Source organism: Macaca mulatta, chromosome 15 (assembly GCF_049350105.2).
Source record: "Macaca mulatta isolate MMU2019108-1 chromosome 15, T2T-MMU8v2.0, whole genome shotgun sequence".
In the NCBI taxonomy this organism is placed as follows: Eukaryota; Metazoa; Chordata; class Mammalia; order Primates; family Cercopithecidae; genus Macaca; species Macaca mulatta.
The window spans coordinates 2,505,009-2,576,522 of record NC_133420.1 but is presented as its reverse complement, the minus strand read 5'-3'; the positions used below and the strand labels follow the sequence as shown (position 1 = coordinate 2,576,522).

At 46.8% G+C, this 71,514-nt stretch overlaps 1 protein-coding gene across 4 annotated transcripts; it reads right to left on the bottom strand.

The window, feature by feature from the left end:
• Nucleotides 1-20,792: 20,792 nt before the first annotated feature.
• On the bottom strand, nt 20,793-39,330 carry LOC144334910 (uncharacterized). 4 transcript variants are annotated; one of them, XM_077966742.1, is made up of 2 exons: nt 39,201-39,328; nt 20,793-23,557 (listed from the first exon to the last, which is right to left on the bottom strand). In XM_077966742.1, the coding sequence occupies exon 2, from the start codon at nt 23,299-23,301 to the stop codon at nt 22,300-22,302; it is 1,002 nt and encodes a 333-aa protein (XP_077822868.1). In that variant the 5' UTR covers nt 23,302-23,557; nt 39,201-39,328; the 3' UTR covers nt 20,793-22,299. The 4 variants fall into 4 exon arrangements, 1 of the variants encoding a protein (XP_077822868.1); XR_013405166.1 differs by lacking the exon at nt 20,793-23,557 and adding an exon at nt 32,348-34,202 and having other exon boundaries at nt 39,201-39,330; XR_013405167.1 differs by lacking the exon at nt 20,793-23,557 and adding an exon at nt 32,675-34,373 and having other exon boundaries at nt 39,201-39,320.
• Between the last annotated feature and the right edge of the window lie 32,184 nt (nt 39,331-71,514).

The window sequence follows — 71,514 nt, the reverse complement described above, 5'->3', positions numbered from 1 at the left end:
CATCAAATAATATTATTAGTTCCTAATACTAATCATTATTGTATTCCCAACATCACTGGGTATTGATTTAAGTCACATTAATTGCTAATATCATAATATTATTATTAATAGTGATATTACTAATAATTATGAATACAAATGGTTAACCTTTTAAACCAGTATTCATTTTTACTCTCTTTATTGTGATCATTAATATCAATAATTATTATTAATATTAATATAATTATTAATATTAATGATTAATAGACTTGCTCCTGATGTAAACCCGGGAGAGGACGATGTTAATTTCTATATCACAACGGTGTACACCCCCCGTGACAGAGTTTCCAACTTCTGCTTGGGAGAGGAGGATATGACAATCAGTTTCACTGGAAGTAGAAACAACGGTGGGATACTGTTCTGAATATTCAGGGAGGAAGAGGCTGATGTGACTCCTAATAAAGAGGGGGTTACTCCCTCTGCGGGTGTGCACACTGGGGGTGTACAATCGTCTGAGAAGGGGTTGAAAATTTTCCGATGGGGAGATGATATTACTCAGAATATGAGAAAGAGGCTGGGGGTCCACAAGGCTCCCAGAAGCCAGGGGGGCGGGCCGGGGGCGGCGGCTGGGAGCCCAATCGCGGGGGGTGCCTGCACCCCGGCGATGGGGCTCCCAGAAGCCAGGGGGGCGGGCCGGGGGCGGCGGCTGGGAGCCCGATCGCGGGGGTTGCCTGCACCCCCGGCGATGGGGCTCCCAGAAGCCAGGGGGGCGGGCCGGGGGCGGCAGCTGGGAGTCCGATCGCGGGGGTGCCTGCACCCCCGGCGATGGGGCTCCCAGAAGCCAGGGGGGCGGGCCGGGTGCGGCGGCTGGGAGCCCGTTCGCGGGGTCTGCCTGCACCCCCAGCGATGGGGCTCCCAGAAGCCGGGGGGGCGGGTCGGGGGCGGCGGCTGGGAGCCCGTTCGCGGGGGATGCCTGCACCCCCGGCGTTGGGGCTCCCGGAAGCCGGGGGGGCGGGCCGGGGTGGCGGCTGGGAGCCCGATCGCGGGGGGTGCCTGACCCCCCCGCGATGGGGCTCCCAGAAGTCAGGGGGGCCGTCCGGGGGTTGCTCCTGGCAACCTGATCTGGATATTTGGAAGAGTATCACAAGTGGTTGTCCAGTGTCTGTGATACTGAGATTAATATCTGTCTCTCGGCCTTGGAATATTGAGCAGGATGAAACAGGGTGAATGTCCACCCTGTGCCACATTGCGAGTAATATCAGCCTGTCCCCTCCATGGATATTAAGAACAATATCCCAGACTGGGTGTACGCCTCCTGCTGTACAGAGTGCAATATCATCCTCTCCCTCCCAGGATAGTAATTACAATATCACTGGGCGGGAGCACACATCCTGTGAATTATTATCATCCTCTCCAACTCCGTATACTAGGAACTATATCTCAGAGAAACTGTCCCCTCAGTGCCATATTCGGACAAATAGCAAAGGCTTCTTCCGGGAATATTAGGAGCAATATTACCGCGTAGCTATCCATCCATTGCTATAATTGGAGTCATGTGATCCTCTACCCCCGTTCATATTAGGATCAGTGTCACGTGCTGAGTGTACACCTACTGCGATATTAAAACTAAAGTCCTGCTTTCCGACCCTGGTTATTAAGAACAGCATCACAAGGAGGTTTACACTTCCTGTGGAATGAGGAATAATAATATGATTATTAATCATCAATGATCGATTTTAATCATTATCAATGATACTAAAAATTCATAAGATACCATTATTAATTATGGATAATGATTTTCAATACATGATTGTGCCTGCTTTCAATTAATTATTAATATTAATGTCATCAAATAATATTATTAGTTCCTAATACTAATCATTATTGTATTCCCAGCATCACTGGGTATTGATTTAAGTCACATTAATTGCTAATATCATAATATTATTATTAATAGTGATATTACTAATAATTATGAATACAAATGGTTAACCTTTTAAACCAGTATTCATTTTTACTCTCTTTATTGTGATCATTAATATCAATAATTATTATTAATATTAATATAATTATTAATATTAATGATTAATAGACTTGCTCCTGATGTAAACCCGGGAGAGGACGATGTTAATTTCTATATCACAACGGTGTACACCCCCCGTGACAGAGTTTCCAACTTCTGCTTGGGAGAGGAGGATATGACAATCAGTTTCACTGGAAGTAGAAACAACGGTGGGATACTGTTCTGAATATTCAGGGAGGAAGAGGCTGATGTGACTCCTAATACAGAGGGGGTTACTCCCTCTGAGGGTGTGCACACTGGGGGTGTACAATCGTCTGAGAAGGAGTTGAAAATTTTCCGATGGTGAGATGATATTACTCAGAATATGAGAAAGAGGCTGGGGGTCCACAAGGCTCCCAGAAGCCAGGGGGGCGGGCCGGGGGTGGTGGCTGAGAGCCCGATAGCGGGGGGTGCCTGCTATTAATCCCAATATGGCACAGAGGGTACAGCTCTTCTGAGATATTGTTCCTAGTATACAGAAGGGGAGAGGATGATAATGATTCACAGGTTGTGTGCTCCTGCCCGGTGATATTGTTATTACTGTCCTGGAAGGGAAAGGATGATATTGCACTCTGTACAGCTGGAGGCATACACCCAGTCTGGGATGTGGTTCCTAATGTCCATGGAGGGGACAGGCTGATATTACTCGCAATGTGGCACAGGGTGGACATCCACCCTGTTTCATCCTTCTCAATATTCCAACACCGAGAGACTGATATTACTCTCAGTATCACAGACACTGTACAACCCCTTGTGATACTCTTCCAAATATCCAGATGAGGTTCCCCGCTCCCACCCCGTCCGGCCCCCCCTGGCTTCTGGGAGTCCCATCACCAGGGGTGCAGGCACCCCCCGCGATCGGGCTCCCAGCCGCCACCCCCGGCTCGCCGCCGTGGCTTCTGGGAGCCCCATCGCTGGGGTTGCATTCATGCCCCCCGATCGGGCTCCCCGCCGCCACTTCCGGCCCGCCCCCCTTACTTCTGGGAGCGCTATCACCGGCGGGTGAGGCACCCCCCGCGTTCTAGCCCTTGGCAGCCACCCCTGGCCCGCCCCCCTGGCTTCTGGGAGCCAGAATGAGATTAGTAAAAGGGACCATGGAAAGCTGACTTGCTCCTGAACCGTGGGAGGGTGGTGTGAGATGGTTCCTTTGATGAAGCAGAAAGCAGCCCTCACCAGACACTAAGTCTGCCACTCCATTGACCTTGGACTCTCAGCCTCCAGACTGTGAGAAATTAGTATCCGTTGTTCATAAATCACTCAGTCTAGGTCAGGCACAGTGGCTCACGCCTGTAATCACAGCACTTTGGAAGGCTAAGCCAAGTGGATCAAGAGGTCAAAAAATCGAGACCATCCTGGCCAACATGATGAAACCAAATCTCTACTGAAAATACAAAAAAAAAAAAAGAAAATGCCAGGTATGGTGGTGGGCACCTGTAGTCCCAGCTACTCAGGAGGCTGAGGCAGGAAAATCACTTGAACTCGGGAGGTGGAGCTTGCAGTGAACCAAGATCGCACCACTGCTCTCCAGCCTGAGCAACAGAGCAAGGCTCCATTTCAAAATAAATAAATAAATAAATAAATAAATAATAAATAATTAAAATAAGCGTCCCAGTCTATGGCACTTTGTCATAGCAGCCTGAATGAACTAAGACAGCTCAGTATGAATCAAACAGAAGGCCAGGTCACAGGAACCTAAAGGAAGTCCTCCTAGAAGCAGAATGACATCAGGGAAGAAGGAACAATGGCAGGAGGGGCAAAATAGGACCTCAGGGCTGTTCTAGGACACCCACGTCCCACGCTGTGAGGCTACCTGTGGAGCTTGGCATCCTGCCAACCCAGATCAGTGGCACAGGTGCCTACCGGGAGCTGTGCAGCAGACCCCCTCTTTCTCAAGGAGCCTTCTCGGGACCAGTCTTCCGGACTGGCAGTGGACAAGAGCTTTACAAATGTCCTCACAGTTGCATCCATGGGCAAGAAATTCCACTTCTAGAATCATTCTTAAAGAAGAAGAAAAATGTTTAAATAAATAAATAAAACAATAAAATTAGACTCATTCTTGGAATGTTGCCAGGATATAGCTTACAAGATAGGAAAACAAGCTCAAATTATAGGAGTGTATTTAATTAAAGAAAAAAAGAAAGAAAAGAATAGATCAGTCAGAAGATGGTCATATTCTAGAAGAGCTGCAGGAATAAGGGAATTAAAAACAATATGCTCCAAAACCCTTTAGAGAAGGTATGCTTGGGCTCCAGACATTTGGCCTGGTTTTTTGGACAAAAGTGGTGAATTGGTCCTCTCTCCCTCTCTCTCTCCCTCTCTCTCTTTCTCCCTCTCTATGTCCTTCCCTCCATCCCTCTATCCATCCCTTTCTCTCTCTCTCCCTCTCTCTGTCTCTCCCTCCCTCCCTTTCTCCCTCTCTATCTCCCCCTTTCTCACTCTCTCTCTCTCTCCCACTCTCCCCTGCCCCCTTTCTCCCTGCCTGCTTCTCTGTCTCCTCCCTGCATCCCATACACATCATGGTAGAAAGGCCCCTTAGGATCATCCCACATCCTCTGTGGCCATCCACACCTGCCAACCTGCCCTCTGATCTGTATACTGTCCTGGTTTATTCTGCCCACCTGAAAAAGCTCGGCCATGCAGGTAGAAGATGCTGCTGTTCTATTTCCATGATGCCAAATGCCTAGAAATTAAGGGGAAAACGCATTCACCAAAAAAATGGGATTTTATGTTGAATCTTAGCATTTACTTCTGTTATCCTCCTTTTTTTTCTTTTGTTTAGGTCTGTGTCCTGGGAAGCTCTGGGATGAACATGACTCCTGAGCACAGACGCCGCCCTCACAGAGGTTCGTGTATGCTCGGCTTCATCCTCGGAACTTTACACTCACACTTGACTCGCCCACTTTACGTGTCTTTTTTTTTTTTTTTTGGCCTGACTTTTAGAAAACCAATCTGAGAATAAAGTTTAAAAAGAGAGTTTCTGAACCCTTAACTGAGGTCAAAATCTTGGAGTGAAAGCCAAAGATGCAGTGTCCAAGGAGTCAGGGGAATGGGGGCATCTTCGAACCCAGAATCAGTCAGCAGTGGGGAGAAAACAAGGGCTTCTATGTGCGGCTCCCTGATGAGCACTCGGAAAGCAAATGCGTTTCAGTCCAGAAGAAGGTCAAGTGAGGAAATGAGCTAAATGGGGCTTATTCCTTGCTCAGCACTGAGACTAGGCTGGAGGCCCCAGGCAGGAGAGGGAGGGCCAGGCCCCATAAGCCTCTCCCCACGGAAAATGATGATGGGCCAGGAAGCTGCAGAGTGAGTCGACCTTCTTGCCCTCTCTGCAGAGGCCTGGCCCTTGTGAGTGAACCCCCTCACTCCCTCTTATTATTTAGTCTTGCTACTGTTGACATATTAAAGTTGGTGATCATTTGGAACATGAGTGCTAAACTGAATTTTGTTAATTCTAATAATTTATCAGAGCATTTTTATATTTCTAGGAAACAGAATTATACATTATCCTCAGAATTATTTTATCTTTCTTGTTAATAATAACAGTCCTTCAGTCGCCCTGCCTTCCCACTGGGTGTGAGTGCATCTCTGCTAATGTGGGGCATGAGAATGGATGCCAGAGGCAGAGCAAGCAGCTCAGAGGCCATAGCAGCTATTTATTTTTTTGTTTATTTATTTATTTATTTTGAGATGGAGTCTCACTCTGTTGCCCAGGCTGGAGTGCAATGGCGCGATCTCAGCTCACTGCAACCACCACTTCCTGGGTTCAAGTGATTCTCCCGCCTCAGCTTCCAGAGTAGCTGGGATTACAGGCACCCACCACCATGCCGGGCTAATTTTTGGTACTCTTAGTAGAGACGGAGTTTCACCATGTTGGCAAGGTTGGTCTTGAACCCCTGGCCTCGGGTGATTCACCCACCTTGGCCTCCTAAAGTGCTAAGATTACAGGCATGAGCCACCATGCCCGGCCCATTGTGGCATCTTAATCACAGAGTGAAGAAGGCCTGGACCCAGCGTGAAGATGATGAAAAGGGGGAAGAGCAGCTCTCTCACCTATAGTGCTGCCAGGCGCTTCCAACTTTCAACATAAGGGACACTAAATAGCTTTCCCAACGAAAACAACTGAGATGTTGGGTAAAACCTACAAAAATGCATCTTTGTAAGTGCATTACTGGGCTGGCATTGAAGGATGGAATCCACAGCAGTCGATAAGGAATTGGCGGGAACCAAAGTGGAATTTATTTTTCTGTTTAGACAGTTGCACAGAGGATGGGGCATCAGAAACAAAACCGGATGTCTCTCCAAAATGAGGTCAGAAATCTGACATCTTAGACTTAAAATAAAAGCCCACCTCAGAGCAGGAGCAGCAAGGAGAGCAGCTGTCCCTGCATTGGTGCTGGGTGGAGGGAAAACCACTGACCCTGAGAACCGATGAGAAACAGTCCTCCAGGAGTTCATGCTGGAAGACCTCGAGAGCATGGGTCAAATCGACGTGGCACCAGGCGGCTGCTAACTTCACCTCTACCCCATGTGAGTGAACATCTTTGCTGAAACAATGCAACCCTGTCCTCAAAATATCTCCCCACTTAAAATTCCAAGAAAGATAAGTCCCCGTGCAAAAAGTTACAAAACATAAGTAAACAAAGTACTGTGGATACATCCAATAATTCAAGAAACAAATTGAGCAGAGCCACAAAAATCCAAAATGTGGAAAAGATCAACTGCTGGCAAAGTATCCACTGCTGTTGCTCCCGTTAAGAGACTGTATTTCATAAAAAGCTAGACACGCCCCTCTGTGGCCTCACACTTGCCTTCTCAGGCATGTCTGCCCCAGAAATGCCTTTGCACTGCCTTCTCCAAGAGACACATACGGGGCAAGAATATTTAGGCAGTGATTGTAGACATAGAAAACACTTGAAAGCCACCCAAATACATCTCTATCAAGGAAAAAAGCTGGCATAGTCACATTGTGGAATATGATACAGCTGTGAAAATGAACTGCCGTTAGAAGCATCAGCAATGAAAAATTACAGTGAACAAAGGAAATTACTGAAAAATACACTGCTATTCCACATACAGTTCACAAACTATAACATATGACATGGCTGAATAATATACAGAGAAATGATATAACTTATGAAAAGCAAGACAAACATTAACACATTAGTCCTATGTCTGGGTGAAGAAGGGAGACCCAGGTGATGAAAGAAGGGCGCATTGTAGCCTTTCAAGACACTCGATGCTAATGCATGATGACAACAGCGCAATTATTAATCTATCAGATTATGCATTCAGTTTTGTTTGTTTGTTTGCTTTTGAGGCGGAGTTTTGCTCATGTAGCCCAGGCTAGAGTGTAATGGCACGATCTCGGCTCGCTGCAACTTCTATCTCCTGGGTTCAAACAACTCTCCCACCTCAGACTCCCGAGTAGCTGGGATCACAGGTGCCTGCCATGATGCTCAGCTAACTTTTTGTATTTTTTTAGTAGAGACGGGTTTCACCACATTGGCCAGGCTGGTCTTAAACACCTGACCTCAAATGATCCACCCGCCTCAGCCTCCGAAAGTGCTGGGCTTACAGACATGAGCCACCGTGCCCAGCCAAATTTTATAGACTCTTAGGTGTCATATATTTCATAATTAAACATAAAAAACTAAATGTTTACTGTACTTTGTAAATGAAAGAGCAATAAAAATTGTTGCAAACTTTTAAACATCAAACCTGTTGTATAGCTCATAGTGACCCTCCTATTAAGCTGTGGTAAGCTCCAATTGGTATTTCATTGTTATTTTCTAAAAACTAGGTTAACAGATGAAAAACAGAATTCAGTTTTAAAACAAGATATTAAGATAATGTTACTGGTTGAAAGTGTCCAGGTTGTTGGTGCCTTGAACCAAGAATTGGACGCAATGCAAAAATGGAGCAAGGAAAGAATGAAGCAGCAAAGCAGACATTTACGGAAAATGAAAGCACGCTCCACAGGGTGAGAGCGCCTGAGCACAGGGGGCCCGTTACTGAAGTTTCTAGGGCTTAAATCCCCTCTCGAGGTTTCCATTGGTTACTTGGTGTGTACCCTACGTAAATGAAGAGGATGAAGTAAAATTACAAAGTCATGTACTCGGTGTAAGCCCTGTGTAAATGGAGAGGATATTTCTTGTCATACCGCAAGAGTTTCCATTTGATTTCGTTCTCGGAAGTCAAGGTGAATCGGCCTTATGTTCCTGCCTCCAGACCCTTTTCTCCTGCCTCCGTGGAATGGATGGCAGGACATGGAAAATGGTTTTGTCCAAATGACATGTCCCAGGGCACTGGCAGCTGAGGACAAGAGGGAACCAGTTGGTGTCACTGAGGAACGCTCACCCGTGTCTCCACACCGCACAGAACAAAGTGAGTGTCCTTGTCCTGAACCCTCTGAAGTGAGTATCTCGCCTCAGGGCTTTCATGAAACCCTTTTTAGGAGAGGCTCCTTCTCTCTCCTTCTGCAGCCACAAGGCAGCAGGGATAGCCCCTCTCTCGCTGAAGTTCTTCTTAAAAAAACAAAGAGAATAAAATACTAGAATTAATGTAATGAATAATAAAATAATGAAAATGAAAGTATGTTTCACAGAAGCAGCTCTGGAATTTCATGTATTGGTGGCATTAAAAGCAGAAAATGGGCCTATAGGCCTGGCGGGGTGGCTCATGCCTGTAATCCCAGCACTTTGGGAGTCTGAGGCAGGTGGATCACGAGGTCAGGAGATCGAGACCATCCTGGCTAACACAGTGAAACACCGTCTCTACTAAAAATACAAAAAATTAGCCATACATGGTGATGGGGCCCTGTAGTCCCAGCTACTCGGGAGGCTGAGGCAGGAGAATGGCGTGAACCCGGGAGGCCGAGCTTGTAGTGAGCCGATATCGCTTCACTGCACTCCAGCCTGGGCAACAGAACAAGACTCTGTCTAAAAAAAAAAAAAAAAAAAAAAAGAAAAAAGAAAATGGGCCTATAGAGCTCCATTTAATGGCAAAAAATTAAGGAAAGAATAAAAAGACTCTGCTAATAATGGTGACGTGAGCTGCTCATATTGTCATTTTCTCTGGGACCTAATATTGGGGAGGAGGTGGGACCACCTGCCACCAGGCTCCAGGTGATTTTCGGGCTGTTCCCCCAAATCACTGCAGCCTCTTCCCTGCTGGTCCCTTGATCCTGCTGCTGTGCCGGGCGTCCTGAGTGGCAGGAGGCACCTCGGCAGCTTCCAGTGGGATAGGCCTGTGGCATTCTGAGCCTGAATGCCGTGATCACTAGGAAGTAAGGAGACACAAGCAGGAAGGGTTCAGGGATGGAGCGGCCGCTTCTCAGGGATCAGTCTCGGGTCCGAGCTGAGAAGAATCCCCTTTCAGGACGATGGCTCCAGGCTGAGGTCAACGCTGTTTCTGTGCGTTATGATGACTGACCTGCATCCACAGGGAAGCGTATCCGGGCTCCTTTTTCCCAGGCAATGTTGGGAATACCTTGAAATGGGCACTGGTGGATTTCAATTCCAGCCTTCCAGAAGCCACTCCAAATGGAAATGGAGCTAACGGATGCAGGTGGAGTAAGTAAACAACTTTAGGTCCCAAACAACAATTTTCACATACAATATAGTGTACAGGGAAAAATAAAGCCTTGGGACCCCAACTCACAGCCAAAACGGAAAAAAATCATTAAGTTGGAAGCTGAATCATGCAAGAAACTGCCTTTCCTTTTGTTCCTAAGCAGATAGTTACAGATAGCTACATCTCCACAGGAAGCTGGTCTATGTTCACCTTATCTTATATAAAGGCTTATGTAGAGGACTGATTTACCGCATGTGAGATGAAGACGTAACTGATCCTTCCCCATCTGCTCTCTTTCTCTTGCAACCTGAGGAAGACCACAGGTTCCCTCTCTCCCCTCCTGCCCACCATTTTCCTCCAGCCCACCCTTCCCCTCCAGCCCACCCTTCCCTCCTGCCCGCTCTTTTCCTCCAGCCCAGCCTTCCTCTCCAGCCCAGCCTTCTCCTCCAGCCCGCCTGGAAGAGGAAGAGGTCTGCAGCTTACATCAGAATCTCGAAGTTGACACCCAAAAAAGGTAAAAGATCCTGCGGGATGCTGGCATATACAACTAATGAGATAACGCTCTGGGTGTACATCCTAGCATACAGGAAGAGCATTCTTGTTCATGGCGGTGGTTTCAAATATTTCAGTGAGTTTTCCCTTGAATGCCTCAGTTGGGAGCCACTTCAGTTCAGCGCAGGAGGCAAGGGAGCTTCAAGGACTGGTAGTTATGAATTCAAGCTTATACACAGTGACAGATCACAGGTCTGTGGAAGATACTGGTCAATCAATATACAGAGGTAGCATTCCATAACTGAAGCATAGGGCATATCTGACTTCATCTGACAAGGCTAAAATCATGATTATTTTTCTAACTGGGAAATTTATGTAACTTATTTGCCAATAAACAACCATCTCTCTCTCCCCATTTTCTGACATAACGCTAGTCGTTAGAGAAATGTTCCGATGATGTTCATGAAAGAACAAACCAATGTCTTCCGCTTTAATACCACCTATTTCACACATATGACTCTTGCTGCTTCCATGTGACACTAAAAATATCGGGAGTGCCAGGAAGTCTCTTTAATCATCGTTCTCCAACGTGCTCAGGAGATGAAGTCATTCTGTGAAGTGGACTTCAGTTGACACCACTGAGAAAATGTCCTAGAGAAAGTAAAACTTGTAGTGGCCTCATACTTTACAGAAATAATCCAACTTCTTTCTTTCATTTCTTTCCGGTTTTTGGACATTAATTGTAATTGGTTCAGGGCGACCTGTTTCTGCATCAAAGTCTTGGGAAGCTTCCATCTGTTTTTATATTATATTATATTATATTATATTATATTATATTATTTAGAAATAGAGTCTCACTGTGTCACTCAGGCCAAAGTGTAGTGGTATGATCACGGCTCACTGCAGTCTCAACCTCCCAGGCTCGAGCCAATCCTCAGGCCTCCACCACCTGAGTAGCTGGGACTGCAGGTGTGCCACCATGTCCTGCTAACGTTTTATTTTTATTTTTTTATTTTTTGTAGAGACAGGATCTCGTTATGTGGCCAAAGCGGGTCTCAAACTCCTGGTCTCAAGCAATCCTTGTGTCAGCCTCCTAAAGTGCTGAGATTATAGACATGAGCCATGGCACGCAGCTGATTTATTAGTTTATTTTCTCAGAACTCTATGCAACCTGATTCTTAATACATAAGGAAAGAGAAGCCAGTCAAAAGTGGAAGTAGTTGCACACAATGAAAGTGTCATTTGGCACTTAGACAAGAGAGGCGGATTATAAAAATGAAAGATCTACATGTCGCAATTGGCTGTGGGCTTGGACTCCAGCACTTTTTATTTTTATTTTTTTAGGAGATAGTGTCTCACTCTCTTACTCAAGCTGGAGTGCAGTGATATAATCATAGCTCACTGTTATCTCAAACTCCTGAGTTCAAGTGATCCTCCTGCCTCGACCTCCCAAGTACCTGGGACTACAGATGTGCCATCGCTCCAGGTAATTTTTTTTTTTTTTTGAATTTTTGTAGAGACGAGGTCTCCCTGTGTTGCCCAGGCTAGTCTCAAACATGTGACCTCAAGCAATCGTTCCCCCTTGGCCTCTAAAGCACTGGGGTTATAGGTGTGAGTCACTGTACCCGGCCAAGAAACCAACCCCACCTGTTTTCTATATAAAGTTTAGCATCTAGATACGAGGCAAAATAAGTTTTCAAGATCAAGGAGTCTGAAGGGAAGCTGCTGGGAGGGGAATGGGCTCAAGGCAGCGTTTTCTGGTCTACAGTTTTGCTTATTCTTGGACTTTCCAAAGTCCTGAAAGAAGCAGAAGGAAAGTGAGAAGAGAGGAAGAGGCAGGAGGAAAGGAGGAGGGCTGCACCTCTGCGGTTGCAGATTAGCCCAAGCCGGCTCAGTGGCTGGGAAGGAAGGGAGGAAACCCCCAAGGCCGAAGGTGGAGTCAGAGTCCTGGGTCCAGCAGAGACTGGACAGGAGGAGGGTGCCGGGAGCCAAAGACCTTCCTGCTAGCACTGCAACCTCTTAAACTGCTTAGGCTTTTATCTAAATTTGATATGTCCGCATTTTGTAGACCTCCAAACCAAGTCACTCAGGGTAACCCAGACAGGAAGGGGAGGATGATAGGAGAAGGTGCCCCACCTGATGATGCCCTTCTGGCTTTTATCCATTCCTGGGAATGACTCTTTCTCCAACTCGGGGGATACCCCTATGGGAGAATACAGTGGCGTGGACCAGCAGTGGAGAATTCCAAGTCCAAAAAACGATTGGCATTTTCAAGGAAAGTAAGAAATCATCCTGCATATATGAAATATTGGGAAAAAGGTTGTTACTAATAATTCTCAAGCGACCACTCTGGTGAGACTGGGTTTCTCTGGGGATGTGTGGAGCAGGGTGTGTGTACCGTGTGAGCACATCCCACCCTTCAGACTCCTTCAGCTCCTGTCTACTGTAGCAGTCAGAGGGCAACTCCTGTCCTCATCTCCTCTGAGTGACCCACTCACTCATTCACTCACTCATTCATTCACTCGTTAACTCATTCACTCACTCACTCATTCACTCATTCACTCCTTCACTCGCTCACTCACTCATTCACTCACCCTTTTACTCACTTGCTCATTCATTTACTCATTCACTCACTCATTCACTGACCCATTCACTCACTCACTCACTCATTCACTCACCCATTCATTCACTCATTCATTCCCTCATTCACTCACTCAGTCATTCCCTAACTCACCCTTTCACTCACTCACCCATTCACTCATTCACTCACTCATTCACTCACTTATTCACTCACTCACTCATTTCCTCATTCATTCACTCAATCATTCACTCACTCAAATCATTCACTCATTCACTCACTCATTCACCTCTTCACTCACTCATTCACTCATCCTTTACTCACACACTCACTCATTTATTGACTCATTCACTCACTCACTTGTTCATTCACTCACTCAATTCTTCACTCCCTCATTCACTTGTTCGCTCACTGACTCATTCACTCACTCTTTCCCTCACCCATTCACTCACTCACCCACTCATCTGTTCACTCACTCATTCACCCACTCACCCATTCACTAAGTCACTCATTCATTCACTCACTCACTCATTCATTCACTCACTCACTCACTCATCACTCATTTATTCCCTCGGTCACTCACTCATTCACTCACTTATTCACTTGCTTATTCACTCACTCATTCACTAAGACGCTCATTCATTCACTTACTCACTTATTCACTCACCCATTCACTCACTCACTCATTCACTCATTGACTCCCTTGGCAATTCATTCACTCACTCACGGTCACTCATTCAGTCATTTACCCACTCACTCACTCATTTCTCCTTCCCTCATCCACTCACTCACTCATTCACTGACTGACACTCACTCACCCATTCACTCATTTACTCACTCATTTACTCCTTCACTCACTCACTCACTCACTCACTCACTCCCTCCCTCCTTCATTCATTCATTCAGCAGCACCCATGACAGGTTCACTCTGTCCTGGGCTCTGCTGTTGCCCTGGGACTGCAGCAGGGAATAGTCAAAGATCTCTGAATCCACGGCATTCAGAGTTCAGCCAGGGGACCTTTCGAGAAGCCCAGCAGATAGGTGAAATGCCCCATGTGTGACACTGACGAGGATGTTTTAAGAGCAGCAGGGAGGGAACAGGAGTGTGCGTGGAGCCCAAAATTTCTAAGAGGGTGATCTGGGGAGGCCTCACCGTGCAGGAGACCTTGCAGGACAGACCTGTGGAAAGTGGGCAGAGTCGGTAGGGAGAGGAGGGCCTGGGTTGAGGAAAGAGCAGGCTAGGCCTGAGGTTGTCGGGTGCCTGCATGGGCCTCTGGGCAGCACCAGGATCTGAAAGGACCAGAGGACAGGCCAGTGTGGCTTGTGTGGGGTCTGTGACTCCGAGTCAGCAGAGAAGATGCCTGAATTACATCCTGATAGGTGCACCCTGACTTTGAAGCTGAGGACACCCGAGACATGGAGGTGGGGTGGAGGTTGGGGCAGAGCAGGGGATGAGGAGGGAGCCTGTTCCGGTCCAGGTCAAAGGTGGTGGCCTGGCCCTAGTGGCTCCAGATGCAATGAAGAGCCAATGGGGACTTTCCTGAGGGACTTAGATGCCAGGGTGGAAGAGCACTGCAAGGCTTCAGCCTGAGCCCCTGGGAGGATGGAGTCACCAGGAGCTGAGGTAAGGAAGACTGAGCGATGGGGGGTTGTGTGGGGGGTGCAGAGGCCTGAGCTCAGTTTGGCCCCTGCAGATTTGAGATGCCCACTCCATGCACAGGCCGAGACAGCAGAGAAGGGGAAGAGACTGCAGCTCAGGTAGCCCTGGGATGTGCAGCCCCACATGCTGGGGCACTGGGTCATGGTGTCCTCATGGCTGGGAGCTGCTTCCCTCCTGGGATGCCAGAACTCCTTTAGGGCACATCGGCAACTCCTGCGCTCACCACTGAGGGGAAGTGGGAAGGGCAGCTGTCCCTATGCATGTTCTCCTTCACCTTGTCCTAGGCAGGTCCCAGGCAGCACCACCCTCCCAAGTGGCTCCCCTTGGCCGCTGTCTCTAGTGTTCACAACCAGACCCTAGAAGAGGGCTGGACTCAGCGGCTCACTTCTGATGAATAGAACCAGGCAAAAGAGATGGTGGTCTCTCCTGAGATTGGATTGGGAGGAGCTGAGGTTCTGTCCACTGGAACTCTCCCCCTGGCTCTTGGTAGGTGCTAGTTCTGGCAAAGCCAGTCACCCGCCCAGGGCAGAGGGCAACCTGAAGCTGATGCCACAGAGAGACTGGGGCCTTCAGTCCAACAGCCTGCAAGCAACAGAATCCTGCCAGCAACACAGAAGTGAGCATGGAAGCAGCTCCTCCCCTGATGAGCCTGAGCCTTCAGAAGACACAGCAGCCCTAGGCAGACACCTGCTGCAGCCCTGGAGAGCCCCTGGGGCAGAGGGCCCAGTGAAGCCTGCCTGAACTCCTGGCCCAAGGAGTAATCATTCCTGGGGTATAAGTGTGTGCTGGTGTGGGCCTTTGGAGTAATCTGTCAAGGGACAATAAAGAACAAGCACACACCTCAGGTCCTACTGGGTGGAAGCTGTACGGTCAGCACGGCATGTAATATCTTCCTCTTGAATTAGAAGATTCATTGCTAAGGCCAAAGTTAAAAAAAAAAATTAAAAACCTCTAGTTGTAGCAACATTGAAATACATGACTTTCAAAAAAAAAAAAAAAAGCCATAGCTATTCTTTTCCATCTTTGCTACAGGTATATATTAATATATGTTAATTCCCTGACTGACTGAGCAAGGGGCCAAACTCATAAGAACAGATGTGTGAGGACCGTCAGTGACCACCCTGACCCCAGCCCTTATACACAGACAAACTTTTGAACATAATCCGTAACCTTGGGGGTCTTGACACTCTAAATTTTATTGTTTTTCATTAGCTATTTCTATTCCCTAAACAATACCTGTTCATCGCAGAGAAAAATGGCATTGCCTATACTAAGCAAAAGAAAGGAAATAAAATGCTCAGAAACATTTACAGATGTATGCAGACTCACACACACACACACACACACACACGCACGCACTCACACACAGGCTCGCACTGCGTCTAGGCCTGCCTTTTCACTTATTTGTATGTCCTGAACATATTTCCATGTCAGTAGACACATATCTTTGTAGCGGTAACAGCAACTAAATATTATTGCAGCGCATATTTTTACCATCATTTATTTAACTCATCATGTTTGAACTGTTAGGTTGTATCTATCATTTTCTGTATTACAGACAATTTGATGACAAATGACCAATCCCCTAATGTTCAATATAAAAATATCAATTGTATAAGGAGATAACGGGTATTTGGCTAAAATAAAATTCAGTGTGGCCCACCTTCTCCACATGTAACATGCTCTAAAAAGGCATGAATAATTAAATTAGCCCTTCTATTCTCCAGCACAGATCCTGAGCCCAGCTGTGGGTGCAGGTGCTTAGAGCCTCGGTCTCCTCTTCTGCCCGCCAGAAGGCAAAGGCCACTCAACTGCCACCTTAAGACAGCCAGGATTCGCCTCTCCCTTTTAATTAATAGAATAATGCTCAGGTTCACTGCATGAGAGCAGCGCTCTCTGACTTTGCATTCATCAGGATAACCTAGGTGGTTTGTTTAAAACTACACATTTCCTGGCTGAGCTCCCAGAAACTGGACTTCAGTGGTTTAATGGGGGTGTGCATAGGACAGGTGATTCTGAGGACCACGAGGGGTTAGGAATTTCGCCGTTAATTCTGGCCAAGGGAGAGATTAGACTATCCAGCATTGTCTGCAGCATATATTTTTTTTCCTCTTTTGCAATGAATATTTGATGCTCAGCGGGATGAGCCCCAGGATGAGGCACACATCCAAGAAAAATCCATGCCTCTCCATCTTTTCCCCAGGATTGCCCTTTGGTGAGACTCTCCTTTGCGATTGCTTCACTTTCCCGGGTTCATAGAACAAACCTCTTCTTAGTCTCTTTTGTTGTTTCCTATCTGTTCAACAAACACCCACTGCGCAGGACCATCCTCCGGAAAGCCCTCGAGTGGGGCCGTTTGGGAGCCCTTCTTCGTGGGGTGAGCACTGAAGGAACCGGGATCCCATAAGCCCGTGCTTTTGTAGGGGCTGCTCCCTGTCCCATCGCAGGTAACTGGCACCAGGCTGTTAAGCTGTGGATGGGCAACTGGCACAGCGCTTTGGATGTGCGTATTTCAGCACGTGGAGTTGGCCGGTGAAGTCAGCCGAGGTCGGCACAGCGTACAGCAGCGCGCCTGTCCATAGGGAGGAAGCGTCGTCCCGCCTCCCCGCCAGGTCAGTCCCGTTGCGCCTCCTCCTATCCCACTCTGACTTTCGCGCGCCCATGCGTCTCTGAGTGTAGCGCCCCGATACTCTCCCCCACCCCAAGGATTCTTCTCCCTACGGGACGAGCTGGGGGCCCGGGAGCGCCACAGACCCCGTGGACCCGGGAAATCGCAGCTTCGTCATAGCTAAGCTCGCCGCGCTCAGCTTTTCCCACCACCTGGAGGATCCACTCTCCGTGCGTCCTTCCCGACCTCAGGCTGCAGAGAAAACGTGGGGGCGGGGATCGAGGAAGCCGCGCGCAGAGGCTCCTAGCGCAGCCCCAGGAGGAATCCTGCCGCCACCAAGAAGCTGTGCGCGCGGCCGGGCTCGGCGCTGACAACAGCCGGATCTACCGGGCCTGCCGCGAGCCTCCGCGTCCAGGTGGGGTCTCCGCGCCCCAATTCCACCCCGCCCCGCCATCGGCGCTCCCCGCAAGTGCGGGGTTTCCACCGGCCCCGGCGTTCGCGCCCACTCACGGTCTCCCTTGCCCCACCCCCCCCGCCCCGGGAGATGCTCCCGGCGTTCTATTCCGCCCTGCCTTGGCCCGCCCAGCGAACGATGTGACCCCGCCCCCTTGCGGTCTCCCCTCCCCCGGTCGCTGCCCCTGCCCCCACCTGTGGCGCTCCGGGCATCTCTAAAGGCCCCAACCAGAGTCCTCCAACCCACCCGCAAGGGTAGCACACCGGCAACGCGGCCCCACCCCCAGGGACTCCGCCCACTTGTGGTGTTACCCCCGCCTCCGCGACCTCACCCACCGCTAGCGCGGCAGCCACCTACGACGACCCCCGCGTAGGTCCTCCTGCCCACACCCGGCCCCGGCCAGCCCCTGCCCCTTTCTCTGCCCCTTTCCCTGCCCCTGCCCCTGCCCCTAGCCGCGCCCCACCCCCGCAGCCCCTCCTGTGCGCTTGGGCCCCGCCCGTCAAGGCCCTTTGACGCTAGGGCCGGGCGGGGGCGCGGGCGGGGCAGCGTTTCCGAGTCGGGCGCGCGCCGGCAGGGTCTCCATTGCCTGCTGCGCACCCGGACTAGCGGCTGCCCTCGGCCTCCTCGTCTTGGACGCGGAAGACTCCCGGGCCCCCAAGGGCTCCTTGCGGAAGTTCCTGGAGCACCTCTCCGGGGCCGGCAAGGCCATCGGCGTGCTGACCAGCGGGGGACATGCTCAAGGTGCGCGCCCCCCTCCGGGCGGCGAGGGAGGGACGGACGGAGAAGGGGAGAAGAGGGAGAAGGGGAGAACAGGGCGAAGGGGATGGGGGAACCGGGCAGAAGAGGGGGAAGCGATGGGAGGACCCGGGGAAAGGTGGGGAAGCGATGGGAAGAACTGGGGAGAAGAGCGGGGAAGCGATGGGAAGAACTGGGGAGAAGCCCGTGCCCGGGAGCGGCAGGGGTACCTGCGGGGCGGCGGGAGCCGGCAAGGCAGCCCCGGGGTCCATGCCGGGTGGGGCGGAGGAGGAAGGAACATGGCGATAGGAACCTCCATTCGGAAAATAGTGAGCTTTCCACCCTCTCCGGTTTATGTTTTAAATTGAGCCTGGTAGAGGGGGTCGCCTGGAGCACCTTCCGGGGTCGTTCTGCCTCTGAGCTGTAGGATGGGGCCGGGCTTCCCCTCCGAATCCTGGGTACAGCGCGATCACTTCTTAAGTTGCCCCCGCCCCCCAACTCCGCCCCACGCCACCCCCCAGCTTGTCGAGGAAGAAACGGCCGGATCCCGGCGGGCCTCCTGTCGCCTCGGGCCCCCCGCGGCGTGGGCGGGGTCCCGGCTGCTGCAATGCGGGAAACGGCAGGGGTGCTCTGGGTTCCCGCCTAGCGTCTCCGAGGCAGTCAGGCAGCCCCTCGCGTTTCCGTTGGAAGATTTTAAAAAAGGGTTTCCTGCGCTCGCATGTGCTGTCGCCTTCCGGCTCGTGACAAAACCGAAAACTAAAATGGGTCCCAGGCCCTCCCCGCCAGCCTCCGCGGACGGGAAGGAGCAGGAATCGGGGACTCCGGGACGTCAGTGGCGCTGCAGCGCGGGCTCTGGGCTTCCCCTGTCCTGTAATGTGGAAAGGGCTCTCCAGGAGGGGCCGAGCCTGGGCCCACGACGCAGGCGCTCCGGGAGGACATTTAACATTGAAGAGCGAGAGGTGGTGGAGACTGCGCTCCCCAGGCCCCGGGTGCACGTAGGGGCACCGGTGCCCAGGTTCAGGAGGCTGAGGCCTTCTTGGCCAGGTAGCCTTGTTAAATCTATCTGAAAATCACAGATAACTAAGTATCAAGTCGTCACAGATCATTTTAGTATCCTGAATGAGATGGCTACGGAAAACATGAAAACGTCGTTACTGGTTACGTGCATGATGCATCCAAAACATTGTTACCTGCACAGTGGCAGCACTGATATTTGTGGGCTTTTGAACGTGTGGACTGGAGTGTTAAGAGCCCTTCAGAGTTATGACAGTAGTTTGATTTGAATGTTCTTTTCTTGGCGAATAAATGCTGTACATTGAATTTACCCAGGAAACTAGGAAGGTGAACCCACACGAAGGACACAGGCCTGTGGGCTGCTCCAGGCGCCCTTAGGGCGTTGCAGGGCCTGAGCCATGCGCTTCCTGCTCAGCCTCCTGAGAGCCGTGACGGCGTCTCTGTTCTGCCTCACACTGGACCCGCTAGTTTCATATTCTTGTTATGGTTCCGAGGCTACAAGCGGTTGGATTCTGTGAGACACTCTCTGTCTTCCTCCTCCGGCTGCTTTCAAATGGGTCGTCTTTTTTTAGAACTGATTTTTTAAGCAGTGATTGATGGGGTGAGTTGTAGTGCTGTCCTGAACTGCGGAGGAGCGCATTGAGGAACCTGGGTTTTGATGCTGTGCACATCAGCAGAGTCACCAGCCCAGGGCCCTGTCAGTCCCATTATTAAGCTCATTTCTTGCTCTTGTCATCGTTACTCAGACGCCTTAAAAAAAAAGCAAACTCCTGCTTACCGTCACTGGCTGAGTTTGGCAAATGGGTGTTTACCCTGGAAAGAGGGGCATTTTGTCCTCTGGAACGTCTAAGGCGCCCTTTGGTGAGGTGGTCTGTTTCTGACCACTCTATCCCGTGGGCGTCCTTCCTACTTCCACCTTCCCTTTCCGAACGCCTCCGCCTCCAGGGCTTTAACTTTCCTTCTGTGTGTGTGCCACGCAGAGGTTATGACTGTTGTGCCAGTGCCCTGTTTTTTCTCTTTCTTTCTTTCTTTCTTTCTTTCTTTCTTTCTTTCTTTCTTTCTTTTCTTTTCTTTTCTTTTTTCTTTCTTTCTTTCTCTCTCTTTCTTTCTCTCTCTTTCTCTCTTTCTTTCTTTCTTTCTTTCTTTTTTCTTTTCTTTTCTTTTCTTTTTTCTTTCTTTCTTTCTTTCTCTCTCTTTCTTTCTCTCTCTTTCTCTCTTTCTTTCTTTCTTTCTTTTTTTCTTTTCTTTTCTTTTCTTTTTTCTTTCTTTCTTTCTTTCTCTCTCTTTCTTTCTCTCTCTTTCTCTCTTTCTTTCTTTCTTTTCTTTTCTTTTCTTTTTTCTTTCTTTCTTTCTCTCTCTTTCTTTCTCTCTCTTTCTTTCTCTCTCTTTCTTTCTTTCTTTCTTTCTTTCTTTCTTTCTTTCTTTCTTTCTTTCTTTCTTTCTTTCTTTCTTTCTTTCTTTCTTTCTTTCTTTCTTTCTTTCTTTCTTTCTTTTTCTTTTTCTTTTTGCTGAGGGCCCAAAACTTGCTGCATCTCAAAAGAAGCAATTGCATCCATTTGTTCGCGATGAGCATAAACTGCTCTTTAAGGGAGACTAATTGGTAAACCCGGCTGCTGTGGGTAGAAAGACAGAGGTGGGTGCGGAAGCAGGGCTCTGCCTCTTGGAAGCCTGCACAACCTTCCTGCTTTCTTTCTTCAATATCCGCGGGGGTGGGGGTGGTTAATTTTAATAAGCCCTGGAAACCAACAAAGCAGGAAAGTGCTAAGACATTGAGGTGTGAGATTTAAAATGACAACCAGCAGCCTCTCATTCTTCCTTCACTGAGGAAGGAAGGAACCAGTTGCCTCTTCGTTTTGGGGCTGCAGGGTATGTTTGGCAGCGACACTGGCCCTTTGTGCTGTGTGACTCATGAATTGAGATAGTTCTTTACTAAGTGTTTTGTGCAGTAGGTATGAAAATGGGGAAAGAGGGAGCACTGTCCGGGGTGGAGAGGCGTGGAGAGACGCTGTGATACATAGCGAGTCCTTTTTTTCTGGGCTCCTGGTTTTCAATCTTTTTCTTCTTTTTTTCCTAACAGCTTGAAAGATGATTTTTGTGTCTTAATTAAAAGATTGAAGACTGTGGGTCAGACCCAAACTAATTCCATTGGCATCAAAGAAAAGGATTCTTTACATATTTATCTATAGGCATAATTAATTTTTTAATTTTTTACTGAATTATCTGGTTAGTCAAATCATACATTAGAGAAGTAATATTAAAAAATAAAAAATGTATCTGTAAACATATCCCCCTTCCATTCCAGTCTTTGTCTCTGTGTAATTTTAGAACCTTGGGCCATGATGTACATAGAGTTTATATTCTTTTAATATCTTGCTACTTCATTGTTTTCATGTTTAATCTTTGGGTTGATGTATCACAGGTTACTTGACCGTTTCTTACAGGTGTTTGGTTTAGTTTTTTTTTTCCCTTAACGCTAATGTAAATTTGAGTGTTTGGATGGTAGTTTTAGCAGAATTTAAGGCAGAGTCTCAGTTAGGGTGATGGATCGATTTATAGTCCCTAGTTTGAGGAGGGAGGTGGCAATATGCCCTTTCTTCTAAAATTGATATGTTAAATCACAATGGACATTTACATGATTTTGAGCACTTGGGACTCCCCTGGGGTTCACTGTTATTGCACGGTCAGGGCTGGGGATCTTCTGCTGGAGAGGCCCCCAGCGTGCCCAGCGCAGGGTCCTGAGTGTGTTGCTGCAGGACAAGCTCTGGGCTTTGCCCTGCAGTGGCCGTCGCTCTGGGAAGAGCTGGCTGCTCCAGGAATGAGGCCTATGCTCTGAAGCTCACAGTCAGCAGACCAGCAAAGGTCAGCACAGATGACCTTATATGAATCATTCATTTAACAAGCATTCATGGAATACACATTCCATGCAGTTGGAACTTAGAGTGGAAGGCCATCAGTTCACTGTTGTCTCAGCAGAACTTTGTCCCTGGGTCCCTGTTGAACTTAGAGTGGAAGGCCATCTGCTCACTATTGTCTGAGCAGAGCTTGGTCCCTGGGTCCCTGTTGAACTTAGAGTGGAAGGCCATCAACTCACTGTTGTCTGAGCAGAGCTTGGTCCCTGGGTCCCTGTTGAACTTAGAGTGGAAGGCCATCAGCTCACTGTTGTCTGAGCAGAGCTTGGTCTCTGGCTCCCTGTTGTAGCCTCCGCTCCTAGGAGGTGCACGGTGAGTGTTGGGGGACCCTCTCCAGGCACAATTGCTGAACAAGGACCCCTCCCAAGGGTGTCAGCCCTAGGCCCTGAGCTCTGAAGAGGAGGAAGGCATTCCTGGAGCCATCTCCCCTTCTGGATACTGAGCTCTGCACAGAGAGAAACTCTTCCACATTCACTGCAGTGAAGTTCATACTTTAGAGACTGGGGCCTGCATTCCCCAGAATTTCCATGGCCACAGGTGGTGGCTGCACCATGCGACTGGTGTCTATGTTCCCTGGAATTTCCATGGCCATAGATGGTGGCTGTACCATGTGACTGGGGTCTGCATTCCCTGGAATTTCCGTGACTGCAGGTGGTGGCTGCACCATGCGACTGGAGTCTGTGTTCCCCAGGATTTCTGTGACCATAGGTGGTAGCTGCACCATGCGACTGGAGTCTGTGTTCCCCAGGATTTCTGTGACCACAGGTGGTAGCTGTACCATGTGACTGAGGGTCTGCGTTCCCCTGAATTTCCGTGGCCATAGGTGGTGGCTGTACCATGGGAATGAGGGTCTCTGTTCTCTGGAATTTCCATGGCCATAGGTAGTGGCTGTACCATGCGACTGGGGTCTGCGTTCTCCAGAATTTCTGTGGCTGCAGGCTGTGGCTGCACCATGCGACTGGGGTATGCATTCCTCGGAATTTCCGTGGCCATATATGGTGGCTGTACCATGTGACTGAGGGTCTGCATTCCTTGGAATTTCCATGGCCATAGATAGTGGCTGTACCATGTGTCTGAGGGTCTGCGTTCTCTGGAATTTCTGTGGCTGCAGATAGTGGCTGTACCATGTGACTGAGGGTCTGCATTCCTGGAATTTCTGTGGTCGCACATGGTGGCTGTACCATACAACTGGGGTCTACATTCCCTGGAATTTCCTTGGCCACAGGCGGTGGCTGCACCATGCATCAGGTCCTCTGTCTCAGGAGTTGGTGCCATTGTCTCTGTTACTCCCTCGCCTGACACACAGAGGCAGTTCCTGACTTTATCACTCCCAGGAAACACACAGGCATCTGTTTTGGATCCTTGTTTTATTTCCCCATCACCTTTCTCATCAAAGGGAAATTCACATCCCTCTAAAGCTGAAAATGGTGTGGGGCCCCCTGGTGGTCTTTCCAAGGCATTATCAGCAGGTAAATTAGATCATGTGGGCCAGTGTACCTGAAATGAAAACAGAAAGGTAAGTCGTGTCACTAAGCTTTGGTGGGAGATTCAGGGTCTTTGTTAGTGGCAGAATCATCCAAAGTAAGTTGTTTGTTCACTGCAGATCTAGATGGTTGGCTGTGTCAGGATTAAACTTAGCCAGTGTCGACAGAGTGTCGCTTAATCCCTCACGGAAGCGTGTCAAGTACATTGAAGAATAGCTGCCAAGTCTGCTATTGTCGGGAGAGAGGCAGGTACGTCTCTCGCTTAGCCCAGTGCTGCAGGAGGCCAGGCTCACGTCAGGCTGTGCGTGTGAGTGGGTTGGATTTTTAGCACTCTGGGACGGTAAAGCACAAACATCTATTTTTAACTTGTGGGTGACCTTCTTCTGTGCTGCTTGAGTCTCTGTGGGCCTTTCTGTTTCCTTCCTGAGGAGTCTGTGCCAGGGTCCCAAGCGTTCTCTGGGCTGCACCTCCGCGCCTGCCCAGTGAGGAGCCTCCTCCTGGTGGCTGTGGGACTGGGCTGGGCCCACACTGTCAGCATCGTCTGGGGTAAGCAAGCCCGTCCTTCCACACCTCAGTGTCCCCAGCTGTTGAACAGGGCTAATCAACTGACCGTCAGGATTAATGGGGATCAGATGCGCTCATCTCATAGCCCTGCTTGGTAAATAGCCACTTCCACTCTGTCCTCCAATGTGCTACTCTAGACTTTTGCTTTACCTCCATTTAGCCAGGTGATTCGAGGTGACAGTGACTATCAAGAGGGATGTACAGAGGAAACCAGTGGAAGAGAGCTCGAGGAGCAGACATGGGCGCAGGGAGCACAGTGCGGGGAGCACGGCTGCAGGGAGCATAGGCATGGGGAGCACAGATAGGTGTAGGGAGCATGGGCGTGGAGAGGACGGGTGCGGGGAGAACGGGTGTGGGGAGCACGGGCGTGTGAAGCATGGGTGCGGGGAGCACGGGTGCTGGGAGCACAGGGCATGGAGAGCATGTGTGTACTTGCTCTGCTCTGACAGAGGCTGCCGAGCATGTACTCTGTGCTCAGATGGGTCAGAGCCTCAGTGCCTCTTTTTAAAAAAAAAAAAAAAAATCTTTTTTTAAAGATAGGACTTCTGTCTTCCTGGTGGCCCCTTTTAGTCGATACTCTTTTAAGCCTGCTTTTCCAGAGAAAAGCTAGGAAGGATGGCCTATATAGGTTCCAGTCTGGGCATATCTGGAAGAATGGGTCTTTTTTAGGTTTGAGTCTGGCGTACCTGGGGACATCTTTGAACCTCCACTCAGAGTCCCAGAACCACGTGTAGAGGCTCCCCAAATGTCTGCTGGGACTTTCCCCTCTGCTCGCGGATGATGAAGAGCAGAACCTCACCCTGCCACGACCTCTGGGGTCCTCCTTCCTGGAGGGCAGTGCCTTGGTGACCAGCGTGTGTAGGAGTCTGAGCTGGCACCTTCGGGCTATGCTGTGCAGCGGGGGCTCATGCCATGGGGCATTCTTGTGTTCTGCACCGGGACTGGTGACGTTGGGCATCCTCGTGCAGTGTGGACCACATGAGGTGCACATGAGCCAGACAGCTCCCGGAATTCGGAGCCTGGCTCTGTCTCAGGCCACCCACCTGTCTGTGGCATTTCTGAGGGATTGTGGGGACCGTATGAGTCTGTGTCCCCACCCTCACTGGCTGGACACCTGTGCCAGGCTGGAGCTTTATGTTTCACCATCCCCTGTTCCGAGTTGTGTGAATATTTATTTTCATTACCTACTCTCATGAGCTTTCCTTTTTAAAAAAAAAAAAAATCGGAGACAGACTTTGAAGTCCCCTGGCCCCACCGTTCGTGGACCTAATGGTATTGCAGAAATTATGACTTCAATTATGTATAATAACTGGGGCTACTTTAAAAGTCATGTAAAGGAACAAGGTGGAGTAGCCATTTCAAGCTGTACATCATGCTGGATTCTTAAGTGAACATTATCAGGCTTTCAACACGTTTTCTCTTTTTATTTACTTTGGAGAATATAATGGATGCTCAGAAGCTGTTGGGATTTAGTAAGAGGAAGTTATCCTTAAGAAGCTATTTAAGCAAGGGGACAGTTGGAGTAAACGTAAATTATGAACACACACCTATTCCAAACCAGAGAAATAAAAGCATCAACTTTACTGGGGTTGAAACTTGGGTGCTAGTGTGTCTTTCCTGCCCACAGTGACTGTGGCAGTGCTGTGGGCAGGAAATTCTGGAAAGAAGACTCGGTGCCAGTGGTAATTTTTGTGACGATTCATTTGCTTTCAGCTCAAGTGACTATAGTCTTACTTGCAAATGGCTAGGTCTCCACCAATGGACCACAACACTGACAAAGGACACATGAGAAATGACCCTTGGGTTTTTAACAATTATTATTTTTAATGGACACATTATAGTACATATCCATGGGATACAGTATGATATTTCAATACATGTTTTTCGTGTGTAATTAGCAACTCAGGGTAATTAGCATGTCCATCATCTCAAACATTTGTCATTTCTTAATGCTGGGAATATTTAAAATCCTCTCTTCTAGCTGCTTGAAAATATACAATAAATTGTAAACTATAGTCACCCTACAAGGCTATAGCACACTAACCCTTATTTTTACTATCTAGATGTAATTTTGTATCCATTAGACAACCTCTCCCTTTCTGCCTTCCCGCCGCCCTTTCCTGTCTCTAGAAGCCACTGTTCTACCTTCCGAGGGTAGAATATCGTTTTCCTCATAGAGATCTTTAACCTTCTGGGTTAGATTTCTTCTGAGGTATTTTTATTTTTATTTTATATTTTTGTAGTTAAATGGGATTGCTTTCTTGATTTCTTTTTTCACTGGCTCATTGTTGGTCTATAGAAATGCTACTGATATTTATATGTTGATTTTGTATTCTGTAACTTTACTGAATTTGTTTATCAGTTCAAAGAGATTTTTGCTGGAGTCTTTTTTTTTTTTTTAATATATAAGAGCACATTGTCTGAAAACAGATAATTAGAGTGCCTCCTTTCCACTTTGGGTGCCCTTGATTTCTTTCTCTTGCCTGACTGCTCTTGACTAGGACGTTCAGTGCTGTGTTGAATAGGAGTGGCACAAGTGGGCGTCCTTGTCTTTTACAGATCTCAGAGAAAAAGCTCTTAGTGTTTCCCCATTCCCCATTATGTTAGCTGTGGGTTTGTCACATATGGCCTTTATTGTGTTGAGGTATGTTTCCTTCAGTGCCTCGTTTGTTGAGACTTTCTATCATGAAGCAGCGTTGAATTTTATCAAATGCTTTTTCTGTATCTATCGAAATGATATTATGGTTTTTGTCCTTAATTCTGTTGATGTGATGTAGCATGATTATTGATTTGTGTTTGATGAGCAATCCTTGCATCGTGGGATAAATCCCACTTGATCATGGTGTATAATCTTTTTGATTTGCTGTTGGATTCAGTTTGTTAGTATTTTGTTGAGGATTTTTGCATCTGTGTTCATCAGGAATATTGACCTATAGTTTTCTCTTTTTATTGTGTCCTTGCCTTATTTTGGTATCAGGGTAATGCTGGTCTTGAAGAATGAACTTGGCAGAATTCCCTCCTCTTCAATACTTTTGGGATAGTTTGAGAAGAATTGAAATAAAAATGTGTAGAGTTCAGCTGCGAAGTCACCTAGTTCTGGGGTTTTCTTTGTTGGGAGACTTTTTATTATTACTTAGTCATACGTGTTACTCATTATTGGTCTCTTCAGGATTTCCGTTTCTTCTTGGTTCCATCTTGGTAGGTTGTACGTGTCCGGGAATTTATCCATTTCTTCTAGATTTTCCAATCTGTTGACATACAATTGTTCAAAATAGTCTGTAATGATCCCTTGTATTTCTGTAGTATCAACTATCATTCTCCTTTTCTGTTTCTAATTTTATTTCTTTGGGATTTCTTTTTGTTTGCTTAGTGTAGCTAATGGTTTGTCTATTTTATTTATCTTTTCAAAAAACCAATATTTTTTTCTTCATTTTTATATTTGTTAGTTTCAAGTTTATTTAGTTCCTCTTTGATCTTTGTTATTTCTTTTCTTCTACCACTTTTGGATTTGATTTGTTCTTGCTCTTCTAGCTCATTGCAGTTCGTTGTTAGGTTGTTTATTTTAAATCTGTTTTTTAAATGTAGGAGTTCATTGTTATAAACTTTCCTCTTAATACTGCTTTTGCTGTATACCATAAACTTTGATATGTTGTGTTTCTGTTTTCATTTATTTCAAGAAATTTTTAAATTTCCTTCTTCATTTCTTCATTGACCCATTGGCTATTCAAGGGCATATTGTGTAATTTCTATGTATTTATACAGTTTTGAAAGTTCTCCTTGTTGTTGATTTTTTTTTTAATTAAACTTTTTGTTCTAGAGTACATGTGCACAATGTGCAGGTTTATTACATGTGTATTCACGTGCCAAGTTGGTATGCTGCACCCATTAACTCATCATTTACATTAGGTATATCTCCTAATGCTATCCCTCCCTCCTCCCGCCTCCCCCCTCCCCACAACAGGCTCCAGTGTGTGATGTTTCCTTTCCTGTGTCCAAGTGATCTCACTGTTCATTTCCCACCTATGAGTGAGAACTTGCGGTGTTTAGTTTTCTGTCCTTGCGATAGTTTGCTGAGAATGATGGTTTCCAGCTCCATCCATGTCCCTACAAAGGACATGAACTCATCCTTTTTTATGGCTGCATAGTATACCATGGTGTATATGTGCCACATTTTCTTAATCCAGTCTGTCATTGATGGACATTTGGATTAGTTCCAAGTCTTTGCTGTTGTGAATAGTGCCGCAATAAACATACATGTACATGTGTCTTTATAGCAGCATGATTTATAATCCTTTGGGTATGTACCCAGTATTGGGATGGCTGAGTCAAATGGTATTTCTAGTACTAGATCCTTGAGGAATGACCACACTGTTTTCCACGATGGTTGAACTAGTGTACAGTCCCACCAACAGTGTAAAAGTGTTCCTATTTCTCCACATCCTCTCCAGCACCTGTTGTTTCCTGACTTTTTAATGATCGCCATTCTAACTGGTGTGAGATGGTATCTCATTGTGGTTTTGATTTGCATTTCTCTGATGGCGAGTGATTATTGTAGCAGGACTAGCCGCAGACAAAACATGATGGGAGGCTACATGCATCAGCTAACAGAACAAAACGTTTTACAGTGCTTTCTCAGACAATGTCTGGAATTTACAGATAACACTAGTAGTTTGGGTCAGGGGTTAATATTATTATTATTATTTTAACCACCAGGGCCAGGTGGTGGTGCCAAGGTCGTCTAGCTATTTATCTTACTTCTGTTTCCTTCCAACTTTTTGTTTTCTCCCCCTTCTCCTGTCTTATAAACTAGGGAAAAGGGGAGACGGGAAAAGTTGGGAAAGACAACAGGAGAAGTGGTGGTCTCATTCTATATTATGAGCATTTTTTCATGTCTCTATTGGCTGCATAAATGTCTTCTTTTGAGAAGTGTCTGTTCCTTGTTGTTGATTTATAGCTTTATTCTGTTAGAGTCTGAGAATATCCTAGATGTTATTTCAATTTTAGAAAAAATGTATTGAGAATTCTTTTGTAGCCTAACATGTGGTGGATTCTAGAGAATGTTCCATGTGCTGAGGAGAAGAATGTGCATTATGTATCTGTTGGATGAAATGTTCTGTAAATGTCTGATAGGTCCATTTGGTCTACACTGGACTTTAAATTTGATGTTTTGTTGTTATTTTTTGTCTAGATGACCTCCAGTGCTGACAGTGGGATTTTGAAGCTCCTACTATTGTTGTGTTGGTGTCTCCCTGTCTCTCTCTGTCTCTCTCTCTCTCCATATATATATATATATATATATATATATATATATATATATATATATATATATACACACGCACACATATATATATGTGTGTGTGTGTGTGTATTTATGTATATATAAATTTATTTGAGACAGAGTTTTGCTGTTGTTGCCTAGGCTGGAGTGCAGAGGTGCAATCTCAACTCATTGCAACCTCCACCTCCTGAGTTCAAGTGATTCTCCTGGCTCAGCCTCCCAAGTAGCTGGGATTACAGGCATGTGCCACCATGCTGGGCTAATTTTTTGTATTAGTAGAGAGAAGGTTTCACCATGTTGGCCAGACTGGTATTAAACTCCTGACCTCAGGTGATCCACCTGCCTCCACATCCCTCCCAAAATGCTGGGATTATAGGCATGAGGCACTGCGCCAGACCTCTCTTTCTATTTAGATCTACTAATATTTGCTTTACATATCTGAGTGCTTTGTTGTTGGGTGCACATATACTCGTAATTGTTATATCCTTTTGCTATTTTGATCTCTTTATTATATAATTACCTTTTCTTCTCCTTTTTACAGTTTTTGACTTAAATTGTGATTGATCTGAAATAAATATGGCTACTCTTGCTCACTTTTGATTTCCATTAATGTGGAATGTGTTTTTCCATCCCTTCACATTTAGTCTATGTGTGTCTTTGCGGCTGAACTGAGTTTTTTGTAGGCAGCATATAGTCAGTTTTTCTTGTTTTAAAGTCATTCAGGCCGTCTGTATCTTTTAATTGGGAATCTTGGGATTATTTTGCTATTGATATCACAGTCCAGACATTAAGATTTTCTCACTTAAGTTGCTTTACACAAATTAATATGAAGAGGAAGTAGAGTTTTTCTTTTATCCTTTTGAAGAGAGTGATGGATTATTATTTTCACTTCATGCAAGTGAGGGACTCACCATGCCTGTTGGGATTTTAGAATTTCTTTCCTGTTATTAGGAACAGCAATGATCTGTAATGGGTTCCTGGAATCATCCAGTGATGGTCTGAATATCTTAAAAGTTTCCTTTCATGTCTCATTTTCTATTTCTCCCCTAGTAGCCATGCACCTGGGGCAGGACCTGGCCTTACATTTCTTTGGTTTCTTGATGATTTTTTAGGTTTAGTGTTTGACACAGTTAGGAGTCTGGATAAAATCAGCCCTTCTGGGAAGTGTGTAAGTCAAACAAGGACTTTCTGGTGACGTTATACAGGTTTCCCATGCCCCATGAGTACAGGAATAGCTCCCTGGGGAAGGAGAATGGGCACATGATGGCAGGGAGCCATTCTGGGATGGTCCCATCGTTCTGCAGGAATTGTCATGCAGGAAGAAGAAGCACGTGGTGACTGAGCTGGTAGTGATTCTGCTGATAGTTTTGATCGTTATGATTTGCTCCTGAAAGGTGATGTGGGATGAACTGCAATATTTAGAATGCTGACATTCCTTGAAACAAAGATATAGAAAAAGGTTTATAATTGCATGATGCCTTGTAGTTTTCAGCTGCTCTCATGTGGATCCTTTTTCGTGCTTCTGAAATGCTTTCCCAGGAGAGAGCGTTGTTCTTTGTATATAGATGAGGAGCCTGGGTTTCAAATGGTTAGGAATTCAGCACACGCATTGGAATCTTTAGTTTCCTGGAACATTTTCTATTCAAGTATAGACCACATGGCCTCTAAAGGCTGGCTCATTCTTAACACCGCGATTGGTTATCCAGCCTCACGTCTGGGGTGGGTGGCAGGAACTCCACAGCCATCCTGGGTGCTCTGGGGTGGGGTGGCTGAGCTGTGGCAGCTCCTCCCAGCTGAGCAGCAAGGCTGGGGAAAGCTCATTCCATTCCCCTTGGTTCTAACCAGGTAGAGGCTTACACTGCACGTTTCCTTAGCTGGGAACCTTTAGAACTTTACATTTAAATCTAATCTGTGATCCAGGGGGTAGACACATGGGTATTCACTGTACAATTCCTACATTTTTTGAATATTTAAAATTTTTTTTTATATGTGTCATGGACGACAAAAGAAATGAGACCCCTTTGAGTTAGCTTTTCTGTATAGCATCTTCTAGAATCAGGAGGCTGGACAGGGTTTAGTTTCATCAGAAATCTGAATCTTTCTGGTCAAGAGACGGCACTATTAAGTTCTTGGTTGTGTGGTTTCTGGGAAAGAAATATTCTAAATGAGTTCCAGGAATCACCTCTGTGGGATTTCTACAGGAAAAATGACCACTCTTGAAGCTTCGCTGTCACTAACAAGAATAATGGTGACGGTTTCTAAGCTGTCTCCAGCCAATCTTTAGTTCTTTTATGCAGAGTGCTTTTATTCCAAGTGAGGTGCCCTTCTGTTTAATAGTGACCTGCAGTTATTACAGGGATTGCAGCTGCATTTGATGGACGTGAACCTGTTCATCTCTGGCTCCCCAGCTTCGCCTCTGGGGTGCGTGGCAGGCGCTCCACAGCCATCCTGAGTGCTCTGGGGTGGGAAGTCTCTAGGGGGAGTGGACAGTGCATGGCCAGGACGTTCCTGTCCGACGTTCCACACTGGTGTGTGGGCGTCTCTGCCCTGTTTCCTCCGTCCGTGCATGTGTGGCGTTTCCTCCGTTCGTGCATCTGTGGCCTGTTTTCTCCGTGTGTGCCTCTGTGGCACGTTTCCTCCATCCATGCGTCTGTGGTGTTTCTTCCATCCGTGTGTCAGTGGCATTTCTTTCGTCCCTGCGTCTGTGGCACTTTTCCTCCCTCCATGCGTCTGTGGCGCTTTTCTTCCCTCCGTGCGTCTGTGGTGTTTCCTCCGTCCGTGCGTCTGTGGTGTTTTCTCCGTCTGTGGATCTGTGGCGTTTCCTCTGTGAGTCTGTGGCCTGTTTTCTCCGTCCACGCTGAAGGCCGTCACTTCTCTCTAGTCACCACTTACTGATCGCTCCCTGTTGGGGTCCGTGCCGGGGGTGGTGGAGAATGAAAGAACACACAAAAGACAAAGACACACAGAGAACATGGCGGCCGCGCTCAGAGCCTCCACCTCACTTTATTTATACTCCATAAACCCCACGTCAGCAGAAAGAATGCAATGCAAAACAAACTTTCTTTTCCCAGATGTAACCTTCTACTCAGTTCTTTGTTTCTATGCTCTTCCTTATCTGCCCGCCTTCTTGGCGCCTACGGGAGTTCATTAAAAGTTCAATTGGAGATACTGTCCTTGAGCCCTATCTATTCTCAGCATACTGCTTTCAAAGGCCCCTGCATTTCCCCCCCCCCCCTTTTTTTTTGTTTTGCCTCAATCCTAAAAAGGTAGCCCATATTTGTTCTTGTGTTTTCTTTTGTTTTTGGAGGCGACGGAGGGAGCATCGAATCACCAAAAGAAGTAGACCCAATCCAAGTGCCCAAAGCAATATACTTCCAGAGATTGTAGAAATCCATATCTTCATCTGGGTCCATGGGTTAAAGCAAGGCGCTGACCCAGCTCCTGAAGGGTTACAGTTCCGGACAACACATGTAATTGTTGTTGAAATGCTTCGGAAATGTTCTGAGTGAGCTCTTGGATGTCCAAACTAATATTTTTATGGCCTACTAATAATTTTCGGATTACAGTCCAATTTTGAGAGATGTTAAAAGGCACAGGCGTTACACAAAATTGAGTGGAGTTCCAATCACATTGTAATGTCATCCGAGTACTGAGTACAGTGAGCTGATCTCCAAGCCATGTCAATGCTTGCTCCATGTTGTCCAATCTTTCAGCAAGTTGAGAATCAATGTTTCGTTGTTGAAGCCATAACCGGTGAGATTGTTCGTGCCATTGCTGCATAAATTCAGCATTTTGTATGCTTTGACGAAGAGCGAGTCCTGCTATGGCTGCAGTGGAGACCATGGCGACAAGGCTCATCACCGAGGCAATTATAAGTCCAAGGGCACGGAGGGTTCACTGGAGAGAAGTCCAAATATAAGTCTCAGGAGGTGATGCCCCCCATGGTCACGTAAGGTTAACAGGTAGCCAAATTTCCTTACGAGCCCTGAGGATATAAATATCCTCAGTAAAATTGTGCCACCAGGAATGATTGAGGCAAGACAAAAATGTACACGTATCTGTACTATTAACAATCCCCGTAAGATTATCCCATGTCAAATTTCCTGCTAATAATAGGTGGGGCTTACGGACACAAGAAATAATATATCAGGAGGTATTCCGATATAACTGAATATGAAAGGAGTTATTTGGGTTAGAAAGATTAAGGGGCATATTCCCCACAAAAGTGCTAATGGCATCGCCTGCAACTAACAACTTCCAAAAATAACTCTGTACTTCAGGCCTCCTTCACGCCATACCAAGGTTTCATTACTGTTAGCAGCAATACTTTTATTTACCCAGTGTCATTTCAAAGGTATGTGACTAAATTTTGTTTGAAAATCACCGTGCACACTTCAATCAGTTATTTGCATCCCGTTGTATTCTAATAAAATCCGGGGTTTAGTTCCCCGACATTATTGTCACTCCAGCACCTCAATATTAGGAGAAACGTCTAGAATAGGACAAAAAAGTAAAGAACTAGGAATAGTTTCATTACTATATACAGTATGATTATATTAAAAACTTCTAGTTACAATAATAACAGTATTAGCAGCCACATGACTATGATTATAACGAACAGCCCAAGCTTCATGTGATTTTCGGAGACAATGAGGACTATTTCCCATACATATTGGAAGTCCTTCCACTCCAAATTGGTATGTGCTGATTATAATTGCTGTTTCCCGTTCTATGTTGTCCTTGTCCATATGGGGGATGGCATCCAAGTAATGTTATTGGTGAAAACCTTAATTTCCGCCTCCTCTCAGGCGACTCCCTGATACAAGGGTGGAAAGGGAATATAAGTCCAATATTCATACAAAGCCTCACTAAGAGAAATAAGTCTCCCGCCGAGGCACATCTAACAAAGGAAGAAATGCATGCTGAATCCAGTTTTCTTTTCAACAGGGTTTCAATCATCTTGTAGGAAACAACTCAGGTCCACTCCCTGTAAGGACAAGAGCATAGCCCCGTCCCTGTTTTAGAACTTGCCCTTGAACATGCTTACCTTCTTCATTAGGATACCAAACCTTTAAACTGTCAGCAGGGACTATCACCGAGGGAGTTGAGGAAAGATGGGTTACGACAGCAGAGTCTTGCAATTGTCTCCATTGATTCAAAAAAATTAAGGTAAAAAGAACCTTCAAAATCTGGTTTCAAAATCTGGTTTCTGGGGGGCTCATTTCCCCCTTTTTGTTTTGTTTTAATAGTTAAGTTTTTAAAGTTAAATTTGTGCGCTCAATGATGGCTTGACCTTGACTGTTGCCCGGGATACCGGTGATATGTTGAATATTGTATTGCTGTAAGAAAACTTGTAATTTACGAGAGACATAGGCAGGGGCATTATTAGTTTTAAGTATGAGGAATGCCCATGATGGCGAAATAAGCTAAGAGATGAGTAATAACAGAAATGAGAAAAGGTATCAATGGTATGATGAACATACTTTAATCGTCTAAAAGAAGGGACACCTCGTGGATTAACCCCAGGTTGGAAGGATGGAATGCTCAAAGGAGCACAGGAAGGACAAGCTCGAATAAGAGAACGAGCTTGTTTATGAGTTAAATGAAACCATCGTTGAAGGCCAGAACTATTAGTGTGATGTAGAGTATATTTTTGTTCTGCAGCATGTAGGTGGCCGATTAAAAGCAAATCAATCTGAGTATTACCATGAACTAATGGCCCAGAAAGTTGAGAATGAGAACGAAGATGAGTGATGAATAAAGGAGCTCGACGTTGGCTCAAAGTAAAGGACAACAAAGAAAATAATTTCTGAAGAGAAGAAGTAGTACAAAGAGGTAAAGTGGCCTGAGAAATATAAGAAGTAACATAAACGGCGTATTGAGAATCACTAACAATGTTACAACCAGTAGTAGGGAAATCAAGTAAGACCATGAGAATAGCAAACAATTCTCCCTATTGCACCGAGGGATAAGGATAAACTGTAACTCAAGATTGATGAAGCTTCTTGCCAAGAATCAGAAGTTGCAAGAAGATAAGTGATCTGACTATGAGTGAATTGAGAGATAATTAAGGAAGGATCTCCTCCCCAAAGTTGTCGACAGTGATGCCGTCCTTTGATGATCAGTTCAGCTAAACGATCGATATAAGTAGCCAAGCGTTTAGATATTTTATTGGACAAAAAGATCCATTTTAGTGGTCGACTAGTTTGATGAATCATTCCTGTGGGAGAAGGTAAAGTATGAAATAAACAAAAGGAAGGGCCTTTTGAAGTTGCTCTTCAACAGGCTGGAGTTCCTGTAAAGCCAAAGGAGTTAAATGCCGTGAGTTGTCCAAGTGACTGTCTCCTTCTAGAATAGAAAAAAGATGTTATAACTGATATGTTGGTATTCCTAAAACAGGACGCATCCAATTAATGTCTCCTAGAAGCTTTTGAAAATCATTTAATGTTTTTAAATGATCACGTCGAATTTGAATTTTTTGGGGTCGAATATTTTGTGCCCCCAAGGTATAACCTAAATATTGATAAGAAAATCCAGTTAAATTTTTTCTGTGGCAATATTAAGTGAGTAGAAAGAAAGCTGAGTTTGTAATGATACAAAAGCATCTTGCTGCTTTTCTCTGGTTTTAACTTTGTGGGATAAGGGCAGGATTAGGAAGACCAGGCTGTAAACTTTCCCTAGGTTTAATGTAAACATTTATAATTTTAAGACAAGACAAAGACAGGAATTCCATGCAGAAATACGTGGCTTTATATTCCTCTCGGCCATTTGTTTTTTGACTTACTCTTTTAGAGTCCTAAGTATTTCTTTAAATAATAGTCACTGTTTCACCTAAATAGGAGTGGTGGCTATGAGTTTAAAGGATTGTAGCCCATTTTGAACATCTTATTTTTGGCAGCTGAGGAAATATGAGGAATGTTTAAAAAAGCAGCAAATTGTTGTGAAAGATCTTGTTCCCAAAAATTAATATTGATAGGAACAATATAAAAATTAAAAAAAACACTTGACCTTGTTGACCTTTAGGACCGACACAGGTTAAAGGTTCTACGTCTTGATAAATCACAGAAGCAGCACCCAAGCCAGTGAGTATAATTGAAACTTGTCTTTTTTCCCATTGTATAGGCCACTAATTTAAACAAATAATAGACATATTCACCCCCGTATCAATTAACTCTTTTAAAACTATCCCATTAATGTGCAATGAACATAAGGGCTTTTGATTAGAAACTAAAGTTTCCCAAAAAACAGTTTTTTCTGTGCTACGAAACCCTCTCTATTGAGAATACGTTCCCCTGCCTCTAGGCGTATAAATTGTGAAACTTGTACCAAAATAAACATTTTATTAGTAATATCATGTCCTTTTGGCAAAGGGCCACACACTCTAATAGCTAATTTATATACTCCTCTATTAGGAGACAAAGTATAAGGCTGAGTAATAGCTAAGTCAGCAGCGGCGCTCTGCTTAGTTGCCGCATAAAGCTGAGAAACTGGGGTAAGGTGTGGGATCCTTAAGGAGGACTTGAATTTATTCCTTAATGTTGTAGGCCATTGCTCACTGAATATTGTAGTAGACTTCTATTGTAATTGTTGGGGCCCCAAGCCTGTGGGCCCCGGCTCCCGTTTCCCAGGAGAGGAGACAGTAAATTTCCACTTTTATCAGTTTTGGAACGACATTTATTTGTCCAATGTCGACCTTTACCACAATATTTGTACACCTCTGAAGGCAGCTTTCTGCCTTGAGGGATAAAAGTGTTCAATTTTTATGACATTCTTTTTTTTGAAATGTCTAGGTTTACCACACTGCAAACAAACACCTTGTCTGTTATTTCCTTTTAAGGCTTTAGACAAAGCTCCAGCAAATAATTGAGCATCATAAATAGCCCCTCCAACACTAACACAAGTTTTAATATATTTATCTAAATTGGCCCCATTGGCCTTTAACGATTTTAACAATTTTTAACAGTCAGCATAAGCATTTTTAAAAGACAATGTTTATAACACAATTTTTGAAGCAAGGCCAGCACCCACAATTTTGAAGACAGCATCCTGAAGACGGGCTACGAAATCTGAATATAGTTCATTTGTGCCCTGTAAAATCTTCACAGAGGAAAGGGAACATTTTCCTGTTATCTCTACCTTATTTCAGGCCCTTAAAAACAAAGTCTTGATTTGAGTAAAGGCAACATCATCTAAACCAGCCTGAGCATTAAGAGTAGCATATTGGTCCGTGCCTGTGAGTTGTTCCTCAGTGGGTCCAGGGGGATCACACATAACATTTTTTCTAGCCTATACATGTGCCTTGTTCATTTACCAGCTGTGCAATTGTAACCACTGAGAACGATCAAGAAAAGCCTTCCCCAAAGTCTTCCAGTCTATAGGAATTATCAAATTTTCTGATGAAAAATATCAAGAAGACCAAGGATAAAAGGAGATTGAGGTCCATAGTTAGAAATGGCAGCTTTCATTTCTTTTTAAAAATTTAATTTGTAAGGCATTAAATTGGACATTATTGCCACCATTTGAAAACTGAGCATTAGGAGCAAAAGAAGCACAAATAATTGGAAACAGATCCAGCTCCTTAAATTTTTTTTAATTAAAAGTATATATAATATATAATAATACTCATATCCCCAAATATAAAGAATCTCAACATATTAATAAGAAAAGGCAAATAACCCAACCAAAAGTAGCAGAACAAAGAAATGACAATAAACCTATATGTCTAACATCATTACTCACTAGGAAATATGTATATTAATACCAAATTGAGAATCATTACATACACAATACAATGGTTAAAATTTAAAAACACAGAAAATATCAAGAGGTAGTTAATGTATTAAGCAGCTCGAATATTCAACTTCTGTTTGGAGTGTAAATTGGTGGAACCTATGCACCCCTATAACATAACAATTTCCTAGCTGGGGTTATTAATACTATATTAATATTAATAGTTAATATTAATGTGTTTATTTATTGACTATTGAAATACTCATAATATTTTAACAAACAATAAGATATACATATACACTGGTTTTAACATATTAAACAGGTGTTTAGTATAAATTTAAAGTATGTCTGATGTGAACAGGGCTTCAACTTTGCCAAACAAAGGTAAAGATAAGGAAGCCGGGGGGTTGGAGGCACTGGAAAATCCTCTTTTAACAGGGCAGAAGGAAAAGAAACAGGGAAAGCTCGCAAAGGTGAATTAGAAGAATATATCTGTAATATTTGTTGAAGCATTTCCATAATACACTGCATGTCAGAATTTCCCTTAGAAGAAGGAAGAGCTGGCTTTTTCTCTTCTCCCCCTTTTGCTACCCCCCCCCCATCCTCTGTTATCCTGGCACAAATGGGCTCCATTTCAGATTTATTTTATTTTTATTTTTTCCAAATCCTCAGATATCTTTCCTCCTGTGGCTACATTACCACACTCTGAATCAGTCTCAAGTAACTCTAATGTCTGAGTGATAGAGTCACACAAGGTCCACAATTTTAGAGGCATAATATCCCCTAACTGGAGAGCTCTAAGCAGAGTTTTTACTACCTGTAACCATTCTCTGCGATTCAGCTGCACTTTAGTCTGATACTGAAACCAGTAACAATGTTGTTCAACATGGGCAAACCATCACTTCAAAGTCTTTTTCTTTCACTTTTACTCCTATAGACAGCAACAGTCCTTGAAACAGCCGTAAATATTCTGAGGCCAGAGAGATGGAATTCCCCATAATGAAAGCTTAAGAAGGTTCCCCTTAACAATATCCGGGCCTTACCCGCCCCTAGGGGGTTCCCCTTCTTGTTCTCCCCTACTCACCCGTGCTGACCCTGCTCGCTGCGCCACTTGTTGGGGTCCGTGCCGGGGGTGGTGGAGAATGAAAGAACACACAAAAGACAAAGACACACAGAGAACATGGCGGCCGCGCTCAGAGCCTCCGCCTCACTTTATTTATACTCCATAAACCCCACGTCAGCAGAAAGAATGCAATGCAAAACAAACTTTCTTTTCCCAGATGTAACCTTCTACTCAGTTCTTTGTTTCTATGCTCTTCCTTATCTGCCCGCCTTCTTGGCGCCTACGGGAGTTCATTAAAAGTTCAATTGGAGATACTGTCCTTGAGCCCTATCTATTCTCAGCATACTGCTTTCAAAGGCCCCTGCAGCTCCCTGTGTGCTGAGCCTGTGTCAGGCGTGTGGCGTGTGTCACCTGTGTGGCAGGGGTTTGCGTGACACACAGGGACACACGCTTGGGGAGCTGCAGTGATGGGGTCATAGCCACGCAGCTCAGCCCTCGGCCTGAGGGTCTTGGTGCCCACCCAGCTCTTCCCGAAGCAGCCTCAGGGCAGATCCCAGCTCTGCTTTCTCTCCTCGAGATACCTCATGAAGTAAACTAAGCAAATCGAAAGTAGGAAACAGTTGTGAAATGAGGCCTGGTTTCAGGTGTGTGTGGTCATTTCTCTTTACATGTTTACTTCACATACCCCAAATGATATACTTTCCAGCTGGTATAACAATGAATTACCAGCCATTACTGGTACAAAATTCCAGGAAGGATATTTGAGGAGGGCATAGTCTCAAAAACATGCTTAATTTTCACAGTTGTGATTTGCATGATAAAGCTGTCAGGACTGTGACCTTCTTTTGTTATCTTATTTTTATTTTTAGATCCTTGGGAGGAAGTTATTTAGTGATTACTTATAATTGTGAAAATAATGTAATGATTACAGAATCTCATTAGAATAAATATTATATTTTCTGTTCCTTATGTCAATGAAATCATCTTAATCCAGGCCGATGTTGGCAGGAATTGTCACGTTTAAAATGGGTAAGATATTTATGTGATGTGACGACCTCCCGTATTGTCTCTGGAACATATCAGAACTTTCATCTCAATTCTCACTTGTTGACACCCTACCCTGTTTTGTAATTATTCGTTTGCATCAGAATTTTGAATCCACGTACCTGAGATGATACTTACGTATGCATGTACGCATGCATGTGTGTGCATGTGTGTATGCGTGTGTATGTGCGTGTCCACGTGTCCATGTGCACGTGTATATGCATGTATGTGTGTGCATGTGTACGTGTGTATATGTATGTGTGTATATGAGTGTACGTGTATGTGCATATGCGTGTGTATGCATGTATGTGCGTATGTGTGCATGCATGTGCGCTCATGCACACACGTGTACATGTGCATGCACGTGTGCACGTGCATACACGTGTATGTGTGTATGTGTATGCACATATGTACACACGTGTGTACATGTATAGGTACGTGTATGCATGTGTATGCATCTGTGTGCACACAGATATACCTTTTCCTTTCATACAGGCTGTTTTGAGTATTGCTGTTAGGCAGTGACAATTTTCTGTTTCCTCAGTCAGAAAATGGGTAGCTCATCATTAATAAAGATGAGCATTCAACATCAGGAATAACTAAATACAAATGAAATTGTCATATTAAATAAATAAATTCCAAAACAAAGGCAATGTTCTGTACTATGTGTTCACATTGAACTTTCTTATAAAAATTGGTGTGAATGTTTCCCACTTATTGGAAATCACATGACTAGTTTAAGCCAAAACGTGGAATATTAATTAATTCTATTTTCAGATCACTTTTGCATATTTATGATTGATCTGTTCTGCTGTTCTGGAAGCTCTGAAAACCACTCTGTCTTACTCTAGCTGATGCCACGGTTGTGAGAATTCAGGGAAACAAGGTGTTTGCCAGTTTAAGTATTTTAGATCTCAAACTGCCTCTTTTCTGCATCATAAACCAGTCTTAAAGAAAGACATAGTGTGACTTGTAGTGGATTATGTCAGTTTTATTTTCTGTGGCTGAATCATCACTCTACGTTGTGAATTAATGTTATTTTTCAGATCGTCTTCATAACACAGGGAGGTTCTCCAGTGTTGAGTGCAGGTTCAGTGAAAGTACTAACACTGTTACTACGGACTTAAACAGACTTGTTTTCTGAGGTGATAACCTTGGAGTCAGGCATTCAGTGTCCGCCCATCTCTTGGTTCCGAGTTCTCGGTCCCCTCCCGCTCTCCTCCCCCTGTACCCTTACTACTGTCTTACCTTCTTTTTGACTCCTAGGCCCTCGGAAGATGGTGTGTTGGGGGCAGGTGCCTGCTGTGAAACTTTGATAACTTTGGGAGAGAACTTTTTCTTTGGAGCAAGACCCCTCTCAATAAACTTTCAGTAGCCTGAGTATCATCTGTTGTGTGAACTATTTGTGGAAAATGTTCAGCATTTTTCCTTGGATTTTGACTGATCTTTCTCCACCTGCCAGTTTCTTCTCAGTTTGCCATGTCTGTACCCTCACCAACCCGTTCCAGCCCTGGTTACGTGTAAAGTATTTGAAGCAGAACTCTGCAGATGAGAGAGTGTGTGTCACCACCCCGAGTTCCCTTCCTGGCCTCTGAGTGTCGGTTGTGTTTTGTTCCGAGGGACGACTCTGAGGCTCCTGGCCCCTGTTTTGGAGCACCCCACAGCAAAGTGGGTGTAAAATGAAAAATGGGTTTATGCTGTATTATTATAATTCATAGAGTAGATGATAAAAATGCTTGAATCTGAACAGCAGCTGAAAATGAGGACATGGTACCAGTTTGAATGTTGGACGACTTTCTTGAAAAAAGCTTTCATCAAATTTAGAAACTGTGCGTGTGCTGTTTTCTATTTCATACTTAGAATCTGTATAGTGTGTGTTGTATGAATGTGTTGTATGAGTGTGTTGTGTTGTATGTGAGTTGCAGGGGTTGTATGTGTGTTGTATGTGCATATTGTGTTGAGTTGCACTTATTGTATGTTTGAGTGTTGTGTGTTGTATGAGTGTGTTGTACGTGTATTTGTGAGTTGCATGCTTTGTATATTGTATGAGTGTTGTGTGTTGTATGTGTGTATGTGTATGTCGTATATGAGTTGCATGTATTGTGTGTGATGTATGAGTGTTGTGTGTTGTATCAGTGTGTTGTACATGTGTTTATGTGTTGCATGTGTTGTGTGTTGTATGAGTGTTGTGTGTTGTGAGTGAATTGTACATGTATTTGTGTTGAGTTGCGTGTGTTGTGTGTATGTTGTATGTGTTATATGTTGTATGAGTGTTGTACGTGCATGCTGTGTTGTGCGTGAGTTGCATGTGTTGTATGTGTTGTATGAGTGTATTGTATGTGTATGTTGTGTTGTGAGTTGCATGTATTGTGTGTACATTGTATGAGTGTTGTGTTGTACGAGTGTGTTGTACGTGCATGTTGTGTTGAACGTGAGTTGCATGTGTTGTACGTGAGCTGTATGAGTGTGTTGTATGTGTATGTTGTGAGTTGCATGTATTGTATGTATGTTGTATGAGTGTTGTGTGTGCATGTTGTGTTGTGAGTTACGTGTGTTGTGTGTTGTATGAGTGTTGTGTGTTGTATGAGTGTGTTGCATGTGCATGTTGTATGTGAGTTGTGTGTTGTGTGTGCTGTATGAGTGCATTGTTCATGCGTGTTGTGTTGTATGTAACTTACGTGTGCTGTATGTGTGTATGAGTGTGTTGTACGCACATGTTGTGTTGTGAGTTGCATGTATTGGTTATGTGTCGTATGAGTGTGTTATAAATGCACATTGTGTTGTGAGTTGCATGTATTGGGTATGTGTTGTATAGGTTGTGTGTGTTTGTGTGCAGTGTGTGTTGTCAGTGTTGTATAAGCACATTGTACATGCGTGTTGTGTTGTGTTGCATGTGAGTTGCATGTTGTCAGTGTGTGCCATGTGAGAGGCGGGGCATCCACATGACTGCTCCTCAGTGAGTCCTGCCTTGCAGCCCCTTCGAGCTTGTATCTTCCCGAGCAGCCTAGAAGCAGCAGCCTGTTTGCCTCTGCCCCTCCCCAGGAGACCTCAGCCAGGTCCTGTGCTCAGCCCCCCGCTGGGCAGTCTGCCTCTCTTGTCTCTCTCTCTTCTCTCTCATCGTCCTCCTGCGCCTCCTCCTTCTCGGGACCTGCATCCTTCCTCTGTGCTTCCTGGCAAGCCACACCTGGGACGTTGGAGTTCAGGCTGTCCTCCAAACCGTTTGCTCCTCTCTGAAGAGCGCCCCCCCTTGACTGGCCGTGAGCAGCTGGAGTGGATTGCAGGGAAGGGAGGTGGGTGTTCCTGTAGAGACGCCAGGGTCTTACCTGGGGAGAAGGGAGCCTGCACTGGGCAGGCCGCCCTCCTGAGGAAGGGGATGGGGTGGGAGGAGGCTTTCGTGGACAAGGGGCCCACCTCCTGCCCTCCTTCCCTCTATCCCAGTCTGTTGTGAGGGAGGGCGGGACCCTAGGTGATTTCTATGCAGATCTTCAATTATCCACGCTGTGAAACAAATACTTCTGTTTTTAAGATCAGAGGAAATCTCCTTTGTTTGTCTGCCTTTTATTTTATTTTACGTTATGTTTTTTTGAGAAGGAGTTGCCCAGGCTAGAGTGCGGTGGTGTGATCTTGGCTCACTGCAACCTCCACCTCCCAGGTTCAAGCAATTCTCCTGCTTCAGCCTCCTAGGTAGCTGGGATTACAGGTGCCCGCCACCACATCTGGGTAATTTTTGCATTTTTAGTAGAGATGGGGTTTCACCATGTTGACCAGGCTGGTCTCGAACTCGTGACCTCAAGTGATCCACCCGCCTTGGCCTTCCAAGGGGTTGGGATTACAGGCGTGAGCCACCGTGCCCGGTTTGTCTGCCTCTTAGTTAGAACCTGTGCATTTTATGTTTTACATTTCACTTTTCTGGGTCAGAACAGTAGTGTTTCTTTTTCGTAGTGTTGCGATGAATGTCCTTTACGATTAGGAGACTGGGTTGGCTGCCCACTGGAGAGTGGTATCACTGGGTCAAGGTCACCATCTGCCCCAGCAGCGTCCAGAGTGTTTAGAGTCTTTCCTGGACGTAGACACCCTTTTGTCTGACGTTCAGATAAAACCAATCACTGCATTCAGTTAATCAAAGAGGTCAGAGCTGGGAACCGTTAGTGCACATCCACCTCTCCCGAGGGTGTTCACGCCTCTTCCACGCGGGGCTAGGCTGCTGCTGAGCATGGTTCTGCTGGCTGTGGCTGTGGCCTCTTTCCTCAACCACAGCCATCGCAGGCCTGCCACAGTTTTTATTCTTCTAGAAGAGAATAGGCAACACAAGAGAAGCAAGGTATGTTAGATATGAAACCGTTAAAAATTATTTCCTCAAACATTGTATATATTTTTTGCTCACACCTAATTTGATAGCAATTTTAAAAAGATTAAAATGAAAAAAAAATTCCCCTATATTAAGTCTTTGAAAGGCATCCAACTTAGTTTTCATACAATTATTGACTCTTTGGAGTCATACTTTATTGGTTTCAGTAATGTGTAAGAAATGCACCAGCATAAACAGATTTAGGAGCAAACAGCAGCTTCGTAATTATAGTTCAGCTCGTGGGGCCCAGCTGTGGGGGTGCAGCCTGTGCCTGCCTGTGCACCAATAGGGCTGGTCACCTTGAGCATCTGGGAGTGTCTGGGTAAGTGAGGTCTGGGCAAGGCAGCATCCACACACCTGCGTAGTTCTCACTTTGTCCACGTTATCCGACAATGCCACAAAATTATCAAGTAAGTGTTCTCCAAGCGCATATTCAGTTAGTGTTTGGAAAGTGCATAGGTACCTCATACAGCACCTTTAAGAGGAACTAGGAGCCCAGGAATGAGAGCGGGTGTGAGACCTGTACTCTCTTTGCATAGATAAAATATGCATGTGCATATCTGAGGCCAGAAAGTTAGATTGGGGCCAGAATGTGGAAGTCCTTACCTGTGGGATACTAGGGAACCACTGAGGGTTTCGGAGAGAATCGTGTCTCTGATGTGCGGCATGCCGTGGAGCCGGGGGGTGACAGGGCAGGCTCATGCAGGGCACTCGCTGTGGCCGGAGGAGGAGAGAAGGCAGCCAGTGAGCTGAGCAATTCGGTGCCTGGGTCAGGAGGGGAAGAGGGAGTACAGGAAGGCGGATAAAGCTGCGAGTCTGCACCCCGAGGTCGCCGTTGCGCTTTGCCGGAAATCAGGAGAAGCAAGTGTGGACCTGACTCAGAGATACTTAGAGACACCACTGCAAGCTGCAAGTTTGGAAATACAGGAGGAGGCTTGGGGGAAATCTGGAGCAGGGAGCATTTGGGAGCCTCTTAGGTAGAAGTGCACGTCAAGTAGCCAGCGTGTGAGGCGTGCATGTCTGGAGAGAGGAGGCCAAAGGAAAGCCCACATTTGGAAATGGAGGAAGGGTTGGAAGACCCAGAGAAGGCCCTGCTTAGAGTCCAGAGAAGAGCTGGATGGCGCAGTTCACGAAAGCCCAGAGCCGAGAGTTTCCAGGAGAAAGTCCCAAGTGTTGCTGAAAACCAGGGGGCAGGACTCCAGTTGGAGCCTGTGAGGGGAGCCTGGCGGCCCTGATCCCTGAGAGCAGCCAGAGCCTGGGTGTCATGGTGGAACTGGGTGGGAAGTGAGTGCAGGAAGCAGGTGGAGATGGTCCTTCAAGGCCTGGTGCTTCACACAGGTAGCCAGCTGTGGACCGAGACACAACTGGAGAGGGGCCTGAACCCAGAGCATCTCCAGGTGGAGGAGGGAGCCAGGAAGGGCAAAGGTATCCGGAAGAAAGGTGGCAGGCATGGAGCCAGGTCCCCAGGGAGGCTGCAGTCTTCTTTCCCTGTTCATGGACTGGTTGTTGGTTATTTTGAGTTCTCAAAGTCGTCCACTCGGTGCGGTCCAGAGAAAGTTCCCAGGGTCTCAAGCCGGAGCAGGCCTTGTGCTTTTCCGAACACTGTGCGTGTTGACTCAGGGTTACCGTCAATGGCTAATTCTAGCGTGTCTTTTGTTGAAGTCTGCAGAAGAGCCTCAACCAGCACCGGCTTTTGAAGAACTTAGAAAACTTGTGTTCTTCTGATTCTGGGATTTTTGCCTGAAATGCCTCGTATATTTTTGGCTAGGTGTTGTTAGCACTTGTGTTACAGCATTTGGAGCTCTGTAGTTTTGTGATGTGCTAGCTGTGAGGATGTTTAAAATTAGATTCCTAGAAATCAGGTTATAGGAGCTCTCGGCCATGCTTCATGGGTTATGTTTTGACCCCTCATAGTGGACCCCGTTGCAGTGGCTATTCTTAGTATTTGTGGAACACCTGACTGGTGATGCTAGGAGAATGTGATTTGTTTTCTTTGTAAGTCTAAAGTCTAATGACCTTGTAGAGTCTTTATACCCATCTCTTATAAATCAGCTTTAATATACTTGAAAATGTCCTCATTGTGCCCTTGAAAAGCAGGCTCACATTTTAAAAGTCATCCTTTTAAAATCCTTTTCTGCAGCCTGTGCCCTTTGTCTGTTTTGTTACCTTCACTGCAACATCATGAAACAGGGACAAGGGCTAGAATCTGTTTCATACACAGAACTTGAAACAGGGACAAGGACTAGAATCTCTGTTTCATACACAGAGCTGAACTGTGCTGAGCGACCTGCTATGCTGACGTCTGTTTCTGTCATGAGAGGGAACCCAGGCCTCTTGACTTTTCCTTTTGTACATTTTCAAAAAGAATATTTTTTCCTCTCTTGGGTCCATTCCATTGTGGGATTCTCTCCTAAGGCTGTTTCTTTGCGTTCCATTTTGACAAGTATGATTTAGTTTCCGAGATGATGAAAGGGCAGTGAAAAGGCCTGGGAAAGAGAAAGCAGGAAGAGAAGGAATTATCTCATGATTTCAGTCAGAAGGAAATCACTCAGACAGAAACGCTATTCCAAGTGGGTCAGATCCCAGGAAGTGGGATTGAATAAGTGACATGGTATCGCACAACTCTGTTTTACATTCTTGCTGTTGCCAGGGGTAACGAAAAGAACGAGTATATTCATTCCGAGGTCAAATATATATCTTTGCTGACTCTGACTATAATTAGCAGAATTCGTTCAGTTCAAGTTTGAGAATACCTTTACAGAAGAGGGTCTTCGTGCCCATGTGCCTATTTCTATTTATATGTTCACACGTATTGGAGTATAAATGTGTGTGTGCTGTGTGTGAGACCTCATTATTTGAAACAAGAAATGTGCAGTAGAGCTTGTTAATTACGGGAAGGTACATTTGGGGGATAAACCACTTTGTTTAGAATTGAATAATGGGGTCTTTGAGGGATGTATATAAGTATGTGTGTTTGCATTTATGTGTATGAAAGTGTATATTGCATGTATATGTGTTGTGCATGTATGTGTGCCTTTGCGTGTAATGTACATGTGCATGCATGTGTATATGTGTGCATGTGTATTTGTGTTGCATGTATGTGTGTGCATGTGTTACATGTTTAGGCACGACTGCACATATGTGCAAGTAGGCATGAATGGATGCTCATGTGTATATAGTTATACATGTATATTTGTGCATGTTACGTCTACGCATTTACATATGTATGTGTGTCAGAATGTGTACGTATATGCATGTGTGTTTGAGTGTTGTGTGTATGCTTGTGCGTGTGTGTTTGAGTGTTGTATGTTTGTGCGTGTGTGTTTGAGTGTTGTGTGTATGTGTATGCATGTGTTATGTGGTGGTATTATGTGATTATGTGAATGTGTGTGCATGTGTGAATGTATGTATTGCATGTAGGTGTGCGTGTCCATGTGTATGTGTGTGTGTGATATGTGTCTGTGCATGCATGCATGTGCACATTTGATTTGTGAATCCTCTCTGGGAGGGGCATGTTCCTGGAGACAGTGCATGGGATCCTCCGCTGTCCTCTCAGGGAGAGAGACATTGTGAAAGTTCGAGCCATTAGGTAAACATGCCTGATGTTCTATAAAATATATATTTAAATATACCACTGGGGTTAAATATATGTTAAATGGGTGCAAAGCTGTTATATTGCATTAAAAGTCATGTTAGTACTTCCTGGTTAAAGGCTTTGTGAATGATTTCCTGTACATGGGACATAATACACCACACAGAATTACAGCGGGTCAATGGTATTTGCCAGGAGGTCTGGCTTATGATTGGTATTTCTAGTTGCAGACATGCAGGTTGAGCTTTGCTGGACTCAGAGGAGGGTCATTGACTCTGCCCACTGAATGATACCAGCGTCTCTGCTGCTTCCTTTTTGTGCCGGCTTCCCAGAGCTGGGACAGACAGCTGCTCTCAGACGCATTGTACTTTTCTCTCCATAAAAATCTGCAGCATTTGTTAGCAGTCCAATAGCAGACCGAGTGGCAGGTCCAAGGGCAGGTCCAGCGTCAGGTCCAGCATCAGGTCCAGCGGTAGGTCCAGCATCAGGTCCAGGAAGAGGTCCAGCGGCAGGTCCAGGGGCAGGTCCAGCGGCAGGTTCAGCCAACTTTCCACATGGCCCATGTGAAAATGTACCCTCTCCCTTCCATTTTTTAAAGCAGTAGTTATTAGTAGAGCCTACTGCCATTTCTCCTTGAGCTCCTCACAGTGGATGGTAAGCATTTGCTTTATTAAAGCAAAGTTCCGTGCTCTTTGTGCTAAGTCTCCTCTGCCTTTCTGTGAGAGGCTAGAATTGGGATTGACCCTCAGCTGTGCCAGAGCCTTGGTACCTGTCTCAGTTCTGGAATCTATTCTGTGCTTGTTGCCTTCCATCCACCGACAGCCGTCTGTCTTCCTGTCACTCCTTCAACACGGAGTCCAGCAGAGTGCACACAGGTGAGCCTGTGTGAATGCTGGTTTTGTAGGATCTTATCGGGACCTTAGTCATCTTTTCACTAGGAAACCAGACACTGCAAAGGACTTAAAGAAAAGCCCAAAGAAGCCGTATCAGTAGAATCATAGAGACAGAATCCTACAACCATAGGAAATGGCATTGATTATCATGAAATGTGCATTTATGTGAGGCATAGTAAAACATCACATTTCTTACTGGGTAAGAGCTTGGAAAAGAGATTATGAAAGTATAACTGACTCTACTCTTGTATCGTGGAACATGGTAAAATGATGCAAGGTATTGTATAGAATGGAACAAACAGAATAGAATTATATAGAGTAGCGCAGAATAGAACAAATAGCATAATGTTATATAGGGTAGCATAGAATAGAAGAAACAGTGTAACATTATGTAGTATAGTATACAATAGGAAAAATCGTATTACATGGTCTAGAATAGAACAAGTGGGATAGTATTGTAGAGTATTCAGTTGAACTAATGACGTAGTATTGCATAGCATAATACAATCTAGATTAGAACACACAGCATAGTATTAATATTACGTAGTGTGGTGTGGAATAGTAGAGTCGCATGGCACAGAACAGAGAGGATAGTGTTCTGTAGCACTGATGCAGGAGTTTTGCTCTTTAGCTCAGCTGGGTCCAGGTTCTTGTCTAATGACCAGGAAGAAACAGGCACGGGGACATCGAAGAGTGAGTGCAGTGGAACTCGTTAAGCTAAAAGTTAAGCTCTCAGCGAAAAGAGGGGTCCTGAGAGTAGATTGTTCGTCGCCCCCTTCCCAGTTGACTACAAGGGCTTTTATGTAGAAGCTGATGGGGCTGGGCTCGCTGTCTAAGGAGCAAATATTCACCCCATTCCCTCGTGTGCATGGGGACCCTTAGTCTGCTGTGAGCATGTTTAGGCGAGCCCCCCGTGCAAGTCCCCCTATCTGCACAAAACATGGACTGGAGGCTCTCTGGGACCCTTCCCTTACTGTCTGCCTACAGCAAGCTGGCTAACTCCTTTCTGTATAGAAGAAAATAGAATAGAATAGAACAGATAGTACAGTATTTTATAGTATGGAGTGAAGCTGTAGTATTCTATCATAGAGAATGGAATAGTATCGAATAGAACAAACAGATCGTACTAGTGTAGTATAGAATAGTAGCCTCATGCAGCACGGAGCAGGGTTGTGCTCCCTATGTACAGAGTGTAACCACCAGGAGAGCGTTCTTCAGTGGGGCGTCACTGGCCCTTCATATTTCTTTGGTTCTGCGGAAATGAGGAGAGGGAGTTAAGAGAGGGGGAGGAGGTTGGCTTTCTTACTTTTAAGGCGCTCATTACTTCTTGGGGATCATTTGATGGTCCCCTTTGGTAGTATTCTGTGAAGCAGTCTCTGTACTCTGTGTAGGGTGAAATGTGGGGCAGTCTGTGGACTCTGTGTAGGGTGAAATGTGGAGCAGTCTGTGGACTCTGTGTAGGGTGAAATGTGGGGCAGTCTGTGGACTCTGTGTAGAGTGAAATGTGGGGCAGTCTGTGGACTCTGTGTAGGGTGAAATGTGGGGCAGTCTGTGGACTCTGTAGGGTGAAATGTGGGGCAGTCTGTGGACTCTGTGTAGGGTGAAATGTGGGGCAGTCTGTGGACTCTGTGTAGGGTGAAATGTGGAGCAGTCTGTGGACTCTGTGTAGGGTGAAACATGAAGCAGTTGAGAAAGGATGAAGTCAGAAGTAGCTCAGCAGAGATGCACCAACTCTTACCTGGGAGACTGTGGAGCAGTCTGTGGACTCTGTGTAGGGTGAAATGAGGTGTTTTATGTAAATAGTTGTCTCATGCCTGGCACATGGCAGAGCCTCCGTGGATCTTGCCGTCATGAACCCTCTGATAACTTCTCTACAGTGCCCTCCACACTATAAATACCACCCATTGTGGGAAGTCCGGGCCTTTTCAAAGGCTGGGTTTCGTTTTAACAAAATTGGAATGCCCTGCATATTTGGAATGGCCAGATCATCCTGCACTTTTGACTTCACCTGTCCAGCTAGGTACACCTCCCTGCGTGCTGCCAAGGTTTACGGCGGAATTCCCTGACGCCACTACCCTCACTGCCTGCACCTGAATCTGCTGTGGGGTCATTTCCTTATTGGACTTGTCTGGGGACCTCCTGAGGGGTGGATGGGTGAGGACTGGGTTATCTGGGGAAGGTGTTCATGGCATTCCTGTTTGCAGTCTGTGTCTCTGTTGGAAGAGATGCTTTTAGCACATCCGTTAATCCAGACGTGATTAGCAAGGAGTGTCTCTCCCAGGTAAGAGTTGGTGCATCTCTGCTGAGCTACTTCTGACTTCATCCTTTTTTAAGTCTGTTACAAAGAGAACTTTGGTTTCTCAAGGTTTAAGAATTAATGTCAAAGAGCAATTTAGTGTTCTTTTTGAGTCACCAGCCTTGCTGTGGATGATCCATGAGTCCTTGGTGGTTAGGGCCACAGCACAATCGGTGGGCCGTCTGTTCCCCACCCTGGTGGATACTTTCTCACCCAAAGAAATGTATTCTGTTAACATGTCTCAATTAGAATATTTTAGTAGGAGACAGAGTTATGGCTCTTGTTTTAATTTGTAATAGATGATTACTGTAGCAGGGTCAAGGTTGAGACTTGCAGTGTAGCTCATGGAAAACATTGATTAGAAACACCCAAAATATATCACCAGCTTTGTTGCTGCAGCTCCAAGGGACTAGGAATGCATATATATTTTTTCTTTTGTTATTATTTATTATTTTTATTTTTGAGACAGAGTCTTGCTCTGTCACCCAGGCTGGATTGCAGTGGCATAATTTCAGTTCACTGTAACCTCTGCTTCCAGGGTTCAAGAGAATCTTGTGTCTCAGCCTCCCAAGTAGCTGGGATTACATGTGCCTGCCACCATGCCCAGCTAATTTTTGTATTTTTAGTAGAGACAGGGGTCTCACCGTGTTGGCCAGGCTGGTCTTGAACTCCTGACCTCAAGTGATCTGCCAACCTTGGCCTCCCAAAGTGCTTACATTACACACATGAGCCACTGTGCCTGGCCACCATGATCATTTTAAATGTGGCACTGAATATCTGCCTTTTTTTTTTTTTTTTTTTTTTAAGAAGTGCAAATGTTACCTCTCACACCTCTATTCTGTTGCTGGCCTGGGCTGGCCAGCAGGGTTCCCAGGCTCGAGGCCATGTCTGAAGTGTTGTTGGACAGTGTGGATCTGTGACCCCTTGGTCTTTGGGGACGTGGGGCACCCCGAGACACCCACAGTCTTTCGAGGGCTTACGGCTCTGTGTGTGGCTGCTATGAGGCAGCTTTCGGTGGGGAGGAAGGAGAGCAGAGCCCATCTGTCCTGGTGCGGAAAATGCCCAAGAAACTAAAGAAATGGTACAAAAAAACATTATCTGCCCTGGTGCCATTTCTGTTAAAAAAAAGAAAAAATTCACTCTGAATGTGGCTCTGTGCTTGAGGAGGATAGAAAATACCTGGAAAGGCGCAGAAAGTGTTCTTATGGGGTCAGCGCTGGGAAGTGGGATGGGAGGCTTGGGAGTGTGTGCAAAGGAGGACGTGGCGTACTTTATTCTTGTTTATTTGGTAGAGCAAGTGATGAAAGTGAAGCTTGAGTGATCAGAGCAGCTCGGCCTGGCCATGGGTAGATCCCAGCATGTCCCGCCTCCCGCCTCCAGCTGCAGCTGTTTCTCAGTCACAGATGAGACAGGTGGCCTGAGGCTGTGGGCCGAGGAGGGGCAGCTCGGTGTCCTGAGCACCTGACTGTCCAGGCTGCTCTTGGGCCAGCCTGAGGGAAGGGGCGGAGGAGAGCTGGGAGAGTGCACAGTGCGTCCTCCTCCCCCGCCCTGGGACTGAGGTAAGCCCAGGCTGCTGTCAGGATGGAGGAAGATGCCCTCAGGACGGAGGAAGAGGCCGATGGAGTTTGGTCAGCAGCCAGTGTTGTCTTTCCCACAGGTCTTACGCAGTGCGCCAACTCGCAGGAAAACACTCTGCTTTAGTTTTTAAATTTTGCTCATTCTCTTTATCGAGCTGGTCATGATAAGATTTGGATATTGTTGGTAGGAATCAGTGTCAATTGCATACAGTTGACTCTTGTCCAACACAAGCTTGAGCTTTGCGGGTCAACTTATAGGTGGATTTTTTCAACCAAACTCAGGGAGAAAATACAGTGTTCTGCCACGTGAAACGCATGTTGGCGGGCTGATTCTTTGTACACGCAGAAAATACAGCGTTCCTGCCATGTGAAACGCGTGTCGGAGGGCCGACTCTTTGTACACGCAGGTTCGGCAGGTCCACCTGTGGGGCTTGAATGTGCCTGGATTTGGTGTCCATGGGGTCCTGGAACCGACTCCCTGAGTCCAGCGAGGCTGGCCCCGGGATCGACTCCTTGAGGACAGCGAGGCTGGCCCCGGGACCGGCTCCCTGAGGACAGCGAGGCTGTTTCTAGTAGCAGGTGGTTTATTTTGTGTTTTCCCCCTGGCTCCACACCCCGTTCTCAGAGACACGGCTGTCACAGGGGGACCAGCTGGGGCAGGGGAAGAATGGAGGGCACCTGGTAGAAGTGGCCGTGGACTCTCTTAGGAACGATAACCGTGACACCTACCGTAGACGAAGATGTTGTTGGTCTGCACTCTTCTCGTGTTGGTCTGGGGCATACAGTGGCCGTGGGCTGGTGTGGTCCACAGCCCCGGGCTCCGTGGTCCCTGACCCTGAAATCCCATCCGGTCCTGTGTCACCTTGGGCCAGCTGTCTCCTGAGGGGAAGGGAACAGGGAACAGCCCTCCCCGCATGGCCTCCCCAGCACCACCCACCCCCAGGACCTCCAGTGTTGACCCTGCTGGGGGCTCCTCTCTCCTGGGGGGACCTTGTCCCAACAAGAGGACTCCATGGGCTGCAGGAGGTGTCGAGCTATTTTCTCTCCTGGAACTGGGTTGCTGGCAGCTCCCAGATGCAGGAGGAAAGGCTCAGAAGTGCCTTCATAATAAGGAGTTGTTGACGTGAACTTTGGACAGCAAACACTGCTTACATTTCCTTTTCCATTTTGATGCGTTAATGGTGTGCGGCAACACCGTGACACACGGGGATGCAGGTGATGGGTGACCCCCCCGCAAGGGGGCCATGCACCTGTTTGATAAGAAGGCATGCTTCTCTTACTGCAAATAAAAACTTTTAATGGTTTTCTGCCAGAAAGACCCTGTCTTTATGTAGGATACATAGCGGATCATTTGGCAAGGGATTGGGGATTTGGGGTTAAACTAAAAACAAATTAATTTCATTTTGTAGCACTCTGAACGCATTTGAGTTAATTATTCATTGAGAATTTGAATAGCACACACTGTTCTGACTTCCATTTTCCCCCTAATGAACGGCATTTGCTGTAACATGACAAAACCCTTAGTCTTAGAATTACTGGGTAATGTGGAAAAAGTCAAAGTTGGTTCTCTGTTGTTTTGCTTTAAGGAAATTATATTACTTTGCAGCCACTTAGTTTTCTCCTTTCCAGTAAGAAAAATTGCTTTCTTATTACCTGAAAATTCGTGAAGGTCAAGGGGACACAGGCTGCAGTGCATTAAAAGCCACCATCAAATGTGGACGTGGACCGAGTTTTCCCCTGTTCTCTCCCACCATCAAATGTGGACGTGGACTCAGTTTCCCCCTGGTCTCGCCCATCATCAAATGTGGACGTTGACCCAGTTTCCCCGTGTTCTCGCCCATCATCAAACGTGGATGTGGACCCTGTTTCCCCCGTTCTCTCCCACCATCAAATGTGGACGTGGACCCAGCTTCCCCCTGTTCTTGCTAACCATCAAATGTGGACTTGGACACACTTTCCCTCTGTTCTTGCCCACCATCAAATGTGGGCACGGATTCAGTTTCCCTCTGTTCTTGCCCACCATCAAATATAGATGTGGACCTAGTTACCTTCTGTTCTCACCCACCATCAAATGTGGGTGTGGGCCCAATTTCCTTCTGTTCTTGCCCACCATCAAATGTGGACATGGACTCAGTTTCCCTCTGTTCGTGCCTACCTTGCCACCATGGCTCATTTCACAATCACTCAGGAAAGGAAGAAACATTATTTTTAATAGGCATAAAGGCAGTTGTTTTTAACCTAAGGAACAGGACATAATTCCAGCAATGGAAATGACCAGCCGAGTGGGTCTGTGTGAGGTTTGGAAGAAAAAAAGTATTTTAAGTTCCCCTCTCTGTGTGTGCCCACCTCCCCCAGTTGAGAGTCACAGATTTAATTACTTTAATTTTGAGCTTAAAATAATTTGACAACCTAACAAAAACTACTACAGTCCTATAAAATTCTACTGTGTGTTTGGTTTTTCAGTTGCTTTTCTGAATATGGTAAATGAATGCATTATGAGTTGTTATTTTAGTAATTGCTGTAAAAATTAATGTATGTTATAACCAAGTGTTATAAAGTTAATTTAGCACCAAAGGAAAGCTAAAGCTGCATTGATTTCCCAGTGTAGTTGTGCATAACAACGGCTCCATGAGGCAGGCGCTGTGACCCTGCAGTCTGGTGGGAGCAGGTGCCACCTGGCTGGTGCGTTCGCTGCCCGTCCCCTCTTGCTGCCAGGCAGCTTTGCAGTTTCCAGGCTATGCGGGAGTTGAGGCCGGTGGTCAGTAAGAGACGGTGGGGAGTTGGGTGGTGCAGGTTGACGTGGGGTGGAAGGAGGCGTGGAGAGCCTGGGGAAGCCTGGACAGCAGCTCCGGTACCTGCACAGGGGAGCAGGGTGCAGCGGCACGGGACAGTGAGTAGCTCCCGGAAACAGCCCTTGGGGTTTCTATAGACGAGTCTGTCTTCAGCTCTGCACCCCTTTCCTGCTGAGTCCGGGTGGAGAGTGGAGGCGTCGAGCGCTTGTTTCTCCAGGTGAGGGCCCATCGGACACAGCCAGTGTTTCCTGGAGTCCCCTCACCTGGGAACGTGCCCCTGCTCTTTTCAGAACAAAACAAATCTTAGTTAAACTTGACACATCACCTTTCCAGAAGGTGTTTTAGTCTGTATGCCTGTTAAGTCACCTAACTTTAAAGAGTAATGATACAATATGCTTCTTTTTAGGGGAGAAAACCTAGCTGATTTAAAAGATAAAATCAGAGGTTGGGGTCGCAGCATTTTGGAGGAGACTTGGTTTATGTCCTAGTGGGCAGCAGTGTTTCCTCAACTATGGTGTTTGCTCTATTATTACATTACAGAGGTGACACTTCAAACATAAGGAAATGGAAGTCAAAACAGCCCCCCCCCCCATTCAGAGATAAACGTTATCAACATATTCATGCACTTCCTTCTGCTGTTTTTGCTCTTCACTTTTTATTTTAAGGCCACGTTCGTAGGATGGATATATAATTGTTTATGGTGACTTTAAAAGCACCTTTCTTGCTAAAAGGAGTATTTTTTCAGTCTGGAAAATTTAGACAACATGTTTTGTTTAAAACTTAATTATAATACCACCGTGAAGTCATCAATGTTTTTATACATTTTCTTGGTCTCTTTATGGACTTAATAGATACAATTTAACAAATTGGAAATAACGTAATTTTATGCATAAAATGTTTCTTGGCATTAGAGATGGAGCAGAGAGGAGGCACAGGGCTTCCCGCTGGCTGAGGTCCTCCCAGGGTGTGACCAGCAGCCTCCCAAGTTTAGGGTCTGCACGGAGTAAGATTTCTAAATTGCCTTACACCACAACCCCTGCAGCCACGCATCCCTTTGATAAGGGGGTGTACTCTGATAGATTTTTCAAGACAAGAGTTTGCTGGATCTGAGGCTGTTTCAGCTGCTTCTGGAGACGGCAGCTCTGGGACGTTTGTGCCAGCTCTCCCTCAAGACCCCACGGATGCCACATCCTCATCTTTTGGAACCCAGTGTTGTAGAGGAGAAGTCTGAAGCCAGTTTGATTTTTGCTTCTTGGTAGGAAACTGATGTTTTCAGGCTTTTCCCCTTTATTTCCATAATGAAGATGATGTCCCACCTCATCCAGAGGTGTGTTTGTTACCTTGTCGGGAATGTCCAGCCCTTATGTGCCCCTTCAGGTCCTCGGTCCCTTTCTCAACTTCCTCGCAATCCTCCCCATCTCATCCATCTTCACTGTATGTAATTCTGTTATTTTTTTCATTTTTGTGCTCACTTTCCCATGCGACTTTTGTTCTTGTTTCACAGATGCCCGTGCCAAACTTTATGTCTGGGGCTCGAGGGTCGTGTTTTATTCTGTCTGCCTCTGCATGTACTTTTGAGAAGTGGGGTTGGAGGTTGCCCCCCAGGTGCTGTTTCAGCTGGACCTGCCCAGACTCTGTGAATTGGGGGCGTCGGGCAAAGCCCATGTGGCTCTATGGTGGGCCGTGTTGCTGAACTGTACATCTGAGGTTTGGGGGCCGTGTTTCATTCTGTCTGCCTCTGCATGTACTTTTGAGAAGTGAGGGTGGGGGTTGCCCCCTGGGTGTTTCAGCTGCACCTGCCCAGACTCCCTCAAGTGGGAACGTCGGGCAGAACCCGTGTGGCTCCACGGTGGGCTCTAGTGCTGACAGAGCAAGAAGCCGCACTCCCAGGACGTGCTTGCAGCTGTGGGCAGGACTGGGATTGTGACAGGATCATTTCCTTCTCTAAAATACATCTCAACTGTTATCCAGAGGGTTGGCTGCAGGCTTTCAACAGCTTCACTCTTCTTAGTGACCAGGAGACAATTCACTAAACAGAGTTGCCGTCAGGGTTTAATTAGGAATTTCTGCGAGTGGCTGGCGGTACAGCTCCCTCCGCAAGCCTCCTGCAGCCTCCCCGTCCCCACTCTTGGGCCCAGCCACCTGCATTGGTCTGTGGAGGCTGCACATTCTCTGTTCTCCTAAGGGGCTCCTGGACTTCGGGACAGCCTTGGTAAGTTGATGTGTAACTCCCAGTCTCTTCTCTCTTTAAGTAAGTACGTTCTTCTAAATTGTTTCATCTTTGTAAAACAGCCACAGTTTCCTAAGCCACCTTGTGTCTGAATGTGAATCACTTGTTATTTTTCACTGCAGAATGAACAGAACTGGAATCATAAGATTTAGAAGGTGATGAAAAGACAGAGGTTAGCGTATTCCATTTTCTCACCTTTTCCTTACACTTTTTCCTTAAATGCACCCCTCGTATGTCTGTGAAGTTCTTCCCAATTCTGTAAAGTCACTCCATCCTCAAGTGGAACATTTGTGAACAGTAACAAGTATTGATGTGTACACCTCTGCAACCCCGCTGGAATTAATGCTTTTTATTTATGAATGGATGGTCATCAGATGGCCAGAGGGATTCCCTGTGAATTGCGGGGGTCCTCATGCCTGCTTGTGAGTGACATGCACATGGCGAGGGCTAGGGAATCTGAGTCTCTGTGATTCGAGTAGTGACATCGTTTACGCAAGGCAGGTGGATGACTCTTTGAGCTTGGCATGCTCCTGGGTGGCACAGCACAGCTGACATGGAGTGGGGCAAGGGCTTGTTCCACGAGTTTCTGTGTTGTTGTTGTTGTTGTTGTTGTTGTTGTTGTTATTTTTTTTGAGATGGAGTCTCTCTCTGTCACTCAGGCTGGAGTGCAGTGGCGCGATCCAGGCTCACTGAAAGCTCCACCTCCCGTGTTCACACCATTCTCCTGCCTCAGCCTCCCGAGTAGCTGGGACTACAGGTGCCCACACCACACCCTGCTAAATTTTTTGTATTTTTAGTAGAGACGAGGTTTCACAGTGTTAACCAGGAGGGTCTCGATCTCCTGACATTGTGATCCACCCGCCTTGGCCTCCTGAAGTGCTGGGATTGCAGGCGTGAGCCACCGTGCCTGGCCTGTTTTTGTTTTTTTGAGATGGAGTCTTGCTCTGTCATCCAGATTGAAGTGCAGTGTCATGATCTAGGCTCACTGCAACCTCCACTCACTGCAACCTCTGCCTTTCAGTTCGAACAATTCTCTTGCCTCAGCCCCCCTAGTAGCTGGGATTACAGGCATGTGCCACCATGCCTGGCTGATTTTTGTATTTTTAGTAGAGACAGGATTTTGCCATGTTGGTCGGCTGGTCTTAAACTGTTGGCCCCATGTGATCCACCCGCCTTGGCCTCCCAAAGTGCTGAGATTACAGGCATGGGCCACTGCACCCGGCCCTGTGTTTGACTCTTAAATCTTCTTTTTCTTTTTAATATTTCTGTTTCTGGACGGCCACTCAGTGGATATGGAGGAAGAGTTCACAGATGTCCGTATTACATTTCTTACTTAAATTAGCCTCCCTTGAACACTGCTATAGGGTACAGATGCATGAAGGGCTGAAAGGGTGGTTGCGTCCCAGTAAGTGTGAGCGTGGAGCTGGTCTGTGAGACCCCGGTGCCAGTGAAGGCACCCGTGTGAGATGGCCTGGGATGGGGGTGTTCAGAGCCCTGACCGTGGCACACACCCTTCAGCTTTGATGTTTCAGGCCATTGCTCTGGTCATCAGTGAGCAGAAGGTCTAACAGCAGTGATATTTATCACTAGCTGTGTTGGCCAGTGTGTTAGGAGGGTGAACCTGTTTGACTTAAGCTGTTTGACGGGTTTGCATTTAAATAGAAAACTGGTGACCTGGTGCCTGGACGCTTGCTCTGTGACTTGCCCTACGTGGCTTCTCCCTCTGGTATGCGTTAGATGAGATGGGCGTGTTTAGGGTGGTGTGGCCCTAGACTAGAAATGCAAACCCTGCCTCACCCCAGATCTGCCCCACCCCAGTGTGACTTTTGGAGGTGGAGGCCCAGCATCCTTCACCTGCCCTCCAGGGTGATGCTGAGGATGCTGAGGTTTCAGAGCGCTGCTTTGTTGGCACTCCAGCAAGTCCTGCTTAAAGAGGCCAGGATCTGAAATGGCAGGTTACCAAATTGTATAGCAGAAAAATAGAAACGTTTCCTTAGAATGGGCGTAGGAAGAAAAATGATTTCCTTCACCATATCTGGAAAAGATTTCAAATTAGCAGGCACTATTTGGAATTATTAGTGGTCTCCTGTATTTCTTATCTTTTTTTTGTTTTTTGTTTTTTCTTTATTTTGATACAGGGTCTCACCCTGATGCCCAGGCTGGAGTGCAGTGGTGCAATCTTGGCTCCCTGCAACCTCTGCCTCCTGGACTCAGGTGATCGTCTCACCTCAGCCCCCTGAGTATCTGGGACTACAGGCACGATACCATACCTGGCTATTTTTTTTTTTTTTTGTAGAGACGAGTCTTGCTATGTTGCCCAGGGTGGTCTCAAATTCAAGCATTTGTCCTGCCTCAGTCTCCCAAAATGCTTCTGTACCCCTGACCCAACAAGGAAGGACAAGAGGCGTGAGCCACACTCCTGGCCTCCTGTCTTTCCTTGTTGGAGCAGGGATGTAGAAGCACTTGCCGCAGCTGACTTGAGTATATCTCGTTTTGCTTTGTTTTCGTCACGGGTAACCTGGCAGTGCTGTGCACCAGTGCTGCTGGCCAGCTGTTTTTTCGATGGACTGGCAGAAAATCAAACTGAGACCCGGGTTCCTTTCTCCCCGGGTACTGACCAGGTGGGAGAGGAAGGACGTTATCTGAGTATCAACTTCATGAGAGCTGGTGGGGAAACGTCAACTTTAAGGTGCCTGGGATCTAAGGCATGGAACCCAGAGTGCAGCGGAACATAGGGGATGTAGCCTTGGGAGCAGAGACGTGCGGGCCAGTGCCCTGGTTCCTGGCAGGTTCTGAGTGCAAGAAAAGGTTAGTGACCCAGCCGAAGTCATGGAGCAACCTGCCAAGACCTGCCTGGATGTGTGGCTGGCATCTGTGCTGGCCCCAAAACTGCCCATTTGGGGATTCCTTGCAGTTTCAGGCCCATCTAGGGGTCCGGAGAGGGTCCCAACCATGACCTCAAAGAACGAGGTGTTGCCTTGAGATCCTCCAAGGTGAGGGTAGGAATTTTTTTTTTTTTTCAATTAGCAATAATTTGTTGTGAATGATCTTGGACCTATTTTCCACTTCTTTGTATAGGAAGAGAGACAGAATAAAAAGTCTCAATGTGCCAGATGCCATGTAATGAAGTCGTGGGGTTAACATTGTTGATTATTATGTAACATCACGTTAAGTGGAACATATTCACACGTGTCCACAGCATGTGCGTGTGCCCAGTCCGATGAGCACGTTGGGTTGGGGTCGCTGCTGGTTCATGCAGCCCCTCTGGGTGGTGCTTTCTCTGTGACTTCCCAACACCTTTGCTGCTGCCTCTGTTGGAGTTCAGCCTTGACCAGCCTTGCTGCCACCAGGTTCTCGGGGCCTGTGCACCCTCTTCCCCGCGCGCACCCTCTACCCCACGTGCACCTTCTTCCTGGGGCACACCCTCGTCTCCGCGAGCACCCTCGTCCTCCGTCCTGTCCACCCGGGGTCTGCTGTGTGTTTCTACTCAGCCCATGCCTGCCTCTTGCTGTGAGCTCAGTTTATTGAGGTGCGGTGAGAAACCAACAGAGGGGAGCAGTGTCCCAGCTTGTCAGGGCAGGAGGGAGCCTTGGGCATCTCTTCCCCAACTCTGGCGACCCACCCTTCGCGATATAGTGCTGGGGAGAGAGGTGAGTTCTAAAGGTAAGACGGCCGTGATTTCCTGAGTCTTAATTACCTAACACTGGGTCATCTGCCATGTCGCCTCATCGAAGGGCACCTCTAGAGACAAAGCAAAGCCTCTGGTGGCCGTGGGCGGGGTGGCCATGCCTGTCTGTGGGTTCTGTAGAACCTACCCAAAGCCCCTCCAGCCGTGGGGATGTTCAGGCACTTGCCGCCTGTAGGAAGTGTGCGTTAGCCACGTGGTAGGTGCGGACGCCTGGAGGGATAGGCACAGGCCCACAGGCGTGGTGAGTGTGGGAGATTTAGCCACGTGGGGACGTGTGGCGGGATAGGCACAGGACCACAGGCGTGGCGGGTGTGAGAGAAAGTGCACAGAGTGCCCAGCAGATGGCGTGTGGTCAGCGGAAGCCGTGAACACAGGCCGGGCTCGGGAGACACATTTGGAAATACACTTTAAGCAACATCAATGGATAATGCTGCGATTTGGTTTCCTCCCGTGGTCCAAAACATGTTCTAGAGATGCCGCTGCTTTGTGTGTACCTGAGACAAGGGTCTAAATGTATTAGGGCCTTGATGTAATCTGTAAGACAGGTACAAAATGCCTATTTCAACGAGGCACTGAACAAGAAAGCGTGCTCTATTCAGTGCAATGAGAATGCTTCATTGTCATAAGCAAAGTAAAATGCCTCCAAGGCGAGCTTGCCATGTGTTTAATGACCTTGGACACGAGCCTCCTAAACCTGCCAGAAAGTGCTTCCAGCGTGGCTTCATGCAGTGGTTTCATGCAGTGGCTTCAGTGGAGAATGTGCATATGTGGCTGATACTGAGAGCTGCGCAGCACCCTCCTGACCTGACGCATGCCCATGTGTGGACCGTGAGCCGGGCAGCACCCTCCCGACCTGACGCATCCCCACGTGTGGGCCATGAGCCGGGCATCCTGACCTGACAGGTCCGCATGTGTGGACCATGAGCCGGGCAGCACCCTCTTGACCTGACGGGTCTCCTTGTGCCCATTGTGGGACCTCCGTCAGTCAAACAAGTGACACATGTCAAACTGAATGCAGGGAGGAGGGTCCAGGATTGCACGCAGGCTCCATGTCTCATCCTTCTGAGGCCTTCTGGGAAGCCAGGAGGGCAGTGGGGTCTTTTGCGTGTTTCCTCCTGGTGGCTATGAATTTGTACCAATGGCTTTTTGCAAAAGGGCCCGGAGGCGGAATCAGACCCTGTCTTAGAAAGGATGACGTCTTCACGGGCACCTCTTTCCGCCACTCTAGTGCTCCTGTGATTTTTCAATATGTACACCCTGCAGACTTCAGCCTGTTGGTGTCTTGGGGGAATAGATACCAGGATTGTTCCAATGTGTGCAAACCTGAAACAGGAATTTCTCTGCATTAAGTTGGTCACCAAAATGGGAGGTAAGGGGAGAGGGGAAGGAACTTCTTGGCCTCATCAGCCCTTTTCTTGAAACTCACAGTCAAACTTTGTCAAATTCTAGATGATGGTGCTTTAGTCGATGCATTTATGTATGTTATGTCTCGTTTTCTGAGTATGGTGCTTCGAGAATTTAAATATTAAGGTGAAATTGCCATGCACGGTTGAATTGGCACCATAATTTGACTCTCTGTAAAGCCTTTTGGTTTTCTGTTAGAGTGACTTACCATTTTTTGAGTTAACTGAAACAAACTCTGCTGTCAGCACGAAGGAACCACTGTCTAGTTAGGACATCCAATTAAATAGAATTCTCCTAAATAGAGCGTGCTCTTTTCATAAATTTTAAAAATTCATCTATTCATCAAACACATATTGAGTACTTATCACCCTGGTTGCTAGTCACTGTTCATATATATTTTTAAGGAATTACTTCCACCTAGCTCTGAAATAACATTGTATTTAGAATTTAGCCCAGAGGTGATTAAGCATGAACTTTTCTCAGCAGTCTTGTTTTCATTTTTACTTGATAACATGTTCTCAGACTCGGTGCCCAGCTGACGTTACTGTGCATTGCCCCAGGCACACACCTGGCCGGCGCTGTGTCTCTGGGGCTTTAGAGCAGGAAGGAAGGGCTGCCAGGTGTCTGGCCCTTCCATGTTTCCCTGGGGGAAGGATTAGGCCTTGGGCAGGAGTCTTGGCTTGTCTTACTGGATTAGCTGGTGTCATTCAGTCAGCTCTGCCTTGGTGTTAAGCTCTGGACTGACTCTGACCTCTGAATGGCAGAGGAGAGGATGGCGTTTTAGAATCAGTCATGCAGACCGGGGCACCCAGCAGGTCTCGGATAAAAAGTGGTGGCAATTGATCACTTCCCTTTTTGGGAGAACTGTGTGGATTGACTCAGACCTCTTTCTTTTGATTTTATCTTGAGACTTTGCAGAAGCAAAAATGCCTTAAAAAAAAATTAAATGATGGGCTTTTGTAATGTTTGTGTCTCCCCAAGATTCACAAGTTGGAATCCTCACCCGCGAGGAGAGAGTGCTAGGAGGGGGAGCTTTGGGCGGTGAGGAGGTCTTGAGGGTCTCATAAATGGGATTTGTGCCCTCAAAAAAGGGACTACAGAGAGCTCCCTCGCTCCTTCCATGGTGTGCAGACCCAGTGAGAAGCGCCGTCTATGAACCAGGAAGCCCTCACCAGGCAAACCTGTCAGGCCTTGACTATGGACTTCCCAGCCTGAGACTGAGACTGAGAGCTGTGAGAAATGAACTTGTGTCATTTGCCAGCCCCTGCCCAGCCTGTGGTGTGTTGTTAGAGCAGCCTGGGTGAACGAAGGCAGGTCGTGAATTTTCTGTCATGCTTTCTGGCTTCAGATACTTGCTAGGGAGATGTCACCATCTTACCCAGGTGGAAGTGTCTGGAATCAGACGTTCCGTTATGATTTGACCTTGTTCTTGCCCCACGCCTGTGCCGTTCACACCTCCTGGTGTCTCGGCTGCCCGCGGCCCCTCCAGACGTTTCTGATTCGGGGTGTGGTGCTGGTCGCGGCCGTGTCGTCAGTGACCAGGAGTAGGAGCTCGCGCCCCTCGTGAAGCAGCAGCCTCACCCGGAAGCTGCCGAGAAGCATTTGACAGAAGGTGATGGCGCCTCGAGACTGAAACTTCCTGTTTACAGGGAATGGAGGTGCATAGTAGGGAATTTCATGATGGCCCTAGAAACAGATGCCTCTGGGGTAGGGGATATTCTGCAGGACAATGCAATGATCTTCTCGAAAAGTGAAGATCACAGATAAAAGGGGTGCGAGGCTGTCCCTGACTAAGACGGGGAAGGAGAGTCACTCAGCACAGTGTGTGGCCCGGATAGAAAAGACGTTTTCGGAACGATTGTGCTACCTGAACATAACCTGGACAACGATGCTCTGAAATCATTCTTGTCTGCCGATGATGGTACTGCGGCTGCAGAGGGGCCTTTATTCCTAGGGAACGTGTGCCTGAGGACTCGGTGAGGCAGCAGGAGCCTCTCACCTTCAAGTGGCTCCAGAGAAGAAACAAATCTGTCTCTCTGTCTGATCTACAGAGAGAGTGAGAAAGCAAATCTAATGAAATGTTAGCAGTTGTTGGAGCTCCACGTGGAGAAAACTTGACCACTCGTTGTACTGTTCTTCCACTTTTTAAATATGTTTGAACATTTTCATAATGAAAATGTGGGAAAGTAAAAATAAATCTGGAAATTAGAACGGAAGTGAGCCCAGCCGAGAGCTCTTGGGTTCAGCCGGGAAGAGCCAACGGTCCGTTGGTGTTCTCTCGACTCGTCGTGGGGATTTCCTCCTCCTGGGTTCACCACCTAGTTTTCCTTGTGATAGTTATTTTACACATAGCTATGAGCATAGGTGATACTGAAAACACACGTTTAGTGTGGTTTGTCATTAAGAATTTGGAGAACTGGCTAAATAAACCACTTGTACAGAGTTGAGATGAGCACCACCTGCCTCAGCGTCTGTGGTAACAGCTTCATTTGGGTGCAGAGCTTGGCAGAGGTTTGAGTGACTCTGACTCGATGGTCCTCTGTCAGAGGACAAGGTTAGGCATCACCACCGAGGGCCCTGTTGAGCCTCTGGGCTGGAAGTAGCCTCCCCCTGGCTGGTGAGGCAGCCTCTGAGGGCCTTTCCTGACAAAGCCCTTCACTGAGCTGCAGTTTGGCCATCTCTGCCCTCACCTCCCCGACTGCAGGGCCTCGAGGTCTCACCACCTCCAGCCTGAGCACCCAGTGCCCAGGGGCAATTTCCCACCTTCACTGGGGGCTCAGGATTCTGGCTCCCGGGGCAGTGCCCGCAGCTGGGCCCCTCCTCCTGGGCTGGGGGTAAGGCTGGCCACGGCCTCCTGCTATGTCCCACTGGCCACTTCACCGCAGCTGCAGCCCTCACTGGGTGGCCCCTCCTGCTTCTGTTGGATGAGGAGATGCAGGCCTTCACCGAGGCTTCCTGGCCTCGCCCCTGCTGGCCCCAAGGCTGTGCCGCTTCCCCCTTCCCAGCCCCTGGTCTCTGTACAGTGTCTGTCCAGGATGTCTGTCCATCTGTCCTTGACATTCTGTCCAGAAGCAGCCACTGTCATCTTAGTTTGTGAGGGGCGAGCAGAGCCCAGGTGCGGTCGATGTGGAGATGCTCATGCACTTCAGTGTGCAGGGAAGTGAGTTCCTTCATATCTACAGCCTCTGCACAGCCAGCTGGGAGCTCACCCCATTCACAGGTGGATGTGCCTTGTTTTTTGGCCCAATCACCTGCATTAACTCAGAAGAATCACAGTTCCCTGCTTTTCTGTCTTTCGTGACCGTCCACCTCCCTCCTCTGCCTGGGGCTGAATGGTGGGGTCTGTCGTGGGTTCGTGGGACCCTCTGTTCTTGTGCGGCCACCAGGAACTGTTATCCGGGCTGATTCCACAGGAGGAGTTTGGGGTGAGCTCCTGAGCGAGAGTTGGGAAGACTGACGTCGGTGTAAACCTTGCTTGTTCATGGTTATTCCTCTCAGTCTTCTTAAATTGTGAAAAATTGGGGACCATTTTGAAATATGGATTTAGGTATGGATTGGTGAGGAGAGAACGTTGATCTAATTGGGTTTACGTTGTGTGTGATAATTTTACACTATCCTTGGGAAAAACTGAAGATGTTGACAGGGTCATGAGAATCGTTTCTTTCTTTCTTTCTTTCTTTTCTTTCTTTTTTTTTTTTTTTTTTTGAGATGGAGTCTCACTCTTGTTGCCCAGGCTGGAGTGCAATGGTGCAATCTCGGCTCACTGCAAACTCTGCCTCCTGGGTTCAAACAATTCTCCTGCCTCAGTCCCCCAGTAGCTGAGATTATAGGCGCTCACCACCACGTCCAGCTAATTTTTTGTATTTTTGGCAGAGATGGGGTTTTGCTCTTAAAGGCATTGTTCATTAAGTATTAATTGGTGGCCTGCCGTTGAACTAATGTTAGTGTAGTGCTGACATCATCAGCCATGGCAGAAACTTACTTGGCATCCCTGGAAAAGAGGGCAGGGAAGCATAGTGCCCTGATACCACCTCATTCTCCAGTGCTACTTCCAACTCTGAGCTGATGGTCATTATGAGTGGATCTGCCCTGGACAATTAGTTTAGTGCAGCTGCCTTGGACAGTCAGGTTAAAAGTAACAAACCGCCACAAAACTCAGCTAATAAAATGTGAGGAGAGACATGGGGCACCAGGAAAGGGTGAGGCCTGTCTCCCTGTGTGCCATCTGTGTGGAGCCTCAGTACCTAGGGGACAGCGTTTACACAGAGCCCCAGGTTTTTATTAGCATTTCCCTGAATAAAATGTCACTTGTGAGCTGCGGACTGGGAGGCTTTTTCTGATTATTAGGTTTCGTAATGTGGGATCATCAGTAGGCAAGGTGGGCCTGAGGGCCATAGGATCTGGAGACTGTCCAGGGCTGCTTTCTGGGGATGACAGGCTTGTCCCTTCAGCAGTCAAGACACCAAAGAGAGTCTTTCTGAGAATAAAAGAGAGAAGCTTTTAAGGGAAAAAGCAGTTTCTCTCTCTGTTTGGGAGTTGAGTGCATTTTTCTACATTTACTCGGAGATGTTCCTTGGTTCCCACCATGTGCCATCGCCCCCCTATGGGGTAGGGTCACCCCACCGCGTACCTAACCCAGGAAAACTCCTCTGCAGTTATTTCAGAGGCTGTGTGCATTTCTCTTGCCTCAACGGGTAGAGTGAGTTTTTCTTCCTACTGTTTTTAGTCAGTTTTCTTAATCTAGCCTGTTACTGGGATAAGTTCCAGAGACGAGCAGTTTTAAAAACAGTCTTTGTACGTTGCGTAGAGAGCAGTCCACCTGTAACCAGTGTGTTCCTGGAGGTACCGCAGTGGCCTTGGTTACGCGAGGGCCCCGTGGCTCAGGATGGGCCGAGGAAGGAGTGCGTGAGCAGTGGGCACTGGCCGGAGGCAGGGGAGGCGTGGCCACCTGTGGCTCGAACTCCCCCCATCCACTCTACCGCACCGCTGGGACGTGAACATTCTCGCCCTGGACGTTTTGTCTGAATGTTCGGTGCCCAGGCTCTTGGGTACACAGGCGGCCCCGGGTTTTATTTCAAAAGGGTGTCACGAACAGTGAAGTAACCCACGTGCCTAAGCTTTGATTGACATGAAGGAATGTAGAGGCTGCTGAAATCCTGGTCATTTTAGAACAAAGTATTTTATTAACAGTTTTCTAAAAGAAAGAAATCATTAAAAAATTGATCCCTGTTGAGGTAGAAGGATCTCGTCCTCATGCTCCTCAGTTCCTTCCAGAATCAGCTTCCAGTTCAGCTGCAGAACAGGTTCTGGTGGTGGCTGGAGCAGCCCAGGCAGGTGCCGTCGGGTCTAAGTTCACACTGGTGCCCGTGTGGTCTCCAGTTACGGTGCGGGCCGTGGGGTCTGAGTTCACACCATTGCCCATGTGGTCTCCAGTTACGGTGCTGGCCATGGAGTCTGAGTTCACACTGGTGCCTGCGTGGTCTTCAGTTACAGTGCTGGCCATTTGTGCCTTTCTGGGAAGTTAGAAGGAGGATCATTTCATCACGTCTCTGTCCTCCCACACCTGATCTATGCTGGGCCACCGTGAATTCTTCCTTTTAACTGTTTCTCTCATCACGGGCAACACTGGTGTTCTGTGGTCAATGTTTGCCATTTCTGAAAACGGATTCTGTGTTTCTTTATATAATCACCTGGTCTCTTTTACGAATTTCGCTTTTCTTTAAGAAAATCATCGTGCTTTTATCTCTTCAATCTCAACTCTGTTCCCTGACACAGGCTCTTACCAGCTCGAAAATTAAAAGTAATCTTTGATTATACTTAATACTTTCTAAAGTTTTCAAAAGTTTATCAGCATGTGGGTTACTGAACATTGACTGTTTATTTAATGGAAAATTAGATTCTAAGTAGAGTATTAGAGTGAAAATGATCTTTTGATTTTATTAAAATATTCAGGTAAAAATATGAAAATGCCTTCGCCAAACTTCATGCCTGTGTAGCGTGAAAACATTAAGCTGCTCTCTGCTCCCGGGAATGCATGAGTAGAGTATGTGTTTGAAAGCGTCATTCCAGTCTTAAGTTTTAGGTATTCTTAAAGGGGTTGGCTGGAGAAGTGACATTTAGCATTGAGTGAACGTTTGACAAAGATTTGTCTCGATATAAAAATAGTTAAAAACAATCTTTAGTGTTTCCTGTCAGGGTTCACCCATTAAAGAATGGTCTTGTAAAAAACTCATCGAGAGTGTCGGCGCCCAGAGGTGCTACCTTGCCCACCGTTGTGTCATCTGCTGTCACCAGGCGACACGCCCAGCGTTTAGCTGCACGTCAGATGTGGCCACGGGGCCACAGGACATCCCTGCGGACGGATGTTCTTATGCAGATTAATGAGGATGGAGACCGCTGCAGAACTGTAAGCCCCCCAGGGGCTGACGGAAGCCTGGGAATACCCGAGACACCAGAGTCGCTGCTGCCCTGGGTGGAAGGAAACCTGCCCTGGAAGATGGGAAATGCAATAAGGAGAAAGTACCAGGGTACATGATGCTGTGAAAACGGAGATGTTTTAATTAAATTAACAATTAAAATCATTTTAATTATGTGAATTATTTGAATTCATGTTAGTTCTTTTTAGGAAATTAATACTTAAAGCAAGTTTGTTTTCTGAATTGTTTGATTTAATTGAGTCAGCACAAGAGTTAGCATTGATATCTGACCCTCTTCCAGGGTTGGGGCAGAGGAGATGGGGGCAGAGGAGACAGGCCTCCCACCCGCTTTCCCCTGGAGCTCAGCCAGAATTTCCCATTGAGGAGCCCTCAGCTCCCTGAGAGCCAGGAGCTCTTGCGGAGAAGCCGCTGTCGGCATGCCACCCGCTTTGATGGCCCTGCTCTGCCATCCCTGCGCTCCAAGGGCCGGACCCTGCCGCTGCCTGTGCCAGACGGGTCTCAGGGAGGTGCCAGCCAGGGGTTATGCATGGCGGGGCCTGGGCATCGCTGTCCAGATTCCGTGGCTGCCGGTTTCATTCTCTCGCTGTTTGTCCCCCTAGCAAGACTCATGAGGTTCCTTGAGGACAAGACCCCCTCCTGCCACCTGGTCTGTTTCCTGAACGTTCTCTGCACGAGTACAGCCCCGGGATGCAGCCCTCGGGAATCAGGGTGTCGGCCATAGTAGGGCGGGTCGCTCTGCTGGGCACCATGATGGATGTTAACCGCTGTGCTTCACTTCGGGGACGTGTTTAAGTACAAAAGTAATTTTAAAATTTCACCATTATTTCAAGACAGCTAAGAGCCTATTAGCACAGAATCCCTGGTCTGAATGAAATCAAACGGTTCTTATTAATTATTCATGATGCCACGAATATGTAGCCTTATTTTTTATAATTGCCAGTCTGTATAATTAACCTTTCATTTGGTTAAAGTACTTAACACTAAGTAGAGCTGTACTTTCAACTGTTTATAAAGCATATGGAAGAATGTTTAAATGTTTAATTAGAACCACTTTTTTTAGTTTCATAGAGAATTTTTTTTTCTTGTCAACGAGGGTCTTTAATTATTTAAACCAAAAGAGAAAAACAGACCAGAAAAGAAAAACATCTAGTAAAGCTCGGAACTGCGAAGGTGGCATCATTCCGTTAGTCTCGGATTTTGCTTCCTGGGTTTGTGACGTGGTCAGAGTCCTTGTCTTTGATTTCCTAACACAAGTTGTTAAAGTTGGAAGTGAGTGTGAAATTGAGTTAGTCTAGCTTTATTCTTTCACGGATGAGAAGTGAATTATCTTCAGCAAGGTGGGTGCAGGCGTGGTCCCCGGGGGTCACTGTGGTGAACAGGCCGCCCTTGTGGGGAGCCAAGTTCGTCATCACTGGGACAGAGCCCAGGACACTTCCCCAGCTGGCCAGCCTCTTCCTAGAACCTCACACATTGCAAAGGATGGAGTCCAGATCTATACCGTGAAGAAACGAGGGTGGTTACAGAAAGCACCACGATCTCAGCTGAGTGGCTCTGAGCACCCCAACGTTGGGGCACCTCAGCATCCTGTGTGGCTCAGGCTGTGTCCAGCAGGGAGGCCGGCCCGATCGAGCTGCGGTCTCCACCCTGAGGGTGAGGGCTCCTTCCCCCAGCGCGAGTTAAAGCATCATGTGTCCACCTGTGCAGTGGCTGGTCCCAGTGGCCCTGGAGGGCTGAAACCCTGGGTCCCGCCACTGGTCCGGGGCATCCGTTTCCCCTTCCTGCAGTTCCTGTGTCTGTGTGTCCAGGGGGCTCCGATCCCTGTCTTAGGACCATGGCTGAGGGGTCAAGTTCACCCACTTTGGAGCTGGCCCGGATCTTGGTTCTGTGGATCCTCGCTGTGTGGCTCTGGAGCAGTTCTGTCCTCAGGAGATGGATCCTCACAGCCGCCTCTTGGGGCCATGAGGAGAATTAATAGGACGACCCCCGGGTAGCTGCTCAAAGCCCTGTGCGGGGCCAGCCCTGTGTCTCCACCAG

Excerpts from the sequence above, each read along its gene's own strand:
- LOC144334910 (XM_077966742.1), bottom strand. The coding sequence starts at position 23,301 with ATGGTGCAGCCACCGCCTGTGGCCAAGGAAATTCCAGGGAATGTAGAC.